Genomic DNA, 72,089 nt, shown 5'->3' with positions numbered 1-72,089 from the left:
ATCCTAAAAAAAAAAATGTGTAAATTTTGTGCAATTTGCCTGAGCTGTGAGCTGAAATAGCTGATTTTTTAAGAAATGGGATGCCTCTTTGACTTGAAAGAGTGACTGGTAGACAAATATATAGATTTGGGTATTAGGCAAATGCTTTCTTGAAAATTATAAGTGAGTCCACCATCTCAGAAAACAAAAAAAGAAAATGTCACCAGTGATAAAATTTGTGTTTTCAAGCGAAAATTAGAGTTTCGAAAAGCATCTGTCCACCAATATGAAGTGGACAGTTTCTCAATAATTTAAAAATATTCTGATATCTGTGGAAGTAGCAACAACTGTGTTTTTTGAAGTTACATAATGACACATGTCAACATTTGGACAACCTGTATAACTTAGTGAACAGATATTTCTCAAGCAACCAATGCCTGACATTCTAAAATCATGCATGGCTAAAATTTCCATTTAAAAAACAAGCTGGGCAAATGAATTTTATTATAATAGAATTTATAATGGAGTATAAAAAGCTTATGGATGTGGTTTCAGACTCTACATTGCAACTAATATTTAAGAAATAATACTTAATTTTGGTATAACATTCAAGAAGAATATTCAAAATTACCTAAAAAAGTTATTAAGTACTCTTTCCTTTCCCAATTACATATTTTTATAAGATTGCATTTTTTTCATATTTTTCAAGCCACCCAAGATATTGCAATAGATTCAGTGAAGAAGCTGATATGAGACTCCACCTTTCTTCTGTTAAGCCAGAAATTGAAGAAATTTGCAAATATATAAGGAAATGTCACCCTTCTAATTCCTTTGAAAATAATTTTTAGCAAGACTATGTTATTTATGTTAATTTGTAATGGATTTATTATTGCTATTAAAAATATAAGTAAATATTTTTAAAATTTCTGTTTAGTTACTAATATGGCAAATATTTATATTACCCACATAAACAAAAGCCCTTTAGAGTCTTCAATAATTTCTAAGAGTATAGAGTACTTTGAGACCAAAATAATTACCAGTAGGCTAGATTCCTCTGGTTCTCTGTGTCAATCTGGGGTCATCCCTCTCTACTTACTACATTGTATTTTTAGTGGGAGAAAATTTGAAAGCTATGTCAGTAGAGAAAATAGCATATTAATTTTTTATCTTCATACAGAGCTATGGCAATTATGAACATATTGTTAATCTTGTTTCAACAACTTTTTCTTCCCATTAATATTTTATTTTGCTTAAGTGTTTTATTAGCTAATCTTAGGTATCATGGTATTACTAGGAAAGACAACAATATGTACCTATAGATGATAAATGTATATATATACACACACTAATACAAACTTCATATATTCTCTCATACCATCACTATGTTAGTATCACACCTAACAAAATTAATATAATAACATTCTTTTAATATTCCCTATTATCTAGTCTATATTAAAATGTCCTCAATTGTTTCAGAAATATGTGATTGTAGATTATAGTTGTTTTCTCAAGTTAGAATCTAGTTAAGTTCTTCTCTAGTTAAGTTCTATCATATCTCCTTTTGAACTCTAAGAGTGCTACCTCCTCATCCTCACCCCTTTCATGTCGGAGACTCTGTTTTTCTTGTCTGTAAAATGCTTCAATTTCTACATTTGGCTGATTGCTATATTTGATGTTATGAACTTTTCCTGTATTCCCTGTAAGTTAGTAGTTGATACGGAGGTTTACTTAGATTTAGACACAGTACTTAGCAAGAGTATTTACTAGATGCATGCTTCCAACTTCTTTTTGAAGTGTGTCTTAAAGCACAAACTGTATTGTTATTTCATTTTTAATGAATGCTTAAGTTAATCAGTGGATATAAGTAGGGTCAGCCTTATTTCTGTACTATAAAGTTCTTTTTTAACATTTAATTAATGGCTTTAGAATCCATTTAACAACTGATTTTTAGATTTATTATTTCACTTTGGGTGGTTTTCTAATTCTTTCACCTTTTCTTCATTTTTAAAAAAGCTAAACATTTTCTACAAGAACTTTTTTTTTCATTTACTCTTGGTTACTTTGAAATGCAGGTCATTCAGGAGTTACAGCATAAATGCTTGGTTGTTTTCCTTTACTTTCAATTTCAAGGTAATGAATTGGTGCTCTAGTAGTCAGCATCATTGGCCAACAGGCTTTTTTTTTATCACTATAAATACAAATATTTTATATATAATGTGTGTTCATTTCTTGCAGTGAATATTCTTACTGATGATCAAATTGCTCCATGCTTCCTGAGTGCGAGCCCATCAGGTGGCTCCTGTGTTGTGTGCCATGACTCCATTAGTGATTTGAAAATTCCTCTTTTCCTGGTAAAATAAGATGTTCCAGGTTCATCTTGTACATTTCTTGCCCCAAGTATGGAACTATCCATTTCTGCAAGGAATCTGGTTTCTTTACATAAGAAATAGTATTAGAAACTATAATCTAGGTGCAATCCCACTTCATTTTTAATTTTTCTTATTAACCTAAGCAAATTATAATTAGTAATTAAATATTTTCTAAAAATATACCACTATATGTTTCCCAGCCTAAATAAACATTGTTCACATTTATTGATCACTGATTTTAGAAAGCATTAGACTGTTTAATTTTTTTCTATAAAGTATAGTAATTAAGAATTTATCACAAGTTTGATTTATGTAATCAGTCTTTCATTTGCTTAACACAAACTCATTTTATTCTCTTAATGTGTCCCTAAAAAATCCCAGAAAGGATGAAGTATATTTTGAAAATAGTACTAGATTTCTATTACAATATTGATGACATGACCAGATTAAGAGCTTGTTCTTCTCATAGATGTTTTCAGATTTAAACTCAAGTGCCTCAACAGTCTTATATAGGACAACTTGAAATTTTTTAAGTATCTAGGACAACAAAGCCTAATAATGCAGGCCCTTGAACTTTCCAGATTTTGAGCTTATAATATTTAGTTTAGATTTTCCATCTGATAAAGTACTCAGATCAATTATTAACTCCATTTTGTTTTTCTAAGGTATGGAAGATGTACAGTTCAGGGCTTTATCATTTTGATACCTTTTTAAACTGATCATTTTAAACATTCTTTATGAAATATTACCTATAACCTCAATATTGGTAAAGATATAAAAATAAAACTTACCCAGCTGCTCTGTTGAAAGCAGAGATGAGTAGAAGGAAAGGGTGAGAGTGAAGCCCTGGATGTAATTGGAAAACAATTGATGTCAGTGATTCTCAGAAAGTGCTACCCAGACTGCACCCTCAGCATAGACACTGAGCAATGCAAATTCTCCAGTGCTACTCTGTACCCACTAAACCAGAAATCCAGTCAGCAGAGCCCAGCAATCTGTGTTTGAGCAAATCCTGATGCCTGCTAGCCTGATAGCTACTGACATGGAACACTTCATGTTTTTCAAAGCGCACTTCCATATATCCACTCCTTGTATCTTTATAACACCCCTGGAGAGCGGTTACTGAACCTCTTTTATAGTTGAGAAACATGAGAGATGCAAGCAAAGTTATAACCAAACTTGTGGTCTTCTTGCCTTTGAGTTGGGACACATTTTACCATATCATTTGGCCATGTAAGTTTTCTCTTTCATGGAAAATCTACATTTCAAATGATGGGACGTATTTTAAAGTGATGCTTGGCAATAATGTAATGAAAGCAAGCAATCCCTGAGTTGTTAACTTCTTATAAGATGGTAAGTCTGAATGCAGAAGTGACATTTATTTTGTGGGAATGCAGAGGTATCATATTAAATAAAACTCTGGAACTCAGCTGCTCTCATAATCCTTTTTTTTTCTTTTTAAAATAATCACCTATTCATGGAATTGGTAACAGTGTAAGATACTGCTACTTTAAATGGCATTCATTCTTTGAGTATACTGGACTGTAAGAAACTTCAGTTGTTTTCTGTAAGATATACAAGAGACCGAGTTTAAAGATAAGAGTATATTTTCTCCTCCCAAGAGACAAGCTGCTTATTTGTTCCGGTCTCCTGAGCAGCCCAAGCAGCAGTAGCCACAGCAGCCAGCTGTAGTGTGAAGGGCACCCTGTGTGATGAGAGGGAAATTTGGTACCCAAGGATATGAAAAAATATTAGAACTGTTATTATCTGTACTTATAATGGAAGTACTGCACAGCAGATAACAGCATTCAAAGTTCTCTTTCATTTATCTTGCATTACATCTATTGGGCAAAACCAATGTGTAGATGACTAAGGCTTGTTTTAATAACAAAATTGTTGCCTGAAATGAAATTCTTGACATGCTAGTTATTCTCTGTAGCCAAATAATTTTTTTCATATAAAGCATCTTTGGAGAACACTTTAATGAATGCTTTGCACTTAGTCATCCACTTTATTTTCTTTGCTAAGAGGTCCTTCACTAGCCACAAAAGAACAAAACTCTCTTGAAGAATATTTCCTCATGTTATTGGCAAAAGGTTTCCTAGGGAGTTAGGAAGAAAGAAACTGACAATGATTTGGAACACACATGACTTCTTTCCTGCAATTAAAAGAAGCAAGTGATAAATTTTGTGATTGTTGCTTTTCACACTATAGTAGAAGTTTTGTGTTGCAGTATTCTAAGGGCATGACCTAATAAATCTGAAAAAGGCTAAATACTAACTTAAATATTACCTGATGGAGAGAGACCATACCAGGTTAACTGCATGGTCCTTGAGTTTGAGGGGAATGACAAAAGACACATTTATGGGAGGAAGGTGTGGCTCTAGGTGTAGTCCAGATAAATCAGTGCTATGAGTATGCTGTGATTTTCCTCACGCAAGGCACTCGCCCACTTCATTATCTTCAACCTCACTAACCTAACATCTGAAGCCTTCATCCCATAGTTAGAAGTAATATTTTATTTTTAATTTTGTAGTATATTTTATTGATTATGCTATTATAGTTGTTCCAGTTTTCCCCCCTTTGCCCCCTTCACCAAGTACCCCCATTGCCTTCAGCAATACCTCACTTAGTTCATGTCCATGGATCATGCATGTAAGTTATTTGCCTACTCTATTTTTTATTCTGTTCTTTTTAAATAAAATCTATTTTTGTATCTTACTTAATCTTTTTTAAAGATTTTATTTATTTATTTTTAGAAAGGAAGGGAGGGAGATAGAGAGAGAGAGAGAAACATCAATGTGCGGTTGCTGGGGGTCATGGGCTGCAACCCAGACATGTACCTTGACTGGGAATTGAACCTGCGACACTTTGGTTTGCAGCCCACACTCAATCCACTGAGATACACCAGCCAGGGCTTTACTTAATCTTTATTGTACTTTTTTCCATTACTCTTTAGTCTCCTTATATCCCCCTCCCCAAGCAATCACCACACTATTGTCTAGGGGATGGGGGGATGGAGTGATTGAACAACAAAAAAAATGGGATTCCTATACTGTTCTTAACATCATCCTGTTTATTCTGTACCTACCAATTTGTATTTCTTAATCCCCGTACCTTTTCTTCCAGTCTTCCTCTTTCCCCTCCCAACTGAGAATGTTCCAAATGATCTCTATATCTATGATTCTATTTCTGTTCTGTGTGTTTGCTTAGTTTTTTAGATTTAGTTTTTGATAGTTGTGAATTTATTACCATCTTAATGTTCATGGTTTTGACCTTTTTCTTAATAAGTCCCTTTAACATTTAAGTAATATTTTACATGAGCTACCCTTGACTACAGTAATATTGTATTTTTAACAGTAATATCAATTTCAGCTTCTTTTCTAAGAGCAGGTTTTGGAAACTAGGTGAAGGGTGAGATCTAGGGCAGTAGGGTCAGGGAGGTCATACTCCTCTGAAGGAAAGTCTCCGTGAGGGCAAGGGCTCATGTGCCTTGCCCAACATGATGCTGAAGCAGCTTATCTGTTGTTTGATTGAAGGCATGCATAGAGGTTGACAGTGGAGAAGTGTCACTGCTAGTGGAAGAGGGAGCTCAAGGAGCTGCAAACAAACTTTAAAAATGGTACAGTGTTTGGATTCAAAACTTTTTTTACTTAGTTGCTAGGCAGCTGTTCTCACTGGGTCTTTAATAGCAGCTAGAAATATTGCAAGAAAAGTCATCGAATGTACTGAGGCAGTGCTTTTCAAACCCCGTGCTGAAGGATCAGTTTTGTGTTGTTTTTGTTTGCATTTTCATTGTGATCCAATGCTTTAGTAAAATGTAACAAAATGAGTGAATAGCATAAGTGAAATGGAGATAGAAGATATATAAAATACAAGGCCGTTTCAAAAATTAGGAATTTCTACAGTCTACAATTTCCCTGTAAGATTGCTGTGACAGCATAAGTATCCTCTCCATTTCTATTCTGCATTTGTTGTAGCCAGGTGACAACAGTTTCATGGAGGGCCCTAGGTGCAGACCACACATTGAGTGGTCACAGGCCCTAGTGTCCTGTTATTTGAAGGGAGGGAGTGGAATGCTTTGGGAAATCTCTAGAGATCTGCTATCTCTGGATAACACAGCTACAGAGCCAGTAGTGAGTGGTTGATCAATCATGGTTCCAAATGTCAACCTTGCCTTCTGAAATACAGATAGAAAGAATAAAGAAGCAATCACCTTTTAACACAATTAATTGTCATAAAATAATGTCCAATTGGGTTGTAGAGAAAAGAGAACCGTAATACACTGTTGGTGGGAATGCAGACTGGTACAGCCACTGTGGAAAACAGTATGGAATTTCCTCAAAAAATTAAAAATGGAACTGTATTTTGATCTGTCAAGTCCACTGCTGGGATTATACCCTAAGAATCCTGAAACACCAATTCAAAAGAACCTTTGCACCCCAGTGTTCATAGCAGCACAATTTACAATAGCCAAATGCTGGAAGAAATGTAAGTGTCCATCAGTAGATGAGTGGATCAAAAAAACTGTGGTAGATTTACACAAAGGAACATTATGCAGCAGAAAGAAAGAAGGAGCTCCTACCCTTTGAGACAGCATGGATGGAACTGGAAAGCATTATGATAAGGAGAAATTATTTTTAAAAGACACATTTAATAAAGAACTGTTTTCCAAAACACACAAAGAACTCTTAAACCAACAACAAAGAAATGATCCAATTAAAAGGCAGGCCAAACATCTTAACAGACATCTGGCAAGGAAGATACTGGATGGTAAATAAGTATATGAAAAGATGCTCCACAATATATGTCATCAGGAAAATGTAAATTTAAACAACAAGATACCACTGCACCTATTGGAATATTCAAAATCTTGAGCTTTGACAGCTCCAAAGAAATAAATTTCACACAAAATATCTGAGCATACACAAAAAATACAAAATACTCAAGAATTTCACAAAGGTAGGTTTGAACAAAAGTATCTCTTTAAACATTCCCACAGCATCAAGTTATAAATTCTCCCTAATTTATAAATTTAATGTGACACCAATAAAAGGACTATCAAGAGTTCTCTGGAGCTGGTCAAGTTGATAGGGAAAATAAATACATTAAAATAACTAAGATTTTTTATCCATTCATCTATTAATGGACACTTGGGCTGCTTCCATATCTTGGCTATTATAAATAACACTGCAATGAACATAGGGGTGCTTATGTATTTTTGCATTAGTGTTTTGGGTTCCTTTGGATATATTCCCAGAAGTGGGATTGCTTGGTCAAAAAGCAGATCCGTTTTTAATTTTTGAGGTGTCACCATACTGCTTTCCACAATCACTGTACCAGTCTGCATTCCCACCAACAGTGCAAAAGTTTTCCTCTTTCTCCACATCTTCACCAGCACCTGTTGTTTGTTGATTTATTGATGATAGTCATTCTGACAGGTGTGAGATCGTATCTCATTGTGGTTTTAATTTGCATTTTTCTGATGGCTAGTGATGCTGAGAAGCCTTTCATATGTCTCTGGAACATCTGTATGTCCTCTTTGAAGAAGTGTCCATTCAGGTCCTTTGCTCATTTTTTAATTGGGTTGATTGTTTTTTTGATGTTGAGCTATAAGTACTTTATAAATTTTTTATATCAACCCCTTATCAGATATTAACCCCTGATCAAATATGCTCTACTATTCTGAGGGTTGTCTTTTTATTTTGTTGATGATTTCCTTTGCTGTGCAAAACCTTTTTAGTTTGATGTGGTCCCATTCGTTTATTTTTCTCTTTTTTCCCCCTTGCCTGGGGAGATATAGCCAATAAAAAATTGCTCTGAGCAATGCCCAAGATTTTGCTGCCTATTTTTTCTTCTAGGATTTCTATAATTTCAAGTCTAACATTAACATATTTACACAATGGAATACTACTTGGCTGTACAAAAGAAGAAAATTTTTACCATTTGAGACTGTATGGATGGACCTGGAGAACATTATGCCAAGAGAAATAAGCCCATGAGGGAAAGACAAATACCATATGATTTCACTCATATGTAGAATCTAATGAACAAATTGAACTAACAAGGAAAATGGGGACAAACTCATAGATAAAGAACAGAATGACAGCTAGTGGGCCAGGGGGAAGTTAGGGGGTGGAGGGACTGAGTAAAAATGAACAAGGTCTCATGGACATGGACAACAATGTGGTGATTTGCTGGGGGGAAATGCTATAAAGGGACTAAATGGTAATGGAAAAACTACAATGCAGATAGATAGATAGATGAATAAATAAATAAATAAATAAATAAATAAATAAATAAATAGCTAAGATACCACTGTAAAGGAAGAACTATGAAAAGGAACTAGTTTTTACAACCTGTGAAACATATTCAAAGCCTCTACAGTTAGAATATGTGTTACTGGCACATAAGTAAACAAACAGATTATGGAATCTAATAGAAAGTCCAGAAATACACCCAACTACTTAATGATAAAAATGAATCTCAAATCATGAGGCAAAGATGAGCTTTTAAGTAAATTGTGCTGGGATAATCCAACATTTTGAAAAATAAATCATTGCTATTAAATATACACACATACAACACAAAACTCCAAGTGAGCCACAGTTCTAACTGTAAAATATAAAACCGTTCAAGTACTAAAGAAAACCTGAGTGAATTCCTTTATGAGTTCAGGGGAAGACTCTCTAGATATCAAAATTCATATTCAATAAGATAAAAGATTATTAATTTAGACTTTATAAATATTTAAATATTCATATAATTAAAAGTAAATATATTTATAACATAAAGTTTGCATGGAAGATATGAAGATGATAAGCAAAACTGAAAGGCAAATGACAAACTAAAAGAAAATATTGGCAAAATACCTCACCAATACAGGGTAAATGCACTCAATATATTAACAAAAAGTGAGGAAAAGAAACGTGATAGAAAAATGGGCTGATGACATGAATAGACGTGTAATCATATACAGGGTGGATGAAAAGTAAATTTACACCTGTAAGTATGTGAAATGAGGATTTATTCTTGTATTAATATTATTTATTAATATATTATTTTCCATACAAACAGTAGTAAACCTAGTTTTACCTCACCCTGTGTAAACATATAACACACAAAGTTTTGAAGTTATTTATTATTTTTAAATATATTTTATTGATTATATTATTACAGTTGTCCCATTTTTTTCTCCACTTTATTTCTCTCCATCCTGCCCCACCCCCTTAGTTTATGTTCATGGGTCATACATTTAAGTTCTTTGGCTTTTACATATTCCATGCTATTCTTAACCTCTCCCTGTCTATTTTGTACCTACCATTTATGCTTCTTACTCCCTGTACCTTTTCCCCCATTATTCCTCCTCCCCCTCTCTGCTGATAACCCTCCATATGATCTCTATTTCTGTGAATCTGTTCCTGTTCTAGTTGTTTTCTTAGTTCATTTTGGTTTTTGTTTTTCTAGGTTCGATTGTTGACACTTGTGAGTTTGTTGTCATTTTACTGTTCATATTTTTGATCATCTTTTTTGTTTTAGATAAGTCCCTTTAACACTTCATATAGTAAGGGCTTGGTGATGATGAACTCCTTTAACTTGACTATCTGGGGAGTGCTTTATCTGCCCTTCCATTCTAAATGATAGTTTTTCTGAATAGAGTAATCTTGGATGTAGGTCCTTGCCTTTCATGACTTGTAATACTTTTGTCCAGCCCTTTCTTGCCTGCAAGGTTTCTTTCAAGAAATCAGCTGATAATCCGATTGGAACTCCTTTGTTAGGTAACTGTCTCCCTTTCTCTTGCTGCTTTTCAGATTCTCTCTTTATTTTTCATCTTGGGTAGTGTTATTATGATGTGGCTTGGTGTGTTCCTCTTTGGGTCCAATTTCTTTGGGACTCTCTGAGCTTTCTGGACTTCCTGGAAATCTATTTCCTTTACCAGATTGGGGAAGTTCTCCTTCATTGTGCTTTCAAATAACTTTCCCACTTCTTGCTCTTCCTCTTCTTTTTCTGGCACCCCTATGACTCTGGTGTTGGAATGTTTAAAGTTGTCCTGGAGTTCCTAAGCCTTTCCTCATATTTTTGAATTTTTGTTTCTTCTTTTTATTCTGGTTGAATGTTTATTTCTTCCTTCTAGTCCCAATGTTGATTTGAATGTCAATTTCCTTCTCTTCACTGTTGGTTCCCTGTAAATTTTTCTTTATTTCATTTTTCATAGCTTTCACCTTTTCCTTTATTTTGTGTCCATACTCAACCAATTTTGTGAGCATCCTGATTACCAGTGTTTTGAACTCTGAATCTGATAGGTTGGCTATCTCTTCCTCAATTAGTGCTATTTTTTTCCTGGAGTTTTGATTTGTTCTTGCATTTGGACCATTTTTTTTTTCTCTTGGTGCACCTGTTATATAGGATGGGGTGGGGCAACCTATGTCACTGAATTGTGGCTGGGGGAGAAGTCTGAGAGGGAAAGATGCTGCTTTCAGTCACTTCCTCAGCTACTCACAAGCTGCTCCACCAGCTGCCACCTTGCCAGGAGTTCTCTCCACCCCAGCTGCCTGTGTCCGCCCCTGCTACCAGTCTGGGTGAATGTTTCTTCCTTATCTCATTGGTTGTTGGACTTCCATACAGTTTGATTTTCTAGCAGTTCTGGTTATCTTTTGTCTTTAAATTTGTTTGATCCTTCTTTTGGCTGTGCAAGGAGGCAAAGTGTATCTCAAAATATTTAACTATATTAACTTCATCTTCAATTATAAGAGAATTGGAATGTTGAACAAAATTGAAAAACTTAAATATACATTCAGTTGGCCATGTTGGTGAAGCTGTCAGGAAGCAGTCACTTTTATACATTCCTGTTGAGAGCATAAAAGGGTATAATCCTTGTGGAGAGGAATTTGGTAATGTCTAAAAGTCTATGTATTCATTTACCCTCTGATGCAGCAATCTCTTTTCTGGAAATTAATTCTAAAGTTATACCTCCAACAAGTGTCCCAGGTTCGATTCCCAGCCATAGTACATTCCTGGGTTGCAGGCCAGAACCCCCAGCAACCGCACATTGATGTTTCTCTCTCTCTCTCTCACTCTCTCTCTGTCTATCTCCCTCCCTTCCCTCTCTAAAAATAAATAAATAAATAAATAAAAATCTTTAAAGTTATACCTCCAACAATAAAAAATAGCTTCTATCAAGCTTATTTATTAAAACATTATTTTTAAGTGCAAAATATTATAAACCATTTAAATGTCTAAATATACAAGAATGTTTGAGTCAGTTGTGGTACATACACCCAAAGAAGTACTGTTTAGCTATAAAAAAATGATTAAAGTATGTACAAACTGAATTGAATGATTGGAATATACTTAAAGAATAACTTGCATAAACATGATATTTTTCCACTTTTGTATGAGAGGAGGAGAACTAAGAAGACCAACCTACATGAATGTACTTATTTTTTAAAAGGTAACACAAGATGAAGCATAACTAGACCCTGTGAAACCGGTCACCTATGCTATAGGGGCATAAGACTAAGATAGGAGAGAGAGCAGCACTTCTCTAAGTATACTTCTTAATTAAATTTAGAAGCATGTTCATATTTTAAGCATTCAAAGTTAAATTAACAAAGATAGAAATATTCTAAAATAGATATAAGCAGAAGTAAGTAAACCAAACTATATTTTACATGAGTAACATAATCACACTGAATAGGTAGAGGGGAGAACTATAATTCAAGCAACTATTGAATACATCATTTTGGCTAAGGAAACTTAGGTTAGAGAAACAAAGCATGAACTAGCTCTGTCCACTGAAAGAACCTAGAAATAATAATGACCTAATAGTAATGATTATATCTAGTATATAAATCTTGTTTTATAAGTGCCATTTACTATCATAAAGAACCAGAGACCCTTGGGAAAATAGCTAATTCCAGGTGTATATCAGAGAAGGTCAAAGATGAGCCTAGAATTTCTTGTTATGCCAGAAAAATAGTTATTTTTTAACTATTTCTATAAAATAGAAATTGGAGTTCACAGTAAAAACTAGCTACATAGCTAAGGTAAATGTCCTTTATTACAATAGAATGTTGATTGATAAATATAGAAATGGCAGAGTTGAACAATTACTATTTAGTAATTATGATTCTAAAGATCTCAAGAATCATGAGTATTTTTCTGTGTATAATGTATATTTTTTTGCCCAAATTTTTGAGGGGAAAAGAAGGATGCACATTACGTATGGGTATAATGATTACATACCATAAATATAATAATGGGTATAATAATCCCATGAATAATGTGAGTAAAAACATGGGTACACATTATACATGGCAAAATATGGTAAGTCTAGGGGGCCAGCCAGTGTGGTGGAGTGCTAAGGTAACCCTGTTTACAATAAATTCACCGGAATAAAAATACAAAAGTCTAGGGGGCAACATTTAATGAAGATCAGAGTTTCTGTGTAATTTCAAAGGATTTGCCTACACATTGGTTATTAGTTGTGAATCTGAAATAATAATTATTCAGTAGAAAAACTAGAGAACAGTCTGATTGGGTGATCGAAATTAACATCACAATAAGGGCCAGACACACACTGTGTACCTCCAAATGGGAGATCCTCTGCAAGTTACAATATGTATAGTATTCCAGCAGCTGGGCTTGCAAAACTTGAATCTTAATCAAGAAGAGATATAAGAAAGAACTATACTGAAAAATATTCTTTAAACTAATTGGCTAGTATCCTTTATGCCATTAAAGTTATAAAATACAAAGAAAAGCTAATAAATTTTTCCAGGTTATGGGAGATTAAAAAACTGTGTCTAAATGCATCATGTGATTTTAAGCAAGATATTGTACTGTAGGGAAAAGTGCTATAAAATATATTATGATAATTAATAAAATGGGAAGATGAACTATGAGTTAAATAAGAGCATATTGCCAAATTAATTTTTCCAAATTTGTAACTACTGTTGTTATAAAAAGTATGCTCTTTTTTTAGTTTTCTTCACTCTTCTTCTTACATTATAGTTTTCATATGTATTCATCTAAGCACAGAAAATCACATCAAAAATAGTGTCACTTTTCCTTTCATCTATCATACATATTTTAAATGACACAAAAGAAAAAAAATCCTTTATATTTTTCTTTGTATTTTCTATATTTGTTGCCCTTTCTTTATTCCTGGAGTTCAAAGTTTACCTTTGCTATCATTTTCCTTCAGTTTGAAGAAATTCCATTAACATTTGTTTCAGCAGGTCTGCTGACAACAAATTCTTAGTTTTATTTCATCTAAGAAAGTCTTTATTTCACCTTTGGTCCTAGAAAAAGTTTTGATGGATAAACAATTCTGCATTATCAGTTTCTATTCTTTTAGTATATTAAAGATGTTATTCCACACTTTTATAGCCCCCATAATTTGGTTAAAAATGCAATTATGTCAATAACTTTGCACTTTTTTCATGTAATAAATTAAGATATTTTTTATCACCTTTGATTTTCACTGGTTTAATTACAATATGTCTAGGCATGATACTGTTTGAGTTTATCCTATTTTAATTTAATATCTTTCATCAAATTTGGGAAATTTTTATATAATACTTAATTTTGTTTTCTGCATCAATCTCTTTCTTCTCTCCTTCTAGGATTTCAATAATATGAAAGAAAGATAATCCTTTTGTTCTTGAACCTGTCCCACAAGTCCCAAGCCTTGATTATTTTTGGTAATATTTTATCTATATTGAATTGGATAATTTCTATTTGTCTTCAAAGTCAGTGGCTTATTTCTATGTCCTCACCATGCTGTTATTGAGCCCATTTAATGAATTTTCTATTTCAGCTAATGTATTTTTTAATTTAAATTTTATTTTCAATTATATTTACATTAAATATTAATTTATATTAGTTTCAAGTGTATAGCATAGTGGTTAGACAGTCACATACTCTACAAAGTATTTTCTAATAATTATAGTACCCATCTGGCACCATACATAGTTATTACAATATTGTTGACTATATTTCATGTGCTATACTTTACATCCCTGTGACTATTTTGTAACCAACAATTTGTATTTCTTAATCTCTTCACCTTTTTCATCCATTCCTTTAACTCCCCTCTTCTCTGACAACCATCAACCTGTTCTCTGTATCTATTAGTCTGTTTCTATTTTATTTATTGATACTGTTCTTTAGTTTCCATATATAAGTGAAATCATATGGTATTTGTCTTTCTCTGAATAATTTATTTCACTTAGCATAATATCCACTAGGTCCATTCATGCTATTGCAACTGTTAAGATTTCAATCTTTTTTATTGCTGAGTAATATTCCATCATGTGTGTGTGTGTGTGTGTGTGTGTGTGTGTGTGTGTGTGTATCTCACCACTGTTTTATCCAGTCATCGAATGAAGAGCACTTGAGTTGCTTCCATATCTTGACAATTGTAAATAATGTTGCAATGAACAGAGGGTTACATATATTCTTTTGAATTAGTGTTTTGAGTTACTTCAGATATATACCCAGAAGTGGAACCCCTAGGTCACAAAGCATTTCAATTTTTAATTTTTTTGAGGACCCTCCATACTGTTTTCTACAATGGCTGCCCCAGTCTACATTCTCACCTAGTTTAAAGATGATATACCTAGGTGTAGATTTTTAAAAAATTTATCTGGTGTTCTCTGAGCTTCCTGAATCTGTACTTTATCTTATATTGATTTGAGGAAATTCTCAGTCATATTGTTTCAAATATTTTTTCTGTCTCTTTCTCTTTTCTTTCTCCTTTTGATACTCCTACACCTGTAGCTTTGACATAAGCTACACCTTTTATAGCTTTTCCACAGTCCTTGGATGTTTTGTTGTTTCTTTTAGCCTTTTTTTCCTTTAGTTTTCCAGTTTTGGAGGATTCTATTGATGTATTCTCTAGCTCAGCAATTCTTTCCTAAATTGTGTCCAGTCCACATATGAGCCATCACAGCCATTCTTTAATTATGACAGTGCTTTTTGTCTCTAGCATTTTTTTCTTAGGATTTCCATCTGTCTGCTTACCTTGTTCATTTGTTTTTTCCCATGCTACCTACCTCATCCATTAGATATCTTGTAGAATATTAATCACAGTATTTAAAATACCTGGTCTGTTAATTGATGTTTCTGTCTCTTCAAAAAAAAATTTTTGCCTTTTGGTATGCCTTGTAATTTTTTCTTGATAATCAGGCATGATGTGCTGGGTACAAGGAACTGTTGTAAATATGCTTTTAATAAGGTGGGAGGAAAGGGTGTATTCTACAGTCCTGTGAGTTTGTGTCAGTCGCATAGTGAATCTGTATCTCTGGACTGAACTTCACAAATGTTTCTCAGTCACATCCCCAATTCCAACAGGGACATAGGATGGCTAGAGCAGGCTAGAGATGATTATTTTCTTCCCCCTTGATTAGTTTGGTTCCTGTGACACCTCAGCAGGTTAGGCATTAGTTAACTAGTGTCACCTGAAGGCAGGCTTTGGTAAGAACAAAGTGCTCTGTGTATTTCACAATGCTTCCTTTTCCCCTCCCCCTGCCAGAAGCCCAAGGGGATTTTTCTCCAGTAATTACTGCAGGAATCTGGTTGACATTCTGGAAGTAAGTCTCATAATATTATGGTCCCCTCACCCCAGGACTGAGACCCCTGGACTTTTTAACTCAGAATTTTCCACACTGAGCCTCCATCAATTCATCATTTACAACTGAGGATTTTTTTTACCCACTGCTGGTTCTTGCAATGGTTTTCTTTATGCATCTTTGCTTCCTTAAACCACAATCCCCTGTATTCTCCTGTCTGACTCTCTCTAATCTTGAAGACAGTGGTTTGCCCTGTGTTCTTTTCTCTCTTAGGGATTCAACAAGTGTTGATTTTTTTTAGTCTGTTCAGGTATTTACTTATTTTTAGGACAGAGTACTGACATCCAAACTCCTTTCATGGTTAACTGGGTGCTTCATAATCTCTCCATGTTAATTCCCTCGTGTGAGTCATTTTAGGGTTGTCATCTGTTGTTTTTCCCCTTGAGAATTGGTGATGTTTACAGGTCATAGTCTCCTGGATCTTTTTATGTCAAGTAATTTTGGTATGCACCCTGAACACATGCATAGACTCTTTTGCTACTAGAATCTGGATCTTGTATAATCCTTTGGAGGATGTTGATTTATTCCTGGTGCTGCTGCTGTTTTGCCAGGCAATTGACCAGTTTAGGTTCAGCTTCAAGTTTCTTTTTGCCTTCTGCCAGCAGTGATTCCTTTGCCAGCTGTTTTCAAAGTGTTTGCTCTGGAGCTTATGTCTAATCCGTCTTTGCCACTCATAGCTTTCCGGGAATTGGCAGAGGCTCTCAAAGACTTTCCTGTGCTTTTGTGGGCCTGTTTAACATAAGCCCAGATGGGGGTGAGTCTAGTATTTTTGTTGGATTATACACATAATTACGGTATTTGTTTGCCAGTTTTATTCTCTCCAATACTTCACCTATAATTTCAGGCTAACAAAGCCCACTTTCTCACTTGCTCTGACTAGATAGTTAGACTTCTTTCAGAGTTTTAGCACTCTGAGTCACATTTAACTGACTCTGTGTCACCTGCAGGGAAAACTGTAAGAGAAAAAATAACATTAGAAATTTCAGAACATGCACTTTTTGACAACAGTGATTTCTCTCTCTCTCTATTTTTTTTTGTTTGCTTTTTGTTTATCTGGGCATTGATACAGGTTTGACTATGGGATTTTATATTCCCATGACTCTACCCCTAATACTGCAACTGTACATCTCTGCAATGGTTCAACCCTACAGCAGGGCTAGAAAAGATAGAAAAAAAGGAATTCACTCTGAACTCTACTTTTTCTGGCCTGTTGGTGAGAGAGAGAGGGTCTGCCTCAAAGTTTTTGCTGCTTTACTCCACTGCACAGTCCAAAACTCTAGCTGTTGGATCTCCTTGGGTCAAAGCAGGAAAATAGAGGAGAAGAAAAGTAAGGTAAGGGGAAGGGAAAGGAGGAGAAGGGGGGGAAGAACCTCAGGAAATACACTAGTATTGATTATTCTTCAGTTTTTTAATTTTTTTTCTTTTCTTAAATTATATTTTATTGACTATGTTATCACAGTTGTCCTGATTTTTCCTCCTTTGCCTCCTTCCACCCAGCAACCCTCACTCCCTCAGGCAATCCCTACACCATTGTTAATGTCTGTGGGTCATATGTATAGGTTCTTTGACTACTTCATTTCCCATACTGTACTTTACATCTCCATGGATATTCTCTAACTACCTGTTTGTACTTCTTAATTGCCTCACCTCTTCACCCATTCCTTTAGAGCCCCTCTTATCTGACAACCATCAAAGTGCTCTCTGTATCCATGATTTTGTCTCTGTTCTTCTTGTTTGCTTAGTTTGTTTTTTTTTTAGATTCAATTGTTGATAGATAGGTATTTATTGCCATTTTATTGTTTATAATTTTGACCTTCATTTTCTTAAAAAGTCCCTTTAACATTTCTTCTAATGGTTTGGTGATAATGGACTCCTTTAGCTACTTCTTGTCTGGGAAGCTCTTTATCTGCCCTTTGATTCTAAATGGTAGCTTTGCTGGGTAGAGCAATCTTGGCTGTAGGTACCTGCTTTTCATGATTGACTATTTGTTGCTAATCCCTTATTTTGAGAAATCAGATGACTGCCTATGGGAAAGTCCCTGTTGGTAACAAACTTCTTTGCCCTAGTTGCTTTTAAGATTTCTCTTTATCTTTAACCTTTGGCATTTTAATTATGATGTGTCTTGGAGTAGGCATCTTTGCATTCATCTTGTTTGGGACTCTGTGCTTCCTGGGTTTGCATATCTAATTCTTTCATCAAATCAGGGAAGTTTTCTTTTATCATTTTTAAAAATAGATTTCCAATTTCTTGCCCTTCTTCTCTTTCTGATACCCCTATGATGTGAATGTTGGAATGTTTGAAATTATCCCAGAGGCTGCTTACATTATCTTTATTTTTTTTGATTCATTTTCTTCTTATTGTTCTGATTGGTTGTTTTTTGCTTCCTGTGTTGCAAATCATTGATTTGAGTCTCAGCTTCATCCACTCTACTGTTGTTTCCCTGTAAATTATTCTTTATTTCAATTAGTGTGTCCTTCATTTCTGACTGGATCTTATTTATGTTGTTGAGGTCCTCACCAAGTTCCTTGAGCATCCTTACAACCAGTGTTTTGAACTCTGCATCTGATACATTGTCTATCTCCATTTTGTTTAGTTCTTTTTCTGGAGTTTTGATCTGTGCTTTCATTTGGGCCACGATTTCCTTGTCTCCTCATTTTGGCAGCCTCCCTGTGTTTGTTTCTATGTATTAGATAGAGCTGCTATGTCTCCATGTCTTGGTAGCATGGCTTAATGTGGTAGGTGTCCTTTAGGGTCCAGTGGCACAGCCTCCCCTATCACTCAAGCTGAGTACTTGAGGTGCACCCTTCTCATGGGCTAAATATACCCTCCTGTTGTAGTTGAGCCTTGGTTGGTATTGGCAGGTCAATGGGAAGGATTTACCCCAGGCCAGTCAGCTACAAAGATTGGCTGTGACCACTGACCACAAACCTCCTCTGTGCAAGGGCAGGGTGGTGGTGGTCTGTCATGGTATTTAGCTCTCTACTAGGTATGCAGGCCCTGGGGTTTCCTGAGTGGTGCAGGCCAAGGACAGCCCCTACCTGTGTTTTAGTCAAGGCCACCTGCCTGAGCTATAAAGCAACCTGAGATGGCTGCTACTTGTGAGAGGCTTGGAGATTCCCAGGCAAAATGAAGCTGTAAATCTAGGCTGGCAGCTGTTAGTGCTATTCCCAGGGCCACTTAGCAAGAGGTACAGGGATAGAAGCTCACTGAGGCTAGCTGTTGCCTGTTTGAAAGGGTTTAGGAAGTTGTGAAGCATGAGCCAAGACCAGCCATTCATATGGAAAAGCCACTGTTAACACCTGTAAATTGGATTGGGTGATGCCTCAGGGGATCTCCAGAGTGGGACAAACAGTGTTAGCCAGGTTGATTGAGTCTCAGATATGGCACAAGCCTACCAGCTCTGTGGCTCAGTGTGGGGAGGGCTAAGAAAAGGGACAATGGTCTGTGGCCACCTTTCTGTCTGAGAGAAAGCTATCTCTCACCTCTTGCCTTGATACCAGATACTTCAATTCTTCCCTATATGCCACTGGTGCCTTTCAAGCTGCTATCCTGGTGCTAGAGTGAGTCTAAGTAAGTCCATGTGTGGATCCTCTTAAAGTTTCTTCCACTGACTCAATCTCTGCTGGTTTTTGCAGCCAGAAATTATCATGACTTATCTTCCTGGCACTGGAACCCTGGACTGGGGGTCCTGGTGTGGGGCTGGGGCTCCTCATTCCCAGTGTATCCCTCCTGCATGTTTATCCACCACACATCAATGTGGAACCAGCCCATTCTACATTTACAACCCTCCTACCAGTCTGGATGGGTGTGGTTTCTTTATTCCATAGTTGTTAGACTTAGATTCAACTCAATATCTGACAGTTCTGAGTGATGGTTGTTCTATAACTTAGTTGTAATTTTATGAGGTTGTAAGGGGTGGGGGGGTGAGCCAAGTTTACCTATGCTGCCATCTTGACTAGATATGCTGGGTCTCTGTTCCTCAAGTTTTGACTTGCTCTATTTTCTCCCAGTTATTGTTTACTTTTTCAAAGTCCCCAGATAGTAGGCCTTTTGTGTTCTGTCCACAATTTATAGTTATATCCATTGGGAGAGAGAGACTTTTGTGGTCCATGACACTTAAAGTCTTCATTCTTGTAGGGAAAGAATGCTCAAGTATAGACAAATATTAAAAAATACTGAATCTGATTAGTGTGTATAGAGTTCTCTCTAATACCTTTCTCTTTGTACCTTTTCATTACATTTCCAATTATTTCATAAAAGTTTTTTTAATGAAAGTAACTCTAAACTTCTGCATTTTAAGAATATTCTATAAAAATTGCTTAGTATGTGACACTTAACCAATACAGTTTGAAAGATCTTAACGTCTTCTTTATAACTTGTATTTTTATAATACAAGTACAAGAATGACAAGTTTAACCCAATAAATCTTTATTTTTTATAAGATAATATAGCACTAGAGCAATAGTTCTTGCTATTGCTTTTTCACCATGAATTCAGAAGTCAATGTTCTGTTACAAATAAATATGATGGAGTCCTAAAAAACTGACAGAAACACTATAGGGCCCCTTTGTTATGTATGTGTCAAGTGTTCTTGAAATTATTTTATTTTCATTGTACTCACATGCATAAAACATCTGTATCAAAACAAGCAAAATAAAAGTGAACATAATGACTATACTCTATTCCAGCTAAACTGTTATGTCCTGCTGAATTATGAAAATACCACAAAATTTTATTCTTTGAGTAAACTAATCAGTTATTCCAAGTGTTGATTTTTAAATCATACAATGGTGAGAGCTACAATTATTTTTGGTAGCATTTTCTTATAAAAATATTTGTTTCAATGTCAGTAGCATTGGAGTTGGAAGATTTTTTTGCTTGAAAGTTTTTGCTTCTTCCCTTCCATAAAACCAACCAACCAAACAAATAAACAGCAAACAAATTGTTATATCATAGGGTTTTTAAAGAAGCATTTCACTCTGAAAAATATTGAATATTTTTATTGAAAAATTTAAAAATCTATATATTATCCCATTATGTACAAATGAATTTGGTTAGGAGTATTTTGCAATATATGCTTTAACTGAGTCTCTCTTACTGGTAGTTGATACACATTAGTTTGATGGTAGCACATGTGAATTTGTCCAATATAGCTCTTGCATTTATGGAATCCAAGTCTAGTGGAGAAAACATACACCAACAATTAACAGATAAACAGGATGATTTCAAATGGTAATAAGTAAGGTATAAGACATAAATGAGTAATACCAACAAATAAGAATGTTTCAGAGAAAGGACATACCCAAAGCTATAAAAAGAAAACTTTAGAATGCTTAAGGAACCAAAGGAAGCTCAATGAGGTGAGGGATCAGTGAGTGAGGGGGACAGTGGGAAGACCCAAGTGTAGAAGAGACTTGGAAAATCATGTGGGACCGGAAGCCATGATAAAGGATCAGGATTTTTTTTCTAAATTATTAAATAGTATATATCATATGAGATTTACAATAAGAAATACACATTTCTCTGATTGCCAAGTGAATAATAGATTGGCTATAACAAGAGCAAAAGCAAGAAAACCAGAAGAAAACAGGTTGGGAAGCTTTTATTTTAATCAAGAAGAGATTTAACTTGAACAAAGTTGAAAGTTGTGGAGATGAAAAGATATATATGAACTGAGGACATGTTTTTGAGATAGAATCAGCAAAAAATGCTATTAAATGTTAGATTTTAAGAGGATAAGAGGCATTATTCCAAGGTTTTGGACTTAAGTAGTTGAATGAATAATTATGCAATAATTGGAATAATGAAGAATAGGAGAGAAATATAGGGGAAAAGAATATTATCAGGGATTTGATTTTGTTCATCTTAAGTATCTCAAAGGAATTAGGAGAGGTGATATTAATCACATGTATACATATTAATGTTTGAAAAAGAGAAAGAAATTTGATCTTTTTTTTTTCCTGTCAGAGAAGTGGCTGAGGAAATAACAAGGTTTAAAGAGATAGAGGTATATTTTGAATAACAATTGTGAAAATTTTAGTAAATAGTCAATGAAAATGAAATAAAAGATCAACAGAGAAAGTTTGAGGTCTCCAGTGAAATCAGATATCATGAGTTTACAATGAATGTCTTTGTATATATTAAAATATATAACCTTAGAAGATTTGTTTTGAAAGGTGAAATTAGCCATGGGTTCCTCATCATTTTATTTAGAGCTATAGACAACATTGTTCTTGAGTAATTAAGACATTGGCGCTTCACACACACACATAACAGGGGAGGGAGGACAGCTATGGGTGAGTCACTGGTAGCCAGAGTCCCTCCCTAATTGCTTGTGGATAAGGGGGAAAAATTGGCCATTTCAGATCTTTCTGTTACTAGTTCACTTAGTGCTTATACCCTAAGAGTTCTAGTCAAAGTCTGCCTTAAAGTTGTCTGTCCCTTTCTCCTCCTAAAATAGGTAGGGAAATTGCACTTTCCATCTCTTTCCTTCATTTTGATTTTAGATTTAAATACTTGTTTTCCTAACAAATCTTATCAATTCATGTTCTGGAATGCCCCTCAGAGAGAGATGAACCCGAGCAGCTTTTGTTCCATTAAAAGCTTGTGACCATCTTCAGCAGGGTTACACTCCAGGAGAAACCCTTCTAGCCTTCTATGTTACTCAGGCCTAGATTTAATATATAATAGCATTTCTATTCATTTTTAAAGATTTTTATTTATTCATTTTTAGACAGAGGGGAAGGGAGGGAGAAAGAGGAGAGAAACATCCATGTGTGGTTGCCTCTCATGTATCCCCACTGGGGACCTGGCCTGCAACCCAGTCATGTGCCCTGACTGGAAATTGAACCAGTGGCCCTTTGGTTCACAAGCCAGCATTCATCCACTGAGCCACACTAGCCAGGGTCTACTCATTTTTATCATGTCTTGCATTCCTGATAGTTTTCCCTTCTCATATGCCCAAGCAATTCTTATTTCTTACCTGGAGTCATTGGGAAACTCAGTTTGTAATACCTGACATACTTGTTAGTGAAATCTTAATCTTTACTTATCAATGACATCCATATTTAGTGTAATATTTTAGTTGATCAGGCAGGAATACATTAATAAGGGTTTTCTAGTATTTCTTACTATTTTACTATGGATCACACTCAGCATTTCTCAGTTCTTTCCAACCAGGCTTTTGCGTGGCAGTCATGACACATGGCTCTCTGAGACCTTGTCTCATCAACTATCAAATCTCTTTGGGGCTTAAATATATCCTATCCGTATTTCTAGAACTACCACTAAAAACCATAGCATATAGGCATATCTTCCCTCTGTTTTCTTTCTTGTTCATTTAGGTTTTGTTTTAGAATGGGTTCACATGGTACAAATCACTTTGAGTTCCTATATGGAGCTTAAAGACAGCATATTCAGTTAATAGTAAATCGCTACAGTTTTTGGAGTGAAAATAATTTATTTTTATTTAAAATAAATAAAAATATTTATTGGCATTAACTGAATGATATTGGCACCCCTTGTAAGCCCCCTCATTCTTGGAGAAAATATCCCTGGGAAACATGTTAGCACATTCTTAACTTGGAAATCAATTCCTTGGAGATAGGATTGAGTTCTTTTAAGATTCATTTGTGTGAGCAAAAGGAAAATGGACTCATGGACTCAGACAACAGTGTGGTGATTGTGGAGTGGGGCATAAGGGGACTAAATGGTAATGGGAAAAACACAATAAATATTTTTTTTCAAAAAAGACTTATTTGTGCTACTCCCTAGTGAGTCTAAGTGGGAAAATCAAACTGAAGAAGCCATACTTCATAGTCACAACATAATGTTCCATAATATTTACTTAGTGATAGATAAATGTTAAAGTATTCAGGGTACACAATCATGTTGTTAAAGAACTTCATAAGAAGATGTTTGGGAAAGTATTTTTTACTGATTATTGGCAAACCATAACGAAATCAGGTTTTATCTTATATATTCATGTCTGTGACTAAATGCTTACAAATCCTTCTATATCCCGGGAAATTATTTCCCAGGTGTTCTGCATATGACACAAATCCTGGGCTTTGTTATGGATTTAAATAGTCAAGAGCAGAGTTATATGAATTACTGCACAATTTTGATAACTTTATTCCAAAGCATCATGGGACACACCCTCATAAAAAATCTAAGCCATTGGAGTCTTTTGCAGACTATAACTCTGCACACTTGAAATTTCAATGAGAATGTTATTATCTTCTGGTCCTGGGCTGACAAGTCACTTGCATAAATAATTATGATGATATTCTGCAGCTAAATATCTAATTTAGTGTGTGTGGGGGGGAGGGTAACAAAGCTTTGTGTTATGTGTTAAGCAATATTTACACTAAAAAATAACTTTAAAACTTGGAATTAGAACTTTCTCAAGTAAAGGTATATAAATTCTTTTTTTCCAGAGTCTGAAAAGTAAGACAAGTTTGGAGACTGGGCTCCAAGAGACAACTATGTTGAAAACAAATAAAGGCAATTTAAAGTGATTGTGTAAATACTGAAAGTTTATTGCAATAATGTTGGTCATGGTGATGTGCTTAAAATATAGAATTATAACAGATGTCATCCACCTTTGAGTCACTTGACCCTGAGACTGTTTTGGTCTATACCCTTTCTGTGGAGTCAACATTGGTTGCCATTCAAATGTTGTACTGATTTGGTAGACCAGACATTTGTTTAAGGCTATAGGGTTGTGTATAAAAGTCTGCTATGAAGAAGAGATTGAGATTCCTCAGGGAATTTAAAAATAATGGAAGTATTTTCCATTATTTCAGTAAATGGTGGTGAAATTGAGAGGAGTTGATTTCTAATGGTCTTGACTGGACCTAGAAGGAATGTCTTTTGTTTCTTTGCATAGATACCTTGTAGTAGTGTACTTAAATAAGATCTCTAAGTGGGATCCTTTTTCACATAACTAGGTCTGTTCACATATGCCTTGTAGTGTTGCTTAATATCTTAGTGACTTTATACCCTTTTAATACAGAGCAGTGACTGTCTTATACATGTGTTCAGAGGTTCAGGAAAGGAAAAGCCATAATCACTATATAAAGCTATGTTTTTATGATATCTCAATAAACCTGACCTTAAAAGCCAAGTCTTATATTATTAAACACAAAAATAAATGTTCAAAATTATAAAAACTATGTTTTGGTAAAGGATGGTAGATTGTTCCATATTAATTCTACTTTAGTGAGCAGATGGACAATTTTCCTCTTGTCATGCTCACAAGACACCAAAATGTACCAAAAAAATGACTCTAGATAAACATAATTGACATCTTCTCTCTAGCTATTGAGTGACAATGCAATGTGATAGTTAATGGTAACACTGGAACCAATCATCTACTCTAGTTTTGAATTCTTGCTCTGTCACATATCAGCTATGTTATCTTGGAAATAGTATTTCATCTCTTTGGACATCAATTTTCTCATTTTAAGTTGAGATAAAATTAATATCTACCTTATAGGGTCATTGATAAAGATTAATACATGTGAGTATAAATAATAATTTGTATTGCACATAGAGCAGTGTCTGAGAGAGAGCAAACACAAAGGGATCCTTCACCATCATTATGCTGATGAGAAGAGGAGAAAGAATGAGCTGTAGGTTTTGAAAAGTGCTTGCTAAATGTATGACAGCCTAACTCTAGTGGCTTTACAATGGTTCCCACATGCCATCTTTCTTCTCCTTAACTATTTTTTGTTTTGATTCTTGTCCTATTTGGTTCCTAGTTTGTATCTCAGTTTGCTTTTGCTTTATTATCTCAGTCCACTGTCATTGGTGTCAAAATTTGCCCCTGGTTTCTGTGACCCCCCCTTTTGAGTCTTTATCCGATTTTCATTAAATGCATCCCATTTCTTCTTCTCAATTTTCTTCACTGTGTAGTGTGTTCATTTCAGATGCTTCGGATGCCTGACTCTCAGCTGATCCAACAGGCAGAACATTAAGGAGAACAGATGAGGGCCAGAGATTGTTTCCACTTCTAGGCCATGGTGGTCTTGTCAGAGCTGGAACTGCTTATTTACTTTTTTAAGAACACAAGTCACCATTAAAGGAAGGTGTTTGTCTAATGAAGTTATACTAAAAGAGGACCTCTGGCTCCCGAAATGTATATGTTCTGTTAGTGGGTATCTGGTCTTGAGCACTCCCTGCATTAATTAAGTGGTTAGTCCTAATGTATAGGTAACACATGCGTCAGGCTCCATATCTGGACTGCCTGGGTTCCCACACTGGTCCCTTCACAGCCTTGCTGAGTGATCTTGCACAGGTTGTCTAAGAAATCTTAATTAATCTTAAATATTAAATTTCTTCACCTATAAAATGGGGAATAATCATGTATCCTTCTTAAAGTTGCTCTGAGGATGAAATAAATTAGTATGTGAAAAATAGAACAAGGCCTGCCATATGTGTTACTCATTACTATTGAAGAGATACTAGATGTTATTAGTAACGTAAGGTTGTTAACTATCCCCTCCTCTGTATTTGTGTTCAAAGAATCAAGGTAACCTACCGGGTTTATTTGCATTGAATACACTACCACTTTAGGTGCTGAACAAAATATTGGGATGATGACACCAGTGCCCACAAAATGTGGACAGAGAATGATGGGCCTCATGATGCTGGCAGGAGAAGGCACCCACCTGTTGTGCCCACTTCCCTTCTGTGAGCACGTGTTGGGGCTTTGCTGCAGGTGAACTGCTGCCCCAAAGCTAGGCTGTACTAGAAAGATCTCTGATCTTTCCACAAGTGCAATCTTCACAACTAGTAATCCAGTATCTTAATGCATGATATAGAGGTAAGTCCTGACTGACTTCCTGTGAGAATCAAGGCACATATTTGGTGAGTAGAGTTCAAATATAGGCTTATTCATATTCTCAGCTACAGGAAGAGTGTGATCCCTCACACTGGTAGAGTAGACACTTTAGGGGCACTTGCACATGAAGTAGGCTGTCTTACTATCTGTCGCCACCCAGTCTGGCACCATGCCTACTCCATAGCCCCTACTCCATACACCAGTGGGGTGTGAGTGCTTCCACTCCATGATATATTTTGTGGCAATTAAAATGTTTGTGAAGGGTGTATAATAACATGGCAACTTTATATTACAAAGTCAAGTGATAGAAAGCATAAAATTTGTTTTACAATATTATTTCTTTTTACCCACCCCAATTAAAAACTTGCCCACATCTAAGTGCCTACTTTCATCACAATATAGATACGTAATTTTTTTTTCCTGTCCATTTGCTTGGAATATTTGTTTCCAGCCCTTCACTTTCATTTTGTGTAGGTCTTTTGTTCTGAGGTGGGTCTCTTGTAGGCAGCATATGTATGGGTCATGTTTTCTTATCCATTCTGCTATTCTGTATCTTTTATATGCACCCCAATGTTCATAGCAGCACAATTTACAATAGCCAAGTGCTGGAAGCAACCAAAATGCCCATCAGCTAATGAGTGGATTAGAAAACTGTCGTACATTTACACAATGGAATTCTATACAGCAGAGAGAAAGAAGGAGCTCCTACCCTTGCAACAGCATGGGTGTGACTGGAGCTAAGTGAAATAAACCAGGTGGTGAGAGAAAAATACCATATGATCTCACCTTTAACTGGAATCTAACCAACAAAAGAAAAAAGCAAGCAAAATATAACTGGAGACATTGAAATTAAGGACAATCTAACAATAGCCAGAGGGGATGGGGAGGGGTCAGAGGGGAGAAGGGTGATCAGGAGCTACTATAAAGAACACATGGACAAAACCAAGGGGGAGGATGGAAGCAAGGGAGGGAGGTGGGTTTGGATGGGATTGGGGGCAGTGGTGGGGACAACTGTGCAGACAACTATAAATGAAAAACAATAAAATAATTTTAAAAAATGATTTTCCTAAAAAAGGTAAATTTTAAGAAACATATCACCTTTTTGTAAAGCATTAGTTTAAAATTGCATTTTGAATTAAAAATGAGCTCTTTAATGTAAAGTCTTACTCATTTTTCTTCCCAAGCTCTTACTACTGATGCAATGCCTACCTAGCACATGGCAGTATCCAATAAGAGCTCATCAAATGAGTAAACAAAAGGTTTTGCCAATGAGGCTTATTTAAAAATTAAGGTAGGCTTTTTAATTTTTGAATATGTTAAACATCATTTTTAGAGGAAAGGAGGTAACTTTAATTTCTTGTAGTTCTAAGTCTCAATGGTCAGCCAGCTGGTTTGTTTTTATAAGCCCACATAAATTAGACTAAGTAACACCTGTCTTTCTTTGGAGAAGTGGTAGTTCTGTTCAGAATCATGGGCTTCTTTTGTCATTATACCAGCAGTCTACACGCATTAAGGCCCTCAAACCTAATTTGCAAATCAATGTTTCCTCTCCCCAAGCATTCCTGTTGCCTGTCTATTGCACTCTTGATGGGGTTGTATTACCTCAGACACTGTCATCAGATGCAGTCTCCCCAGGGCTTTGTAGAAAAAGGCTATTACTTTCCCCATTTAGGATCAAATGTTTCTTTATATGTGGCCTTCAAAATCACTGCCTCTTTGGGAACTGTGTTACATTGTATGTGCAGTTCTAATTTGTCCTCAGTTTTCAGCCATTTGTCTCCTTTGGTGATACTGATTTCTAGAGTAATTCTGCTCATTGATTTCAGTCAATTTTCCTGAAGTCAATTCTTGTTTTTCTTTTCAGCATTTATGGAGCACTTCAGAATTGAGCATTTACTCTCTTATATACATGCGTTAGGATAACTCTCACAGCGTCTTTGAAGTAGTTCTTTGCACTTTACAAATAGATCTGAACAAGTCACAGGAATATAAAACAAACCTCTCTGCACAGACTGAATTTTTGCGACAAACAAAATTAAGAAAATGTATCAGGGGAGCTGCGACGGAGATGGGATTACAAAAGACTCACTTGTTCCCTCCTCACCCTTCTACAAGTCAATCAGCATTCTCAAACCCCAGTTTACAAATTGTAAAAAGGAGAGGGTTACTAATAAAAAGCTTCCCTTTCCTTTATCCGCCACTTATATTAAGTTGTTATAAGGACTGAGATAATGAATATAAATATTTCACAAAGTTTTTACAAAGTTGAGTTTAGCTGAGGATAAAAAAAGCAGTGCTCATGTTCAATATAACCTAACTCAATCTTGATAAGAATGTTAACTATAAAAAACCACTAATGCTGATGGCTTGTTGAACATTTTTATAGTTTTTTCAAGTATGCCTACATGAGGCCCATCCACATAATTATGTGGTCAATAAAAATACGTGAGATTCACAGATTTCAGCAAAGCTCCTCTGAGATGTGTCCTACCCTTAAAAATTAAAATATTCTATGAGGATTTAAGAGTAGAAATGAGACAAACCCAGTTGGAATCTGGGCACCGCCACTTACGATCTGAGCATCCTTTGAAGAGGCTCACCTGTAGTTTCCTGTCCGTGATGCAGCGCCATGTGTCGTCATCTGCCCGAGGGTGCAGGCCACGCACCGGACCAGTGTCTGGTCCGTATTCAGTCTCCATCAATATGTGTTATTATTTTCCTCTTAGATTTATTTGACTATGAGTATTCTTCTTTTCTTTAGCTATCTGTCACCGACGAAACGGCTGCTGGCCTCTTTCATTCTTTTATTCTCCAGGCTTGTACGTTAGATGCCAGAGCTACAGAGATCGATGAGACTGAATCCCTCTACTAAACAGTGAGGACATGGACTTGTTTGTAGGTCTGCCACATGAAGTGACAGTGTATCTGGTACATACTTGATATTAAATATGTTTTTAATTAAATGAGTTAATGTCTCATAGTGCTTTTGGCTGAGCAGTGGAGATGACTTAGTAAATAATTTTGAAAAATATACTGTAATGTGCTCTAACTTAGGAGTGTATTTTCTCAATTTTATTTCATTTCATCATGCTATTCTGTTGTTTAGTTAAATTTCATTTTCTTTATTTTCTCCTTTATGGCTTCTTTGCTATTGGTTCTTAAACTTTTCCTATATTTGCAGTGCCTCCCAATTTTGTGTCATGTAAAAATCTCATTAACTTGGTATTTATTCCCTCTGCCTGATGTTGAATAAAATCAACTTTATACAACAGATTCCAACACCCACCCTCACTCTGTGGCTGCTACCTCCTAGCCTGCTAAGCACTATATTTATCACTTGCTTTGATCTCTGATCTTTCCACAAGTGCAATCTTCACAGCTATGATTTTATCAGACACATTTTTCAATAGCATACTTAAGAAAAACCTTATGAGACTTACACCAGTGCTAGTATATGCTTGTCTGTGTGTATGTGTCTTTGAGAGAAAGAGAGAGATGAATTCAATCAGAATTTTTGAGATAAGCCTAGAATATTCTGTTGTTTACAGATGAGGAACCAGAGGAACAGATCAGTTACGTAACTGATCAAAATCACGGAGTCAGTGGAGTCAGTGGAGTCAGTGGAGCTGGGGGCTGTCCCCACACACTGGCTCCAGAGCTCGATTTCTCCTCTATCGGGATTTTTGCTGTTATAACTTTGCCTGTCCTATTTCTAGTAATAACGCTTTGATTTAGCTTTTGGCACCCATCCATACCCACTGAAGAAAGACTCACTACAGCTGTTTATTGACTTTCTTGACTTCTCTTAGAAAGGGAGATGTGCAGGACCTGAGAGCAATCAAACTCTGCCAAAATGTTTATAATGATTGGAAGGCTACAAAGAGTGAAATGATTGGAGTTCATTCTCCCTGAGGGTAGCACCCTGAAGAGACTATGAGTTTCAGCTTGTACAGTCCCTGGGGTTTCTCTAATTTTTGGCCTTCCAAAGTCTGGTTCCCCAACATTTTCTTCAATTCTCTGAGGCTGTGGAGTAAGGCTGTGGGTTGTGATCACATAGGTTATGCAGTGCCCAACAGTGGTGGGTGAGCAAAAGCAGGCTTGTCCTTCACATCCTGCCAACACATTTTTTTGTCTAAATTAGTCATTGTCAGTATCACTGGTGATTAAACAACCCTAACCCATCTCTCAGTATATGATGGCTATTAATGGCCAATTATTTTTTTCTCCTGAAATCAATATATTGAATCCCTAAGCCCCCATTTGATTGCATTTGAAGATAGGAACTTCAAAAAGGTAAAACCTCATTTTAAGTTAAATGGGGCCATAATCCACTAGGGCTGGTGTCCTTCCAAAAAGAGGAAGAGACACCAGAGTTCTCTACCTCTGCACAGACCCAGAGGAAAGGCCACACGAAGACACAGTGAGAAGGCTGCTGTCAACAAGTCCAAAAGAGATTTCACCAGAAACCAGCCTGACCATAAGTTAGTTTTGGACTTTTAACCCCTAGAACTGGACAATAACTTTCTTTGTTTAAGCCACCCAGCCCATGATATTTTGTTATGGCAGCCCTGGCAGACTAACGTAATGACCTTGAGCTCTTCTAGGTTTTGGGTGATCTGCCAGGTAAAGTTATTTTGGCTATTCCTCCCCCAGGGCATTATTGTATGCTAAGCAGTGAAGAGCCAGTGGTGAACAAAGTAGGCTGAATTTCTGTCCTCATGGAGGCAGTTTCAAGTACACAATGTTAACTTCGTGCAAAGCTCCTTTACTTCCTTAAGCGTTCTACTAAAATACGTATCAGAGGTCTTCCTTGGTCATAGACACAAAAAAGCAATCTCCCAACTCTGAGCTCTCTTTACCCTGCCTTACTGTTTTTGTCTCTAACATTTACTACCATTTGACATATTACATATTTATTTCTTTTTCTGATCATCTTCTGTTTCTCTGCCAGAATGTAACATTTGTGAGTCCATGGGCCAGTCTATCTTCCCTGCAGTGTGTTTCAGTGGACAGTGTTGGCATACAAAGACACTCAGTATCTTTTTATTAACCTGAGTTAATTAGAGAGTAAACAGATGAGGTATACAGCAAAGTGAAAGTCTCAATTAATATCGATTTAAAATTTCTTTAACTTCTCTCCATATGCCTTCTCACCATGCAAATTGTTTCTCTCCTCCAGGATATATCTTTTCAGCATCATTTGTTGCCTCTGCTGTTTAACTTTCTCCTCACCTGTCTTCTTCTTCTTTTCTTTTATCTTTAAACTTGCTTACTTGGCTCATTCTCCCATTCCTATCTCCCCCCTTTTAATTACGATTTTAATAACTAGTCATAACATAAAGTATAAGCATATTTCAAATTGCTTGATTCAATGGTATAGCCATTCTCATTAATTAAAAAGCTGATGAAGCTACTTAGTTAAAATTCTATTTGAAAGAAAGGAAAAACCAACTTGTATATGACCCCATCCTGATTGATTAGTGAACCACTCACTTTCCCACTAATATGATTTTTTTAAAAATTAGATTTAGTTGTTAATATTAAAAATCATTTAATTTCATACTTTAAAAACTCACAGAACTTGGATTTCTGGCTCTTGTGAAACCGCATCCTGAAGAGTCCCCTGTTGTCAGCTGAGTGGTGGATGCCCTGTGAGATCTACAGCTCTCCCCTTCCCTTCACCCAACACTCATTCAATTCCCTGCATCCGACTGCCTTTGCCCCTTCATATCTCATGGTTGAGGTATGTGACATACCCTGATCTACACAAAAGGGTATTTTTAATAGAATATGTAATGACTACTTAAATAAAGCTACTGCACCAAGTTAACCCTTTCAAAGTGATTTTAATGGAGTAAGAGGGATTTTAAAATTAGAATCTATTTGGAACAGTATTATGATTATTTTGTTGCTTTTTAAATTCATGATTTTTGCCCCACCTGGTACGGTTCAGCTGACTGAGCACCAGCCTGTGAACCAAAGGGTCCCTGATTCGATTCCCAGTTGAGACACATGCTTAGGTTGCAGGCCAGGTCCCCAGGAGGGTGTGTATAAGAGACAACCACACACTGATGTTTATTTCCCTCTCTTTCTCCCTCCCCTCCCCTTTGTCTAAAAATAAATAAATAAAATCTTGTTTTAATTGCATATTATTAAAAATAAAAAAATGTGATTTTACTTATGACTCACTTTCTTTTCTGTCTTCTAAATGGATCCTGCAAAAGTCAAATAATCCCTTGCTGGGGTTCAGGATCTCAACTTAGTGCTATGTCTTCTCAAATAGAGCCCTCATCCAGCATGTGTCTTGTAGTTAATTATGCTCATCCTTTCCATCCCAGGTCCCAAGATCTAGATCTTCCATTGTTTCTGGTGCCAGGACTACAGCCTGCAGCTCTAGTTAAGTAACAAGCATTTTTCTTCTAGTTCCTCTGCCTTTGCGATAGTTCCATGGTTTGATGTCCCACCTACTCCCACCAATTCTTGTATGGAGTACATTCTTGCCTTTAAACTTACATACACACTTTTTATACAGTCTTCCTTGATGAAAATTTAGAAATCCTTAGTCTTCTATGTTCTTTAACAAGTTGAAAAATAGATGCATAGTGCCAGATGAAAGCAAAATAGAGCATCAGCCTTGTTTCCTGGAAAGTTGGATTGAAGCCTGTGGCTATGGTTTCACCGAAAGGAGGCTTCTCTCTCCCCCCAAAGACAGATCTTGAGACATGTGTCCAAAAATAAGCATACAGAGATGACTTTTATACATGAAGGAGCTACATGGCTTCATCATAGAATGATCCTAAGCAATGGATCATTCTAGAGAAAAAGAAATGAGCAGGTAGCTAGGTAGACATCCAGGTAGACCTTTAGAAAGTTTGGTTTGCTACCTGGGTGAATGAGATAAAAATTTTCCTTAGTGATTTGAATAGCAAAAAACCAGATCAGCCTAGGCCCACCTTTTTAAAAAATGCGGTGATACCACTTTGCTGTGCAATAATCTTTTTGTTTGATATAGTCCCATTTGTTTATTTTTTGTTTGGTTTTCCTTGTCCAAGTAGATATATCAGAAAAAGTATTATTAACAGCAGCATCAGAGAATATGCTGTCTATGTTTTCCTCTAGAGAATTATGGTTTCAGGTTTTAACATTTTAGTTTTCAATACATTTTGGGTTTATTCTTATGTATGATCTAAGAAGGTAGTCTAGTTTCATTTTTTTCAAGCATCTGTCCAATTTTCCCACACCATTTATTTTTGCAATTATCTGTCCAATCTTCTAACACCATTTGTTTTTGCAAGTATCTGTCCAATTTTCCAACACCATTTATTGAATAGACTTTCTTTATGCCCTTATATATTCTTGCTTCCTTTTTCATATATTAATTGACCATATAGGTGTGGGTTTATTTCTGGGCTGTCTATTCTGTTCCATTGATCTACAAGTCTGATTTTATGCTAATACCATGCTATTTTGAGTACTATAGTTTTGAAGTATAGTTTGCTATAAGGTAGTGTGATACCACCAACTTTGTTCTTATTTCTCAAGGTTTCTGTGGCCATCTGGAATCTTTTGTGATTTCATATAAATTTTAGGATTATTTGTTCTGGTTCTGTGAAAAATGCCATTGGTATTTTGATTGGGATTGCATTGAATCTATGGACTCCTTTGGGTAGTTTGGACATTTTAACGATATTAATTCTTGTAATCCATGAGCACACTGTATGTTTCCACTTATTTGTATCATCTTCAATTTCTTTCTTTAATATCTTATAATTTTGCAAGTGGTTAAATTTATTCCTGAGAAACAGGTTTTTTGATGGAGTTGTAAATGTAATTATTTTCTTAATTTCTCTTCTTGACAGTTCACTAATGGTGTATAAAATGCAACTCAACAGAAAAACAAACAAACAAATGAACAATCTAATTGAAAAAATGGACAGGGGACCTGAATAAACATTTCTCCAAAGAGGACATACAGATGGCTAATAGACAATTGATAAGATGTTCAATGTCACTAATCATCAGAGAAATGCAAAGTAAAACCACAACGAGATGCCATCTCACACCTGTCATAATGGCTATTCAAAAAATCAGCAAACAACAAGTGTTACCAAGGGTGTGGAGAAAAGGGAACCCTTGTGTATTGTTTGCGTTGCAAATTGGTGCGGCTACTATGGAAAACATTATGGAAGTTCCTCAAAAATAATTAAAATAGAGCCACCTTATGACACAGCAATTCCACTCTGGGGTATATATCCCAAGAAATCCAGAAGACTAATTTGGAAAGATACATGCACTCCTATGTCATTGCAGCATTACTTATAATAGCCATGATGTGGAAGCAAACAAAGTACCCATCAATAGACGATTGCATAAAGAAGACATGGTTCATATATAAAATGACATATTACTTGACCATAGAAAGAATGAAATCTTACTATTTGCTACAACATGGTGCATACAACACTTATGCTAAGTGAAATAAGTCAGACAGAGAAAGACAAATACTGCATGATTTCACTTATATGTAGAATCTAAAGAACAAAATAAATGAACAAACAAAACAAAAACAGACTCAGATACTGGGAAAAAACTGAGTGTTGCTAGATGAGGGGAGGGTTTGGGGGACTGTGTGAAAAAGATGAAGAGATCAAGGAGTACAGATAGGTAGTTCCAAAATAGTCATGGGATGTAAGTACAGCATCTGGAATATAGTCGATAATATTGTAATAACTATGTATGGTGTCAGGTGGGTACTAAAATTATTGGAGGAATCACTTGTAAATTATAAAATGGTCTGACTACTATTCTGTAAACCTGAAACTAATATAAAATAATATTGAAGGTCAACTGTAATTCAAAACAAAAAATAAATAAATGCATGACATCACTCAGGGCTAATGTGACAGTATATATCAGGTTACCCATGTGTTTCTTTTTTTTTATATGGAACAGTAAAGGAAAGGTATTACAACAGAGATATGAATATTTAATTTTGCCCTCTCTTAGGGTTACAGGGGTTAGTCAAAAGACAATATTAAAGAATAGGAAAATATTTTCTCTGACATCCATAATTAAGTATGTATAATTACTGTGTCCATTTTGCAGATGAAAAAACTTGGTCTGAAGATGCCAGGCAGTGAAAGACAAATACCATATGATCTTACCTATAAGTGGAACTTAAAAAAATAAACAAGCAAGCAAAATATAACCAGAGACATTGAAATAAAGAACAAATTGACAGTAACCAGAGGGGAGGTGAGAGGGGGTAATGGGGGAAAAAGAGGGAAGGGTCATCAAGGAATTTGTATAAAGGTCACATGGACAAAGCCAAAGGGAGGTAGGATCAATGGTGGGAGATGGGGATTGCTGGGGTGGGGAGAAAATGGAGACAACTCTACCTGAACAACAATAAAAAAGAGAAATATGAAATAAAAAATAAAAAATAAAAAACAAAAAAAATAAATTTAACAAAAGACTTGGAGATATTAAGTAAATTATATGGGAGCATATACCTTCTAAATGGTGGTACAGAACATGAATTTTACCTCTACTACTTGTCTTTTTCCTAACTTATTTTTTAACAATTTCATTATTTTTAGAGAGGGGAAGGGAGGGAAAAAGAGAGGGAGAGAAACATCAGTGTGCAACTGTTTCTCAAACATCAGTGTGTGATTGTTTCTCACGTGTCTCCTGCTGGGGACCTGGCCCGCAACCCAAGCACATGTCCTGACTGGGATTCGGACCAGTGACCCTTTGATTCACAGGCTGGCACTCAATCCACTGAGCCACACCAGCCAGGGCAGCCTCTGCTACTTATTAAAGGACTACCCTCAATAGAACATCTGCCTGTGTTGCATCCCACGTTTACTATGATGGATGGAGCCAGGATTCCTACTCCAGACAACTTTGAAAGTCTATTCTGGAGGTCCTCCCAGCTTATTTATTCTAACAACTGAGTTCTGGCTATTTCAATAAACTAATATGCTTTGGATACAATGTGCCTCATTAGAGAGAAAAATGAGAAGAATAATACTAATTTTTCTGTTTAACATCTTTTTTCTTTTTTTCTTTTTTTATTGTTGTTCAATTACAGTTGTCCTCATGTCTCCCCCATTACTCTCCCCCATCCTACCTACCCCCCTCTCCCACATTTAATCTCCCCCCAATTGTCTTTGTCCATGGGTCTTTTATACATGTTACATGATGACCCTTCTCCTTCTTTCCCCTGTTGTCCTCCTCCCCACTCCCCTCTTATCACTGTCAGTTTGTTCTTTATTTCCACGTCTCTGGTTCTATTTTGCTAGGTGTTTGTTTTGTTGATTAGATTCCACTTATAGGTGAGATCATATGGTATTTATCTTTCACAACCTGGCTTATTTCACTTAGTGTAATGCTCTCCAACTCTATCTATGCTGTTGTGAATAGTCCAGTGCCATCACAACAATATTCTTTGCCTAAAGTCATTAAATGTTTATTTTGGAAAGTAGCATCATGTAATAAGTCAGTTGTACTTTCTTAACAAAAGAAGCAACACCCTGGAATAGAGAAATAAATTAATCTGTTCATTCAGAGCAAAGACACACGTGTGCATGATAAAAGATTTGATTTATTTTACTATTTGAGAAAATATCTCATTGAAAAAGGCACTTGTAATCTGTAAGCAAAACTACACTGTGGCTTTTTGATAAATCTATGATGGTATAGTGAGGTTAAATTTAGAGGACATATTTTAAAGATAGATACAAATCCTCTCAGTGACTTTTGTCCATCTTGTTCACAACTGTTACCCAGCACTTAGAGTATTGTGTGATGCATTTTAGGTACTTAAAATATTTGTTGAATAAATTAGTTAAATTGTGGAAGATTACTAAGTTAGAGGGCATTGGGACATAAGTAGTTCACTGGAGTATGCAGATGAAAAATCAAATCCTGTGATAGAATATTATTCAGATTTTATTTCATTTTGTTGTACTATGATTAACCCTGAGCATACCTCTGCATTAGCTAAAGTTTGTTTTGAACCTCCAGTACAGTAGAGCCCCTTGGAGATATTCTCCTTCCACTCACTTTAGGTGTCCAGTTCCCCCTGGTCCTTCCTATTATTTTTACTTTATAGTTGCCAAGTCTAAAAGGTGCTTTGAAGAATATCAAGTGCTGCATCTTTTTTTTTACATTTTTGATAGAATTAAATATAAACTCAATACAAAGAGAGAAAAAGAAAGAAAGGAAGGAAGGAAAAAAGAATGAAAGAGAGGAAGAAAGGACAAATCCCTCTATGTAGTTTCCCATAAGTGCTGGAAATTACAGAGTGCACCCATTGATGGAGCCTTCGCAAGCTTGCTGGCCCCTGTGTCTGTACTCAATGAAAACAGTTGCCTATTAAGTCTGCATAATATTTGATCTGTCTTGGGATTGAGTTTGTGGTCACTAGATATACTTATTAATATTATTTTTAAACATTTACTGCAATGCAGGGTATTTTTCTGGACAGTAAGTGATATTCAACACAAAATGATAGTGTTATGACCCTAAAGGAATATTTATTAAATACAACTGCTTTAATTACAGGTTTATTAAGGTCCAAAAAAGAACTTTGAGAAAGAGAAAAAAGAGTCATCAGAATGTCACATTTTGTCACTGTATAATAAATCTAACAAGATGGAACTTTTCATCACACTAAGGTAGTAGAGATGGTCATACAAAAACTCAAGCCACAGATCAGAGGGAATAGAAATTATGTATGTAATGTCACAAAGTGCCAGTGACTCTAACTCCTTCAGAGTTTTATAAACACTAGTGCATAAACTAGGGAAAGGTGAGTCATTACTTTAAATGTAGTCAGTGTGGTGTTCACTCACTGAGGGAGGAAAACTAAAAGTTTTAGAAGAAATGACAGAAAGGCCAATATTCTAGTTGACTTACTCTGATGTCAAACTGTGTGATTTCCAATTGGCAATATTATTTTATGTATGAGACTTCAATTCCTTAAAGTCAGCAGTCAAAGGATCTGTTGAAAGAAACAGCTTTTTTGTTCTCTATAATATGGACTATGACAGCAAGCACCCAGGAGGTGCTCAATAAGTATTAACTCATAGAATTAACAATCTGTTCCCATCCTGTATTTTTTCTCCATTTAATATTATATTTATATCAAAGGTACTAATACTGGTTTGAAAATTAAACTAGTCTTACAAATCCCTTTCAATTTTTTTTACTATTATCACATTCTCACTTCTTCTGATTACAAGATTATGTCAGAAAAGCCCTTCATCAAAAGTATGGAACAGCACTGAACCTTTATTATTATTATTATTGAATTTTTATTTGGAAAGGGGGAAAAGAGAAAATAGTTTGTTCAGAACCAATGTTGATCTATTAAGTAGTTAGTGAGTTTCCAACTCTTTGCTAAGGGCCTTGCATCAATCTTGAGACTGAAGAGAAAAGTCTGTGACAGCCTTCCAGGTTAGATATAGCTCTGGTGCAGATTCAAAAACATCTTCCTGATATTTCAAAGGTCGCAGTCTTTGTCAGGTGGAGGCCTTCACAGGGCACCCTCTCATAAGCTGGACAGGTCCTGAGGGAGGAGCTACCCATCTGACTCCTCCAGAAAGAACTTGTTTCATTAGCTCAGGGATTTGCTTCCATGATATTTTATAGTAACAAATCCCTAGACTCTTTACTTATCACAAGCAGATTGACATTCATATCACTCGATAAGAGAATGCAGAAAGTGAAATAACAAGAAATTTCAAATTAAGGGAATTAGGAAATTTTTCACTCATTTCACAATGATTAACAGACAGGAAAGAGTGGGGAAGGGTGCTTGGTCTGGAGTAAGACCTCAAAGGTTTGGATTCTGTCTCTGCCACTGATTACCACCGGTGTCTTTGGGCAAATCACTTAATCCTCTTTATGACTCATTTTCCCTGTAACAATCCTTAATTCAAAGAGTAGATATTGTGAACTTTGAGACAATATATTCAGTGTATGTTGTTTTTATGAATACTAGCTTAACCAGTACTTGTTCAGTAAATTCTCACCTCCCCAGACATAATTCTTGAATTTTCTAATAAACACCTCTTTTAATTACCAAAAAAGTTGAAGGTTTATGATCTCTCAAATATCTCATACCGTAATTTGTATTGTCTTCACAGCAAATATATCTAGTACAAATACACCTACAATTTGGGGGACATTTCTGGTTGTTACATAAAACCTGGACAAAGGAAAAGTGTGAATAATGCCACAGTTTCTGTTCATATTCTTACCCCCTCAGAGACATTTAGAGTCTTAAAAACATTATTTGTTAAGGCAGAGTTCAGCCTTCAGTTTGTCATTTTCCTGGATGAATGACAGTCCTTTCCTCTATGTGTTTCATTGTTTTTTAAGATTCACCTTCTCTCTCCGGAGGGTGGAAACAAGTTTAGTACGTGAGCTACACTGGCCCCTGCAATCAGAAGCACATTGTTGGAAGAGAGTGGCCTTGAATTCTCCACAAGCCCAGCAGACCTGAAGCTCCCAGAAGGCAATATACTCATATGTCTAGAAGTTTTCTGAAGTGTCTTATTAACAAGATTTGAGAGGATGGTTCTTTCCTCTGGTTATATTAAAGTTAAAAAATAATATAAAAAAAGTATTGACTTTTCAGACTTTTCAAAATGCAGCAGAGAACATTCTTCTTTTACTTGCCCTAAAGTTTGACTTGGTTGTGTTGCCAAAAGAAAGAAACAAACCTATTTGAGGGTGGAATGTTTCCTTTCCATGTTTTTAAGATCATGAGAGTTCTGTAATTATTCTTACTCAAATCCAGTGCTCTGTATCCATCCCCCTGACTTTCTGTTGCAATCCCTACAATCCCCACCCCTTAAAGAGTAAATTTGAAAAGATTTGTTTACTATTTCATCTCCCAGTTTTTTTCTCATGCTATTCACCCACTTAAAAGACCTGTACTTGGAAAATTACAAGACACAAAAGAAAGAAATTAAAGAAGATACAAATAAGTGGAAGCATGTACTGTGTTCATGGATAGGAAGAATTAACATCACTAAAATATCCATACTACCCAAACAATTTATACATTCAATGCAATTCCTATCAAGATTCCAATGTTGTATTTCACAGAACTAGAACAAATATTTCAAAATTTTGTATGGAACCAGAAAAGGCCTCACATAACAAGAAGGAAGAACAAAGTTGAAGGAATTGTTACCTAATATCAAACTATACTACAAGTCCATATTAATCAAACAGCCTGGTACTGGCCTCAAAACAGACACAGATCAATGGAACTGAATTTTCTTTTCATATCTATCCTTCTATCCATTCTTCAAAGATTTAAGTTCTTCCCAAATCTATTCTAAACATCCTAAACCCATCCGAGGTCTTCATCTGTAAACTGATACCTAAGGTGCCTGTACCTCTCATTTTCACACCTATCATGAACAATGGTGAGGGGCAGTTCTGAGATCATTTGCAATGCTATTTAACTTGCCATAATACATACTTTGTCTTCCAGTCCAGACTGCTTCACCACTCTGTTTATAAAAAGAAGATTCTCAGCAACTTTTTGTTTCTAAAATGGATGATTATTACTTTATTTAGACCAAAATTTGCTTTTTATAAATCTTATTTGTATTATCTATTTGCCAAAGGGTCAAAAGATTGGAAATACATTGATTTATTGCTTAACTGGCTTCCATTGTGTCCATTAGAGTTGATGTTTCCAGAGTCCTGGCATGTTTTGGGAACCTGCCAAATCACTTTTTGCTTCATCTTTGGTTCTGCATTGACTAATAGGCTCTCAGCATAGTTTTGTGTCATCTTCTAATAAAGATGTTTTATTTTTCCTAAAACTTACAAAGGGGTGTTAGAGAATCAGAAGGAAATCATGAATGTTAGTTAACTACTAGGGCTTTGGAATAACAGAAATAAAATTTGGGCCATGTGCTTTCACTATATCTAATTTATTGGTCTGAAAGAGAGTGGTCCATGTTACTACATATCAAAACAGTCAGTACTTTATCTGAGTATGTAGGTAAGTCTTGTAACAATTTGAGGAAAGAGATACCACTAGAATGTTGAGCCCTATAGTTATTGAGTAGACCAGTGTTCGGAGACTCCCAACTGACTCCACCCTCCATGCCACCCTCTGGAAGGAGTCAGGAGGTGGCTCAGAAGCTCGAGTGTTTCAGACGAGACTGCCTTTTCTCAACATCAGGAGCAAATACTGTATGATTTCAGCAACAACCTTTCTCTACATTTACCCCCCAACCCCCAACACCAAGAGAAAACCCTCACAGCCTAACCATCACTAACTGTCTGGAGCCAAGAGGTCTAATACCATGGTCTTAATTCCCATGTACATCAACATTCAAGATGTGCTGGACTTGTATACCACCTCTTCCTCCATAGAGATTCTTCTCCCAGTGCAGTTTGATAGACAGGGAGGCCACAGTTCACCTCTGTCTTTTGTTTTTCCCCATAGTATTTATAGATGGATAAAATACTGTATGTTTTACTAATTACTTATTTCTCTGATGCAAATATATTATCTATGAGGGCAAGTGTATATGTGCATGTGTATATGAATGTCTGTTTCTGTACTTCTAGTGTTTAAGTAGTGCCAGCACATAGTAGGCAATGAATGGATATTTGTTTAAAAAATGGATACATGCCAGCACGGAAATTTCCCAGGACAGTTTGCCTAATAAGGTCAGGACCTCTCAGAGGCAGCCTCGCTGGGTGATTGTAGAAGTTCATCTTAGCTGCAGCTCCTACCACTTGGCTATTTCTTAAAATGTCTGTGAAAGTTTCAAAAGTCATTCCAATATTTAAACTCTCTGGCTAAATAAGCTCACTTCAAGTGTTTTATGGTAAGGAATAATCCAAAGGACAAACTTTAATGCCCATAAATGCTGACTTAAGTTTTATTGAAAATAACAAGCCATTCATACATTATCCTATTTATCCATCTGTTTCTCTATTCAACAATTTTTCATTAAACACATATCATGTGCTGGAAAATGTGTTAGATGCTGGAGATTTAACAGTGAGCAAACTCAGAATAGTCCTTATCCTACTGGGAAGTTTACAGTATAGTGGAAATGATCTAAATTTCCAATATGGATACAGTGATTCTGTAGATTGGCTTTTAAAGTATATTTTATTGATTATTCTATTACAGCTTTCCCATTCCCTCCTCTGCCCTGCACCCACTTCCCACCTGCAACGCCCCCGTAGTTCATGTCTATGGGTTGTAGATGTAAGTTCTTTGGCTTCTACATTTCCTATACTATTCTTAGTCTCCCCCTGTCTATTTTGTACCTACCAATTATGCTTCTTATTCCCTGTAACTTTTTCCCTATTCTTCCCACTCTCCCTCCCTGCTGATAATCCTCCATGTGATCTCCATTTCTGTGATTCTGTTCCTGCTCTAGTTGTTTGCTTAGTTTGTTTTTGTGTTTTTTTTTAGTTCAGTTGTTGACAGTTGTGAGTTTGTTGTCATTTTACTGTTCATATTTTTGACTTTCTTCTTTTCCTTAGATAAGTCCCTTTAACATATCATATAATAAGGGCTTGGTAATGATGAACTCCTTTGGCTTTACCTTACCTGGAAAGTACTTTTCTGCCCCTCCATTCTAAATGATAGCTGTGCTGGATAGAGTAATCTTGGATGTAGATCCTTGTCTTTCATGATTTTGAATACTTCTTTCCAGCCCCTTCTTGCCTGCAAGGTTTCTTTCAAGAAATCAGCTGACAGTCTGATAAGAACTCTTTTGTAAGTAACTGTCTCCTTTTCTCTTGTTGCTTTTATGATCCTCTCCTTATCTTTCATCTTGGGTAGTGTAATTATGATGTGGCTTTGTGTGTGCTTCCTTGGGTCCAATTTCTTTGGGACTCTGTGAGCTTCCTGGACTTCTTAGAAGTCTATTTTCTTTGCCACATTGGGGAGTTCTCCTTCATTATTTTTTCAAATAAGTTTTCCATTTCTTGTTCTTCCTCTGCTCCTTCTGGCACCCCTATTATTCTGATGTTGGAATGTTTAAAGTCATCCCAGAGATTCCTAAGCCTATCCTCATATTTTCAAACTCTTGTTTTTTCATTCTGTTCTGGTTGAATGTTTATTCCTTCCTTCTGGTCCAAACTGTTGATATGAGTCCTAGTTTTCTTCCCTCACTGTTGGTTCCCTGTTCATTTTCCTTTATTTCACTTTGCATAGCCTTCACTCTTTCCCCTCTTCATACTCAACAAATTCTGTGGGTATTCTGATCACCAATGTTCTGAACTATGCATCTGATAGGTTGGCTATCTCTTCATCACTTAGTGGTATTTTCTCTGGAGCTTTGATCTGTTCTTTCATTTGGGCCATTTTTTTTTTGTCTTGGCACACCTCTTACATAGTAAGGGGTGGAGCCTTAGGTATGTGCAAGGACGGGGCAACCACATAGCTGCATTGATGCACTGTATGTGGGAAAAGGGTCCAAAAAGGAACAGTGCCACTTGCTCTGCTCTCTGATGGTTTTCAGTCACTTCTTACGCTACCCACAAGCAAATTGGGCCCTTCTGGTGCTGATTTACTGGTGGGTGGTTTTGTGTGCCTTCTAGGACCCTGTGGGTCTCTCCAGTGAACTCTCCTATAAGGCTAGGAGTTTCTCCTGCCACCGCAACCCCCACAGGGTTTTTAGTCAGAGGTTTTGAGGCTTTATTTCCCTGCACCAGAACCCTGGATTGCAAGGTCTGACTCGCACCCCAGTTGTTCCTCCTGGTTTATCTGCACACAAATGTGGGACCACCCAGTCTGCCAGCTACCACCTCACCTGGTCTGGGAGCTGCTGCCTTGCCCAACCCAGTCCTCCAGTTGCTGCCTTGCTGTGAGTCTTCTCCACCCCGGCTGCCTGTCTCCATCCCTCCTACTGGTCTGGATGAATGTTTCTTTTTTAACTCCTTGGTTGTCAGATTTATATACAGTCTGATTTTTTGACAGGTCTTGTTGTTGTTGTTGTTGTTTTAATTTGTTGTTGCTTTTCTTTTGGTTGTGTGAGGAGGCACAATGTGTCCACCTATCCCTCCATGTTGGCCAGAAGTCTTTGCCCCATATATTTCTATACCTAGGATGCCTTATATTTTCACTTTATTTGTTGAGTTAGGTTCTCTTGTCTTCCTTTTCACATGATATACTAGTATCTGCATAACTCTCATGAGAGATCTTTATATATTTTTGAGATCAAACCTTTGTCTGAGGTATCATTGGCAAATATATTTCCCCATATAGTTGGTTCCCTTTTCATTTTGCTGATGTTTTCTTTGTGCAGAAGCTTTTTATTTTGATGAAGTTCCAGTTGTTTATTCTTTGTTTTATGTCACTTGCTCTTGGGGACATATCAGTGAAAATATTGCTGTGTGTAATATCTGAGATTTTCCTCCCTATGTTCTTCTCTAGGACTTTTATGGTGTCTTGACTTATATTTAAGTCTTTTTTTTCCACCTTGAGTTTGTTTTTGTGTATGGTATAGGTTGGTGGTTGAGCTTCATTTTTTTGCATGTAGCTGTCCAGTTCTCCCAACACCATTTGTTGAAGAGGCTATTTTTACTCCATTTTATGCTTCTGTCCCCTTTGTTGAATATTAATTGACCATACAGACATGCATTTATTTCTGGGCTCTCTACTCTGTTCCATTCATCTATGAGACTGTTCTTATGCCAGTACCAGACTGTTTTAATTATTGTGGCCTTGTAATATAGTTTGATATCAGGTATTGTGACCACTCCCCTCAGAGCCACAGCAACCTGAGGGGAAACAACAGCCCAGCCCCCAGGAGAAACTCTGCCTCAGCTCTGTGGTGCTTAAGCCTGAGCTTAAGTGCAGAGTGACTGCTGAGTGCAGAGTGAATGGGTTAACAATGGACAGAGAAAGCCTGAGACAGTAGATCCCTGGCAAAGGGGGGGGCAGAGTGAACTAGAGATGCTTGAGGAGGGACTGGGGATGGACTCTTTGGGGAGAGAGCTGAGACAGTGGCTGCCGGGATCCTGGTGCTGAGTCATTGCCCCTATGGCAGCAGCCATCATGCTCAAAGTTCATATTTTCAGTTGTTGCCTAAATATCATTATTTTTCTTTGTTTACATCAGGATATAAGTTAGTCACACAAATCGGAATTGGTTATTGTGAATCTTAATTTGATTTTATATTGTAGATGCTTTAGTCTGTGTGTGTCTTTTGATCTGAAGTGGGTCCCCTGTAGGTGGCACATGTAAGGGTCTAATTTTGTTATCTCTTCAGCCACCCTGTGTTTTTTCATTGGAGCATTTAAGCCATTTAAAATAACTATTGACAGATATGTAGTTACTGCCATGTCATTATTTATATCTTTGATTTTTTTTCTTAAAGAGGTATTTTTAACATTTCTTGTAATACTGGTTTGGTGGTGCTGAACTCCTTTAGTTTTTTCTTGTCGGGGAAGGCATTTATTTCTCCTTTGATTCAAAATGATAGGCTTGCTAAGTATTGTAATATTAGTTGTAGGTCCTAGCTCTTCATCACTTTGAATATTTCATGTCAATCCCTTCTGACATACAATATTTCTGGACAGAAATCAGTTGACAGTCTTGTGGGAGCTCCCTTGTAGGTAACTAACTGCTTTTATCTTGATGCTTTTAATATTCTCTCTTTGTCTTAAACCTTTGGCATTTTAATTATGATATGTCTTTGTGTGGGCCTCTTTGGGGGTGACAATATTTAGCACTCCATGTGCTTCTAAGACTTGTATGTCTATTTCCTTTGCCTTCACTAGGTTTGAGAAGTTTTTTGTTATCTCTTCAGATAAATTTTCAATTCTGTGCTCTCTCTTTTCTTCTTCTGGTATCTTTAGAATGTGAATGTCGACGTGCTTGATGTTGGCCCAGAGGCCCCTTGAACCAGGAGTCCCCAACCCCCAGGCCACAGACCAGTATTGCTCCATAGCTTGTTAGGAACCAGGCCAAACAGCAGGGGATGAGCAGAAAGTGAGCAAGTGAAGCTTCCTTGACATTATGCCTGAGGTCTACCTCCTGTGTCCCCTGCCCCTCATCTGTGGAAAAATTGTCTTGCACAAAACTGGTCCCTGCTGCCAAAAATGTTGGGGACCACTGCTTTAAATGGTCCTCAGTTTTTAAGTTCTTTTTTCTTTTTGTTGTTCTGATTGGTTGTTTTCTGATACCTTTGTCTTCCACATTGCTAATTTGATCCTCTGCTCCATCTACTTTCTGTTAATTTCCTCTAATGTATTCATTGTTTAAGTTATTGAACTTTTCATTTCTAGTTGTTTTTAATGTTTTCTATCACTTTTTGTTTTTTATCTCTTTGTTAAAGTTCTCATTGAGTTCACTGAGCATTCTTATAACCACTGTTTTGAACTGTGATTCTGATAAATTACTTGTTTTCATTTTTTTTAGTTCTTTTTTTGTAATTTCATTCTGTTGTTTTACTTGGAACTTGTTTCTCTGTTGCCTTACTTTTTGTTTGTTTCTATGCATTAGGCAGAGCTGGTACATCTCCTGGTTATGGTAGAGTGATCTCTTGTGGTAGGTGACTGGTGGGACCCAGTGGCATAGTCTTCCTGGTCACCTGAGGTGGTACACTAGGTATGTCCCTTGTCTGAGTTGTGTGCCTTCCAATTGTAATTGATCCTTGATTGCTGTTTGCATCTCATTGGAGGTGATAGACCCTCAGGCTGATTGGCTGTGAGTATTGGCCTTGACTATAGCTGAGGAGCTACAGTGCAAGGGCTGACCCCAAAGAGTAGGATTTGCTTTAGTGGGGCTTTGGTGCCTGATGAGTCCACCCTTTGTTTATGTCATTTGTGGAGGTGGCAGGGCAGTACTCTGTTATGGTCTAAAACTGGACATTGGGTATGTTGGTTCTAGGGCCTCTAGGGAGAAGCTCTCATTCAGGTCAAGGTCAACCACTGTCTTTGTGCCCAAGGCCACCCATATGAACTACAAAGTGATCTGCAAATGGCTGAGACTTTTGCTAGGTTAAAGGTGCCTGGTAAAATCTAAGCTGTGAACCAAGTCTGCCCAACCCTAGTGCCAGACTTGAGGCCTTCATAGGAAAGGTCTTATCACGGAGAATGCTGATTCCAGATGCTTTCTGTTTGGAGTTTGTGAACATTTGAGAGATTTGTGAACATTTGGGGACAGTCTGCTGCATGAGCCAAGACAGGCCATTTGTATGGAAAAGCCACTGGAAACAACTTGAATGGATCTGTAAGTTTGGTGGGAGAGGAGTCTCAAGGAATCATCAAGGTGGGGTGAACAGTGTCAACTAGGTTGATGGAATCTCAGCTGTGGTGCACTGCTTGCTCTACAGGGGCAGGACTCAGCAAAAGAGCATGACATATGCTAGCAGTTCTGTCTGAGAGAAAGATACCCCTTCCAATTCTCACCCTTTCTACCCTGAAGCCAGACAACTTAGTTCTTCCCTGTATGTCCCTCACACTTTTCAAGCTGCTGCTCCAGTGCTAGAGCTCAGAGCAAGTGAGTCCATCAATGAGTAAATCCATGTGCAGGCCATTTAAGAAGAACACCTGGGACTCCAACAGCAATCTGTCTCACTCAGCCACAATCTTTGCTGATTTTTATAGCTAGAAGTTGTAGAGGCTTTTCTTGCTAGCACTGGAACCCTGGACTGAGGGGCCTGGTATGGGACTGAGACCCCTCACTCCTCGGAGATCTCCACAGCTGAGATACCCCTCTTAATTTTTAACCACCACATGTGGGCCACCCATAGGGCCAAGTTGTTCCATGTCTCTGACCCCCCTACCAGTCTTTTGTGGTTTCTTCTGTATATCCTTAGTTATAGGAGTTTTGTTTAAATAGACTTCAGGTGGTTCTCATTGATGGTTGTTCTATAGTTTAAATTTTGATGTGGTCATGGGAGAAGGCGAGCACAGCATTTATTTACTCTGCCATCTTGTAAGTTCTATTTCATTTGCTCTTTCCCCAGTTGTTTTTCCTTTTTTAGAAGAAGAATTATATTCTTATTTCAATAGTTACCTTCAAGGTAGTACCCTTATAATATTTAATTCCCTCTGCTTTGGTTATTATCCATCAGTTAACATCAAATTAGCTAGTAGCCTCTTCTTTCCCTTATACCTAGTATCATTGTCAATATGAACCTTGCTTTTTGAATTTTTTCTTCAAATTGCTTTGCCTGTATTTATTGAGAGATTGAAGAAACTCTGGATATTCTACCTCTGTCATCCCAGTTAGCACACTACTGTGTAACTTATTTTGCTGTCTTTATCATAACACATCATTGGAAATTTACTGTAAGAGGAAAATAAATCAAATTTATGATTTGACTTTCTGTCTTGCAGTATTTTCAATTGACAGGGAACTAATTGCTAGATATGTTATAATCAGAATAGAAAGCAAAATTGTTTGTTTGATTCTTGTTAGTGAGGAAATAAATGTTCATCATATATTGTCCTTAACATAACAAATTCATAGGTAATTACTTTTTCCTAAATGTTAAAATCCTCCAAAAACTTTTACCCTTTTGGTATTTTCCAAATGTAGTCAGATTATTCTGTCTTTGTTCCTTTATTTTAAAAAGTTAATTTCATAATTAATGAAAAGCAATTATAAAGTCCTGAATAACTCCTGAGATTATAGACACACTGAAAAATAACTCTGAACTCTTTGTGCCTTTTGTAATTTGTCAAGTTTTATGTTGGATAAAAAACAATCACCCTTGAAACTAATGGGCGGCTCTACTGTGATGCGTTCAATAACTGTGCATTAGATTGAGGGGTCTCTGAGGAAGAAAGTATAAAAGGGATATAAGCTGACTGAAATACAGAAAAGTGTATGTATTTTCAACTAAGTCCCTTCAGTAATCGAGCATATCCTTTGTCTTGGGAAGCCCCTCTCCAGCTCCTTGAATTTCTGACCCTCAGCATTTGTACTGTGGAAGAGATACATGCAAAAGCTCTCTCTCTGCTTTTGTTGAATTCTGGCATTGTGTTTGTTCTCTAGCCTGAGTCATAAACATTTGATTCCAGTGCTGTGCTTTCCTTTTTAGATAAACTAAAAAGGGAAAATCAGACTTCTGATAGCAAACACATAAAATGGGTCCTGTGAAAACCTTTTCTCAATGAGATTTCTCTTCAAACCATTATTTCTGACACAAACAGCAGGTAACAGAGCAGGTTTCCAGATACCTGTAAACATAAAGAATATCTGTCTTTTCATTGTGGAGTTTCACTCTACCATGTATGCTGTTTGAGGGTATTTTGTGCTAGGCGCATGAGGCACTGGTCAAGGGAAACAGTTATGCAGTACAAGTTTGCCTCTGCCTCTGTCACTGTCTTACAATGTTGAACAAGAGAAAAGAATTCCCATTTTGGAACACATTTTCTGTAATACTTCATTGCTTGCACCCATGATTTTATTTCCATCTGCTTCCCCAAATGCTATTAAAGAAACATTTTAAGATGTTGAGAGATGCAGCTCAAGATTATTTGCACCTTGAAAGTGAATCCTTTGATGCTTCATTTCTGAACAGAGATTTGTGTTGCCAGTGTCATGGTCTGCCACTGAGAAGGAGACAGATTCTTCAGGACTCCAGCATCTCTAAGGACATGCCAGAAGAGAAGGGGTCAGTGCTCTCGGCTTTAGGTCTTATCTGAGCTTCAGTAGTATGCAAAAAACAACCCAGGCTCCTTGCCTCCCTCCTGTCGGGCTGGTTAAAGCAGGAATTAGCCATACCCCGCACTCTGCTCCTTTTGGTGATAATTTCAGTTTCATAAAAGCTGACATAATGACACTGCCACCTACCCACAGTGCAGTGATAATGAAGGTGATGTTTCCAGGGAACGACCTGTGCTGCTGCTAGGGAGTTCAGCCAAAGCAGAGAAATGCAGCACTGCCTTGGAGAAAATAGATGCACATCGATAAACAGCACTGAGACCTCAGGGGCTTACTTCTGAGTAGGCATTTGGGAAACTTGAGCAATTATATCTCATCTTCTCTCACAACACAGCCATTGTTGACCTTCTCTTCCTCCAAAATCAATTTCAGTTATTGGTCCAGCCACATAGGCCTTGTTTTGTTGGCTTCATCACACCAAGCACCCTTCCTACATCACAGTTTTCCCTGACTTTCCTATATGCCCAGAAAGCTCTGCCCCAGATCTTCCGCTCAGCCATCTCATAGACACCAGGTCAATCAATTCTTATATAGACTTTTTGTCTATGTCTAAAGCACCCTATTCAATCCTTAGCACACTATCTCATACCACTTCTTTATATTATCTTAAATGATATTGCTTATTTATTTATTCAATTATTTTGTAAGCTGAGCCTCCCACATACAAATAGACTACGTTTCATTAAAGAAAAGGCTTTGTGGTGGCCTTTCTCTTCCTCTTCTCCATGTGAAGGAGTTGTCTCCACCTCTCATAGTTCTTTCTCCCATGTCTTGTCTTCCTTGTATGTTCCTTTTTCTATATATACCCAGGCAACCTGGGGAAATGGTTGGCTCAGGGTTTTACAGAGGAAAGACAGATAAATACTATATTAATAAAAAAAAAGAAAGCTCCTTTTCTAATTTGTCTCCAGGGCCTACAAAAGTATGTATGTGTTCAGTAAGTAGTTGTTGAATAAATGATTACTTTATTTTCTGCCTTTTGGTACACATACATCTCTAAAAAGGTATTTTAAAATCAATGGCATTCAGTTTTTTAAAATATAATTCTTATAGGAAGTACTAAATGGCTATGCAAAATATGAATGTACTCCTGTGAAAGCCACAATTCTGATAAAGGCCTGATGCACATTATGGTCTGTGGAGGAATCCATGCTGATGATACGGTTCACCTTTAATGACACAGAGTTGGCTCAAATAATGTTAATGATACAGTCTCTACTCTCTCCGTTATGAGCTAGAACAGAGAATAACTGTTTTAGTGGTGCTAGTAATCTGTGTTCTTAAACTGGGGGATTTTAAGTGTTGATTTTAGTTTTTGGTATATGTTACCTGTATGTAAGTTATATGTCCTTTGGTGTATCTCAAAGTAAAGGAGATGAGTAACACAATGATTGATGCAGTTTCTTAAATACAGATTAGAAGGACTCATTACCTGTCTGAATGGCTTTCAGTTTAGTGGTAGAGACCTAAGGAGAAGTAAACCCTGGGTCAATCCTTTTTGGGCTTCCTCAGATTTAATTTCCTCTTTTCTGTGGCTTCCTAGAGTTGACCACCACACTATTGATTAAATTGTAGAAGCATCTGGAGTCCCCTTCCCACCTTTAAACTGTTGTATTATGTTGATGTAAATGTTGACCTAGATTTTGAATTAGCGTAATTAAGTGATTGGTTGGGGTAATTTGAACAAGTGAACTAAATAACTGGTTGGCTGCACCAGCATGACTGATGGGGATACCAGCTGTACTCACCTCATAAAAAATGGACATCCTGAGTCTTCTCTCCTTTGTGGCTTTATACAGTAGTGTCCGTTGTAGCAGCCGTGCCACCTTCTATCACTGCTGGGACCCACAGTCGGAAATGGTGACTGGAAGTAGCTGACTTTAGTGTCATACTGAATCACAGGCTGCTGGGATGAACACCTACATCCCCTCCCCTCCTTTTGTGTGCACTGTGCACTATCACATGAAACTGGGGAGATGCCCCTACCAGGGACCAACTCTCTTCTTCTGCACCAAGAGTTTTGGAAAAAAGGTAATAAAGTCAGGGTATTTTGCTTAAAAATCTGGGTGCTTGCTTTGTCCTTTGCCACTAGAAACAGATGAAAGTTTAATAAAAGACTAGTTACAAATATGCAATGATCTATGACTTGGTCATACTCAAAACACACAGTTATACTCTAAATTTTCTTGCTTCCCAACTAAGATATATATTTGGATAGTCCAATTCCCAACTAAGATATATATTTGGATAGTCCAATTCCACAATTTACTGAGAATAAAACTGCCATAGAGAACTTTGAAGGACTATAGAATGGACTGACCTATAATTTGGAACATGAATTCTAATTTAAATATTAACTTTTCATACTAAAAGTTTAGTAAATTTAAATAGGGCAAGTTTTTTTATCCAGAATTGTTACATGGCAATTAACACAGTATTCATCAGTTCTAGTTAAACTATATGCTAGCTATATAAATTTAGGCAAAATAATCCAACTATTCAATTTTGCCCGTCTTACCTTTAAGATGATAGTGATGATATCTACTTGGTAATGTTTTGAGATTAAGATGAAAAAACATTACTCAAAACTTCTACTAACAGGCAATAAATAGAAGTTATTTTTAAGACCTCAGATTTAAAACTGAGTTGACTTACTGGTTCCCAGGTGAGACCTTTTAAAGCCATAAAATGATTAGTGATTATTGTTAGACCTTTGTAGTGGAGTAAAGTAAGTGATAGAGACAATACGAAGACCTGCATTCTCACCAATGGAAGAGAAACTAGGCCTCTGAGGATTTCTAGTATTAAATCTGTACCTCCGTCAATATCTAACCTATACAGGTAAAAAAAAAATACAATTAGAACCTTTGCTTTTCACATGAATTTAGTCATGGAGAAATGTAATAAACATGATTAGTCTAAGTGAAGGCATCCATGTGCCTTTGGGACTTAGGATCAAATAAGTTTCTCTGTCAATAATGGTGTCTAAACTGTTGGATCTCAATTATCTGTACTTTGTCACAGCACTTTGATCCCATTGATTAATGTGAGGGAGATTTATGGTTTTCCTGATTGATTCTATTCCACCAGCAGAAAAGGGATAGAGAGGGGACAGCAAGAGTCACACATTGACTGGATCTATGAATAGGAAAAGTGAGTTTAAGCAGAGAAGCAAAATCATCAGTGGGAGAAGTCTTTGGATTTGGGATGGCCCAGACAGACAAAATAATTAATGATATAAGATGACACAAATATTGTTTATTTATTTTACAATTTAGATGTGTTTTCTCTGAGAAAAAATTCTCATTCTGTTCTCAGATTGAGTATATGATTTGGTATGAGGACTTAGAAGATTATCAAGTGAACAAAAGCAATAAATGTCATTTGTCCTTATATTATGAGTTATGACTTACTATTTTGTTTTGCACCATTCCCCAGGTGAGGACAGGTTCTTACTTGATCAAAGTCAAATTTCCAATGTCTAGAATACTGCCAGCCACCTGGTAGTCATTGAATAAATATTTGTCTACAAATTAATAAATTATTCCTGTCCTCAGGGAGTAGCTTTATTGCTCTATTAGAAAGCACATTTAACTTGAAACTCTGCAAGATTCATAAGAATGCTGTTTGACAGTGTGGTGATGTCAAGTTAGACCAGGGTGGATTTAGGGAAAGAGGTCCATCTGGCTTAAATTAGGTAATCTACTTCAGGATGTGTAAGAAGACACCTGAAAAATATCACCTTGTAATTTAAAGGTGTAAAACTGTTGCTACTTTGTAAATAAAGAAAGGACTAGTTAGGTTTAAGCAAAATCTATAATTAAGAATGACTTTTTGAAAATTCTTTGTCTATTCATTGTGTTTGTGACTTCCAGCGTGGATACAAATCTGACATTTTATTTTTGCCACCATCATAGGTCAGCGAGCACACCACACGCCACAGTCATAGAATGAAAAATGCACTTTTCAAAGTGAAATAAACCAAAAAGACAAGTTAACCATGTGCAGTCTAGTTCCCCAAATAAATTAAGCATTAGTACTTTCCTGAAAAAGTATTAGAACTGATTTCCTAAAAAAACAACTTTATCTCTGATTTTCACAGTGCTCTTGTGTCAGTATAGGCACACCTCAGAAATTTTACAGGTTTGGCTCTGGACCACTGAAATAAAGTGAATCACATGAATTTTGGGGTTTCTCAATATGTATAAAAGTTTGTTTACATTTTACTGTAGTCTATTAAGTGTGCAATAGCATTATACATAAAGAACCAATGTACACATCTTAATTAAAAATACTTTCTTGCTAAAAAATGCTAACCATCTTTCGAGCCCTTGGCATGTTGCAATCCTTTTGGCTGTGAAGGGTCCTGCCTTGCATTGGTGGCTGCTGACTGATCAAGGTAGTTATTGCTAAAAGCAGAAATTTCTTAAAATAAGACAACAGTGAAATTTGCTGAATTGATTGATGTTTTTTTCTTTCATTTCCCTGTAATATGTGATGGTATTGGATAGCATTTTACCCACAATAGAATGTCTTTCAAATTAAAGTCAGTCCTTTCAAACCCTGCCTATTTTATCAACAAAGTCTATGTAATATTTTAAATCATTTGAAGATTATCATTTCAACAATCTTTACATATTCTATGCCATAATCTGAAGAAATCACTTTCTTAGCTCATCCATAAGAAGCAACACTTCATTTATTAAAATGTTATCATGAGATTATAGCAATTTAGTTTATCTTCAAGCTCCATTTCTAATTCTAATTATCTTGGTATTTCTACCACACCTGTAGTTACTCTCTCCACTGAAGTCTTGAATAACCCAAAGTCATCCATGAGGGTTGGAATCAACTTCTTCCAAACTCCTCTTAAGGTTAATATTTTGACCTCTTCCCATGAATCCTGAATGTTCTTGATGACATCTAAAATGGTGAACCTTTCCCAGACATTTCCAAATTACTTTGCTCAGATCCATCAGAAGAATCAATTTCTATGATAGCTATTGCCTTACAAAATATATTTCTTAAATAATAAGACTTCAAAGTCAAAATTACTCTTGGACACATGGCTGCAGAATGAATGTTGTGTTAGCTGGCATGAAAACAACATTAATCTCATTGTACATCTTTATCAGAGCTCTTGGGTGACCAGGTGTGTTGTCAACGAGCAATCATATTTTGAAAGAATTTTTTTTTCCTAAGCAGTAAGTCTTAACAGTGAGCTCAAAGTATTCAGTAAACCAGGTAGGAAACAGATGTGCTGTCATCCAGGCTTTGTTGATCCATTTATAGAGCATAAGCAGAATAGATTCAGTATCATTTTTAAGGCCTCTAGGATTTATGGAATGGTAAATGACCATTGGATTCAACTTAAAGTCAGTATTTGTATGAACTATTGACATGGAACTCAACCTGTCCTTTGAAGCTAGCTGTGAAAGTCCTGGGTGACATCTTATTTTAATATGAGGCTATTTTGGTGGCATTGAAAATTTGTTGTTTAGTGTAGCCACCATCATTAATTATCTTAGCTACATATTCTAGATAACTTGCTGCATCTTCTACATCAGCACTGGGATTTACCTTACACTTTTATGTTGTGGAGATGGCTTCTTTCCTTAAACCTCATAAACCAACCTCATCTAACTTCAAACTCTTCTCCTGTAGCTTCCTCACCTCTCTCAGCCTTCATAATTAAGAGTTAAGGCCTTGTTCTAATTAGGCTTTGGTTTAAGGGACTATTGTGGCTAGTTTGATCTTCTATCCAGATCAGTAAAACTTTCTCATATCAGAAATAAATCTGGCCCTAGCTGGTGTGTCTCAGTGAATTGAGTGCTGGCCTGTGAATCAAAGCATTGCCAGTTCAATGCCTAGTTTAAGGCACATGCTTGGGTTGTGGCCAGGTCCCCAGTAGGGGGTGCTCGAGAGGCAACCACACATTGATGTTTCTTTCTCTCTCTTTCTCCCTCCCTTCCCCTCTCTCTAAAATAAATAAATAAAATCTTTTTTTAAAAAAGAAATGTCTATTTCACTTATTATTTGTATATTCACTGGAGTAGCATCTTAATTTTCTTCAAGAACTTTTACTTTGAATCACAAGTTGGCTAACTGTTTGGTATTAGAGGTCTACCTTTAGGCCTATCTCAGCTTTTGATATGCCTTCATCACTAAGCCTAATTATTTCTAGCTGTTATTTTCAAATTATAAACTTGCTACTCTTTTTTCACTTAAACAGACCATGGTAAAGTTATCAATTGGCCTAATTTCAATATTGTTGTGTCTCAGGGAACGTGCCCAAGGAGAGGGAGAGAGATGGGGAAACAGTTGATTGGTGGAGCAGTCAGAACATGCACAACATTTAAGTTGCCATCTTGTATGGGCACAGTTTGTGGTGCCCCCAAACAATTACAGCAGTGACATCAAAGATCACTGATCACAGATCATCATAATAACTACAATATAATAGTGACAACAATGTTTGAAATATAAGAATTACCAAAATGTGACACAGAGACATGATGTCAGCAAATGCTGTTGGAAAAATGACAGTGGTAGACTTCATGCAGAGGTGCCACAAAACTTCAATGTGTAAAAAAATGGAATGTATGCAAACTGCAGTAAAACTAAGTAAGCTTATGTAGCAAACCTTTGCAAATATAATGTACATTTGATAAAAATTGCTAATTTTCCACCATAAATTGATTAACCATAAGATAACCTTTGTTATCTTAAGGGTTTATTTATTGTTATTTTTTAAAATTTAGAGATCAACTTCTAAAGCCTAGACTCCTTGGCAAAACTTCTTTCCAAGCAAACCACCACTTTCTAAATAATTTTATCACTCTGTATTTCCTACGCAAGTGAAAAGTAAAGGTAGTAAACATAATGATTCAACTATATTAAAATATGTTCTGAAAATTGTGCACTCTAGGCAACATAGAAGTTAATGTGTCTTAGAGAAAGCAGACATGATTCTCTTTTTAAGAAGAAAAACTTTGTATTTTATTTATTTATTTTTATATTGTAGTAGATTTTTAATGATAGTAGAAAAAAAAGATGGTTCATCTTAATGGAGCACTTTAATAAAGCTTTGTTGTAGAATTCTTCCATACAAGAGGTATATTAATTGTCAATATAAAAGCACAATAACATTTACATTAGTATGAAAACTTCATTAAAGGATGTAAAATAGAATAATTGGAGAAATATATCATTACCATTGATAGACTTGCTCCATTTATAGAGATGTCCCCTCTCACCCAAAGCTATAAGGCAAACTCAATTAAAACCCTTACTAGATAATTTAGAAAGTTGACAAATGTATTCTAAAATTTACATAGAAGAATGATATGCAAGAAATAGTTAAGTCAATATTGAGAAAGCAAAGTTTGAGAAATTGTCTAACATAAGTTAGCCCACTTAAAAATCTATGTCGATAACACAAAATGAGTTGACGCAGGAGCAGAAAAATAGAGAAGTGGAGCAGAATAGTGTTCCCAGAAAAAGATCTACATAAATACAGAAAATTGATTGATGAGCAATCTTAGCAAAAATGAACAAAGACTGGGAAACTAGGTTAGATTAGAAGAAAATCAAAGTGAGGTCATTACCATGTACTGTATATAGGCACTTTACATGTAAAAAGTAAATGTATAAAGCTAATGGAAGAAAATGTGTGAGAATATTTTAATAGCTTAAGAATGGAGAGAGATTTTTTGAAAGATCCAAAGAGCATAAATAATAAGGTAAAAGTCAATTTGTTAATATTATGAAGGGAACTTTTAGGTCAATGAAAGACTGAATAGACAAAATAGATGAGTGTCTAGAAAAAATATTGCATTTTTAAATAAAAAATAGAAATTCTAATTGAGATAACATGCATCTCTTTTGGAATCATAAAAATTAAAAAATGGGCAATAACAATTGTTGACAATTTTTGTTTAGGATAGAGAATTCTCATCCCCAGCTTACAGAAATATGAGCTGTTAAAAATCACATTGTTTCTGGACATCAGTTTTTTGGAAATCAATCTGGCAATATTTAACAATTAAGAATGCATATAATCTATTTAACCCAATTAATTTACATACAGGATCTAAAAAGACATAAACAAGGATATTTACTCTGATTATTCAGAGATATGGAGAGCTGGAGTAAAATTAGGTGTCCTTCATGTGAGAAAAGGATAAGAGGTAGTCATTACATATTATCTTATGGTCTACAACAGAATCAACACATCAATACACTAAATGTGCATACAATAGCATGACTGAATTTCTAGTGACAAATGGAAAAAGAAGCAATGAGATCACAGTATAATGCCATTCAATGTAAAACAGTGCTTATTATTATATAAGGATATATGCATATCTGAGGAAATATGCAACTAGATGGGCTCTTATAGGTATGGAGGGGACTAGGGCTTGGTAATGAGGTGGGGGGTGAAATACAAAATAAAATAAAGAAAAAGTTGCATGGACATGTAGTGAACATGATGAGAACATGTAGTGAAATGAGGAGTATGGCCATCACAGCCCCCAGTATCTCAATGCCATATGCTTCCTTATCTCGAATTCATATTGGGCATCTACTCTGTGTCAGCTCAGTTACTTTAATGTATTAATGAGAGAAGTTGTCTCCCTCTCATTCTTTTTTCTCTCTCCCACATCATAGAGAAAAAGAAAATTTGACCTCAATCTTTTACGAACATTGTACATTCTCCCATTGTTTCCAAAAAAGAAAAAAAAATAAGTAATAGGATTTTCTATGATAAAGTTAGGATCTTGCAATTCACCTGAATTGATGTGAGGGGTCCCAGTTGAGAGAACCTGTGGAGTCTGACTAAAAGAGGCTTTAGTTCTCTCCCTGGTTGGAGCAATTTTATTGTTCATTTTCATTGCAAGGAAGAGCGATCCATTATACTGACCTCCCTGAGCTAACATTTACTAGTCATTGTCAGTATCTTCATATGATCTAATGATGACAAAGTCTGTTTGACTTTGTTTTCATTGATCAGAGACCAGGCTCTTTTTGGCATAACACCCATGATTCTTTCTACTCTTTACATTAAAAGTATGAACTCTCTCACTCTGCTAACCATCCAAGATCTATGTGGAGCTTTTTGAACTTGGATGTGCCACAGCACTCAGTTACATATTCGTCTATCTTCCATTGATGTGGAATTAAATGTGAGAGAGTTTTTGCATAGAAACTGTACATGAATAAGCGAGTATTTCTAATTTCTATTAATGTCTTAATTGTTTCTAATTTATATGTTTTGAGAACCAGGTAGAGTATCTGATTAACTTCGATAGGAGATGGCTATCCTTAATCAGAACTGCCAGCCTCTACTAGGAAGTCCAATGAAGAAAAGAAGGAAAAAAATTTTAAAAAGAGCAACACCTATCTTTTCTTTTTCATATATTTTAATGCAAATGTATGCTTACACTTTTCTCTTGTTGTTGTTAACAAAAAAGAGAACACCAGGAATTTGAATATAGAAAATGATCAAATAGATCTTAAGAAATTTAATGCATTGTAAGTTCTGGTTTCCTTTTCCGATCTTGTAAATTAGAGGAATTTGGTTACTTGAAATCAAGCTTAATTTTTAGGCAAGTAAAGATTTGAATGCAAACTTTGTGGCAACCTTTGTGCATTTCTTTGATAAACAAATAACAACTTTCTTAATTTCTTTTACAAAATAAAGGTATTTTCAGGTTTAGGTAATATAAATAAATACTTATTTGCCATATATAGCACACATCAAGCATGTACACTACAATAAATAGTACTTTATTTTTTCTTTTCTTAGTGTTTCAATGTACATATGCATAATGGTTTGTTACTTTTAATAGTTTATGGCATATGACAGAAGGCTGAAGCAAATAAAAAGTGTTAATGATAATTTTTGAACGATGACAATTAAATAATAGGATATATCCGAATGATGCTCTTTTTGTTGTCATTATTTAGAGAATGTGGCAATAGCCAATCTGCATAGAATGGAATCCTAAAAGACTCTTTTTCATCTCTTTGATATTTACTGATTTGCATCACTTGGTTAAGGTCACACTGTAAGGACAAGACCTCAGGACTTACCTCATCTAGTTTGTGAATAAATATCCTTTATGTCAGTAATTTTTTAAGAACATGAAATTATTGCAACTGAGCTTTGATATTTTTAGAACAACTATTTGAAAATGAGGTATTTATTCATAAAGTAGAAAAATGTGTTAGTCAAGAACTATTTGTAAATATATAGTAAGTAATATGAAATACACTAAAGAGGGTAAATAACATGGAGCCAACATTCATGCACTTGCAGATAAATGTATATTGGGAAGAGATTTTCAATGAAAATGTGCATATGAATATTTACTACTTAAAATGTGAGGAAACTTGCTAATGAATTATATACTAGTTAATTGTCATAATAATCATTCATCTAAAATGAATAATATTAGAAAAACTACTTCACTTCCTGCATATCAATAAGATATTTTCATATAATGAACTTTCTGGTAGAAGATAATATTTCTTAATAATCTTTGGCTGATGCGGTGGCCATTTGTTTACATCTTCCCAAACAAAATACATTGAAAAATGCCTGTTTCCCCTTATCACTTTTATTCAGTCTCCAGCACCAGAGATTTATTTCCCTGTATTCTATTCCATTACAGGCCTAGGAATCCCTTGTTAAAATATGGGTACACTTGGTACTAACCAATAATTACCCATTGACATCAAGGCACTGGTCATGCCATTAAATTGCACTTATTTAGCTTGACTCTTCAGGCCATGTTGAGAAACAGTTGTCCATGTGTCTCATGTTTCTGTATGTCTTAAAAGCAAAGGCAGTGACTGCCTTTTGTCCTGAATGATCTTTAACAAGGATGTTTGTAAACTGCCTAGAAGATACAGATAGTGTCCTCTTCCAGAGCAGAGATTTTCTGCCTGTTCAGTATAGTAAAGACAATGTGTTCTGTGAGAGCAAAGGTTGAGTAGGGTTTTTTGCAGCTCAAAATGAAAAACTGGGGTTTCATAAGCTTGGTGTTTCTCTGTATGCTAAGCATTTACCTAAAATGCTGTGTCATTTCCCTGTAATTTGAAGGTTAACAGAAGATAATATAACCATGAAACTCATGTTGCTTGCTATGCTGGGAGTTAAACCATCTTTTGTTTCTTACCCAGTGGTCTCATATTTTCTACCGAGGTATATAAAACTGAGCAGGCTAACTTGTTAGTTAACTTGCAAGTATAGTATCACAAATCCATCACGGACCTTCATAGTTGACAGGCCATGAAGGAGATACATACACTGTGATGGGAAAGCGAAACAAGGGAGAGATTAGGAATATAGAATAATTTAATGAAAATAGGCTAAAATGGTTTCCCCTGGATGCAGGACAGGCATAGAAAGTGAGGGATATTTGAAACTCTAGGATAAGTATAGTGAGGGCAGAGGATTATTCAGAAAGGGATGGAGGGAGGGTACATGAAACAATGACCTATTTTTATTAATTTAACTATCTAATGTCTGTTATTTTCTTAGTATGAGGACATGGCATATTGACCATAGAGTATGAAACGTGAAAGTTCTATTGCTAGTTTATGCCCTAAGTAAGACAGGAAATAATTTATATTAGAATGGCCAAACACCTGTTTTTTTCAATGAAGAGTATATTGAAATAAAACAATGCCATCAAAGAAAATGATAGGGTATGATTCTAGGCTGAGGTTCCAAGTGAATAAACATTAACCAAATGCATAGGCATTCTAAAAATTCCCATATCTCTTTCACCTTAGTCAATTAGAGTGATTGCTCTGCAATTCGAGTCAATTTCTGTCATTTCACTACTCAAAATTCATCCAATGGATTCCCATATCTCTGAGAACTACACTCAGATTTGCTCTCTGTGACTTACATGGTCTTCCATGACCTGGCCCTTTGCCACCTCCCTGCCTTTATCTACAATCACCCTCCTCCTCACTTCCTCCTCTCCAGCCATGCTAACCACCTTGTTATTTGTGAAACATGCCAATACCTCTCTCATTTGGAGCCTTTGCATTTGATGTTTCCTCTGATCTGTCACTTCTTCCTTAGATACCCCCCACCTTGCTTACCCATGTCTTCCAGGTTTCTAATTAAATTGTAACTTTTGAGAAAGTCCTTGCTTGACCACTGTATATAAAATAGCACTCATTTCTCCAGCTGTCATTCTCTGTCCCCTTTATGTCCTTTTACTCTTTTGATGATCACACTTAACACCACAAGACATGATACCAATACACATCTACACATAACATAGATGCACGCATACTCACATGAAGGGTGGGATATTCAGGGCAGACGTTTCTCCCATGGCCAGGACTGCCCACTTCACTGATTTTTGCCCTTCTTCCCAAAGAAAATTTATACTTTAAGACTCGTCTTATTTCCCTTCTTTGTGAAACCTTTCTGGACACCATTATGCCTTATGATGGAACCCTGAGGGTATGCTTTAGAGCTTCAGAAAAAAGAGTCATTATTGTGTCTTCTTAGACTTTTTGTGCAAACCTATATCCACTTGTGACCCCTCTGAGCCCAGAACAGTGACTGACTCTCATTATATGCTCAATAAATCTCCATTGATCAAATAAACTCAAAATTTGAGGCTAATTGGGTCCAGTACTTCTGAGCACAGGAAGGTGCATATCCAGCTGGCAGTGGGTTTTGGGTCAGATACCAGACCACAACTACCAATAACAGCTTGATAGAGAGTGGAGTCAGTAGTCTACTGGTTGATCGCCTGGTTCTGATGTTATTATGAAATATAGAGATTCTGACCTATATTTCTGAGATGATGGTGCTCAATACAATACAATTCCAAGACAAAACTGAATTGCTTTTTTATCCTTTTTCTTCTATGGTTGCTCCCTTTTCTCCCCAAACCTTACCTTTTTTTTTTTTTTTTTTGAGAACAAGAAGCCAGCTGCTTATCTTTCTAGCAGCTAACTGAGCTGCCTGGTATACTCCCCTTTGGAGCCTAGCAATTAACCGCTACTTGAAGCCCTCTGGTCAGGCCTCCACAAACGTTTCTTCTTCAATTCCATTACTTCTTCTCTGCTAAAAGAGTCTTCACTGTTCATTAACTGAGTACCAATCCTGGCATAATCTTTTTTCACATTTTTCTTAAACCTGCATCATTTCAACCTTTGAGCATTGGAAATCCATCAAATCATTTCTGATACTTGTTTCTTTTGTTGGTGTGTTTGTTTGTTTATTTATTTATTTTTCTTAATCAGGACCTCATTAATTGTAAATAAGGCATCTCTTTCCTATTAAAAGGAAAATTCTACACTGAAAAAAAATCAGTCCACAGCAGGTTTTGTTTTGTTTTGTTTTGTTCTTTGGCTTAAAGCGTAGGGAGAATCCTTTTTTCCAGGAATATTAAAGGAACCCTGAGGGTACGCACTATAGTCTTACAGTCTGTCCACTGTAGAGCATAACTCCATATAGCATAGGTACTAGGTGTTCAATGAGTGCTTAGAGCTGAGCTGTCTAGAATTGTAAACACCATGTGGCTAGTTCAGATTCAGATGTGTTATAAGTAAAACATGCACACTGATTCCAAATATTTGAATATGAAAAAGAAAATAAAATATGTTATTAACACTTTTCATATTGGTTATATAGAAAATAATCATTTAGATAAAGCAATTACATTTTAAAATGCTGCCACATTTATCTTTAATTTTTTTAAATATGGCCACCAGATAATTTACAATTACACATGTAGTTCACATTATGTTCCTATTAGTCTATAAACTGTGGCAGTGAAGATGAATAATTAGTTGGAGAATATTTTTTTAATACTTTGAAGTGACAAATACTTAGCCACTGCAATGAATTAGTCTTTTATCTTTATTTCCAGATGTCTACTGTGTACTGGCTAATTCAATTTTAGAATCTATAGAACCCTCCTTAGACCAGCAGGGATTTGTCATATTTGGACAAAAACAAACTGAAACAGAACAACAGCAACAAAAACATCTGAAATTCATATAATACTGTATTCCAACTATAGTTAATTTTTTAAAAATGGTTAAAAAGACACTGGGTGGTAATAAATTCCCTTACATGCACCATCACCATTCTGAAACATTTTTTGCAGCATGTGGGTTGCTGGAACATGAAGTTCCTAATCATGGGGTGTGTACATTTGAAGAAGCTTCTCATCTTTCCATTAACCTGGAAGAATGGTGTCAATAAAACAGATTTTTTTTTCTGAAAAAAAAAAAAGTTTTTCTTTTACCTGTCTTTGACTTAACCTAAAGAAAGCAGGAAGAGAGTATAGAATAAATAGGCTATGTCATTTTTCACAAATTCAGCTTTTTAGCAATATTTCCCTTCCTAGGAGGAAAAAGTCTGTGAGCTCAACACTACAGCTTTTGTACTCTTACTTTAAAATGTTCTTTCTCCCCTCCTCCATTTCTATATCTCTCTGCTATTTCTGTATTTCAATGGTGACTCGGTTTCAGCAACTTAATATTTTATTGTAATTTCAGAGAAGTATGAATGAGGATTTGAATTAATCCTTCTAATCCCCAAAATGTGTGTAATATATCACAAAGGTCATCAGTGCCCATAAAACACCAACAGACCAATGAAACAGAGCTCCTTGTTTTATTTCTAGTACAAAAGGAAGTACGGTATTTGGAAAATCATGGAAGGATGTATTTTTCTAATATGTTCTGGAAGAATGTGATTGGCAATTTTCTTTTTTTAATTTTATTTTAGCTTTTTATACAGTTTAGTTTAGAATGGATTCCACCAGCTGACAGCTCAATCAGTCGTACTAACTGGGAGCAGTCAGACAGTATGAATTCTAATTCCTTATTTAAAGGATTAATTGTTATCCGGTAACACCAGGAACCAAAGGTGCTACTGTGAAGAGGATCTGCTCCAGAAGCCCATGTCTGGTTACAGTTTAGTTCCCTTGTGGGTTGTTTAAGTATGTCCAAGTCAACATTACCTTTCTCAATTGGTAAATACAAGGCTTCTCTATACAGCTTCTAGTTTAGGAAGTTAAAATGATGTGAGTTAGTGATTTAAATGGTATGCTTCACTTTGCCAGTCTTCTTTGTTTCATATACCTCTTAGCTGCCTAAATTCCAAGTACTTAAATTATCTTCTCATTTTTAAATGACTCATGTGTTCAAGGTTTTAAGAAAATGACAGCACAACTACTATCATTTTTTCCAAACTGCGATTATTAAATATAGCAAGTCTTATACTCAGATGGCTAGGACAGGGAGAAAAAGAAGGAGGTAGTGAAAGGAAATTGGATGTGTTAAGAATCTTATCCATTAGTCATACTTTCTCTTCCCCTGTTCTTATCATTTTATGAGGTCTTTTTGTGCTAGGTTTTTGAAGACAAAGAATAAACAAAGATTGAACCCAGCATATTACTGTTAAGAAAAAGTAAGTTCTAATAAGCTGAATTACAACAAAATTTAATTTGTTAATGTTTATCTTATAAATTTGACATGGCCATGGCTACAAATTAAAGATGAGAAGTTGTATAATTGTCCACATACATTACCAACTTTTAATTGTTTCACAATTAAGTATGTCATGGGTGAGTTCAGCTTGAAATTCATTTTAATCCCAAACTACCACCATTCCACTGCTGTGTGTAGAGGCTATGGGACCTATACGAAGGGCTCCATAGTTATCACCTCCTGCTTGAGGCCTGGCATGCATGCTACAGATCTCTCTTTTTATAGTTTATTATAATTTATAAGTTGCTAAGTTGATGATACATGTATAAGTTAAGCATAGCAATACAAGTTGGGTTTAAAGAAATAAACAGAATACCTACTTTTTAAATAAAGGTGAAGAATATAGATTTTAGGCCAATAAAAAGAACATGAGGCATTTTCTATCCCTACTCCCATATACGTACTCTCACAAGGTATGGAAATTTCCATAGTCACTAAAGTTTTATTTTACAATCTTATCTAGTATACGACAATGAGTAAATAAGCGAATAAACTTCTTGGTGTCATAGAACATGTTCTCAATCATGTTGGGACTAATTATAGTGTATCACAACTTAAGAATCTGAAATTTAAAATAGAAAATGTTTAAAGAAAACCACAAAATAATGATTTTATGCCTTTATTTAAATAAATAGAAATTAGCTATTACACAATTTTATTTTAACTTCTAACTATTCTTTTTAAAATCTATACCAAAAGTATATAGACTCATAGCAATACATTTCTTTGGGAAAGGAATTTCATACAGAATATTGTTGCTCCTGAATTCTTCAGTAAGAATTGAGCAGATGTGAATAAAGCAAAACTAAAACATTAATTGCACTGCTGTCCATTTTTATACACATAGTAGGCAATAATGAGTACCTGCTAACTGGAACTGATTTCCAGCAATAATTTCTTACCATTACAAACACTGGAGTCTCAGGGGAGATGCAGTGAGAGGTGGTTGAAAGAGGACAATGGTATTCCACCCAGATATGAATATGTCACATAATACAACCCAGGAAAGTGTCCCCTACTCTTCTGTCCTCTTTTCTTTATCCAACCATTACAGTTAATTGATGCTTTTTGTGAAGATCTTATTGTTTGGAGTCTGTCTTGATTAAGCATGGCTAAAGCTGTATAATGATGAGTCCTTATTGTATTAATTCTTCCCATCTTATAGCCTCACACACTCACCCTTTGGAAGTTCAGTCTAATGATGGAAACAATTCCTCCCTTGTCCATCTTCATCATTCACACTTCAATTGATACTTTAAGAGTGAGTCTTACCATTCTTTGCTCCAGGTGAGCATCTTCAATCCTCAGGCTACTGCCGTGGCCAATCACTGTCCCTGTGGCCGTGCATAAGAAGTCATGTCTGTCTGATGCATGCATGAGTGCGGCCGATAATTTGTTCCAGAAACACAGCAGATGACTCAAAATGATCATAGATTAACTTGATATATTTTTCATTCTTAATGTGATGGAACTAAGCAAGATTTAATAATTTTAAGTGAGCCATTTCATTTAAAATTGCATTTTTTTGCCAACACCAAACTGTAATGTTAATGTGCCAATAAACTCATTTTCTTAAAACACGAGAGAACTTTTCATATGTTTTAAGTTAATGTATTCAAAAAATGTATAGTTTGAAAACATATGTCACCTAAACCCAAGATTTTAGAGATTTCCCACCCTCTGATTATGAGGGGGAAAAAGATATTGGCGTAAGTTAACACATCAGGCTTATCACTGTGATTATAGTCCTCAATGCGATTGCTATTACATTTTTACAACAACAAAGCATTCTTGGTATGGTTCCCTAAGAAGCTGGATACTTCTTAGCAAAATGCACAGCTTGATTAATTATCTGTTTAATTAAATTTTACTACCTTTTGTTACTTTTTACTCCCAGTCTCCTGTGTTAAAGATGATTATTTCTGTATTCTTGGATACCAAAATCAAAGGGACAATGGAGGGGGATTGAAATGGCTGAAATACAGAAAAATTGCTTTTCAATGTGTCATCCTTCCATGGCGCTATATATATATATATATATATATATATATTCAAAATGCTTATGAAATGTTGCATAATATATTTAACTACCATCTGAAAACTTGACAGTGGGTATTCACATATGAACATCTGTGAGCATTCACTTTGAAAAGCCAAGCCTTCATGAAAAGAATGTACCAAACACAGTATGATGTATTTGGGTTATTGGAGCCACTGCATCATGAACAGCCTTATGTTCTGATGAGTAGTTCATGCTCAGACAGGAAAAATATGAACTTTTGGATTGCATGATCTTGGGCTTTCTCTTCTTCAGGATCTTGGGGAATGTGAGTATAAACTTAGAACTATTTTCTCGTGATCAACAGTGGTGATGTCATTGGAAGGAAAAGTTACACCTGTCCCAGAAATGGCAGGTATGGACCACAAACTTCACCAGGCCTCCACTTTCCGAAGGTTTACGATAGCCATGACAATCACTAGTAATCCAATAAACAGCCAATTTCTTGAGCAGCCATCAGGTGTGCCAATGCAGGACTCCAGGCTTGGATGGCTCAGAAGGAAAAAAGAGTGGTACTTCAGGAGCTGTTACCAATACAGGTAACTGTGTCCGTTACAATAGAAACAGCAGCAGTAACAACACTGTGGTGAAGTGCGGTTACTTCTCTGCATGAAGGCAGACAAGAAGGGCTTAAGGGATAATCTACAGCAGTTATGATGCTGTGACAAGGGAAATAGCTAGACATTATTGGTGGGGGCAGGGGAGAGAACGAGTAGACGTAAAAATTTTTTTAAAGAAAAAACTAACTTCAATAGTCAAGACAATAAATGTGATCTATACTTTAAAGAATAGAAAGCAATTTAAAGATTCTGTTGCATGAATTTGTGAAACTTCATCTCAGATGCCTTAAGAGAGTTCTCCTATATTTTTTATTAATGGATTATGGACAAGCTTTATCTTTATTCTTTCCATTTTTAGTGAATGTGACTCCACTCTCAAGGGGCCATGGTAAGATGTGGGAGAATAACAAGGTGGTTGAAAAAACAGTGCCTATTTAGTTCATAATTGGTTTTCTATTTTTTAAAAAATGTACTTGCTGAGTGTTGGGATAAAAAATAACTTTCTGTTAATAATCATTATACATCCTTTTTTATGTTCAAGATGAAGGAAGCATCTATTACAAGTGAATCTCTGTTTACGTAAGAGGTAATAATTGAAGTACAAATACCCTGTGTATTATAATCTAGAGACCCCTTTGCATTTTGTCCAGAGAATTTTTCTTTATTTAGTGCAATTAAGTAAAAGTAATCAAATTAAGTAAATCTCTGTAAGTTTCTTTCCCATCATGACAATGTAAGAACTGTTCTTGCATGGAAGCTTCACTCCAAGTCAATTAGTTTGCCTTCATTATCTCTTGGCATTATATTTCTTCTAAATGAATTCAAAGTCAAGCTTTGTCAAAAAGCCTTAACAGATCAGATGATCATTCCATGTCCTGTAAATAAAACCCTGCTCCTCAGCTCCTTCCTTCAACAGCATCTTAAAAAGCTATAACTTCTCATAAATGATTTGGGCTGACAGCCCTTCTCCCAACTTTCCAAATCTCAACTCTCTGATCTCTTCCTGTCCATCCCTCAAAAAGTAGGAATAGATCACTATTGTTTACACTAGTTGTCAAGCATAGGAGCCAGTTCAGTAGATGATTTGGCCTATTTTCTAACTTCAGAAAAAATGGCTCAAATCTACCTTATTAAATCATTTAAATGATTGTGTTTGGCAGATGTCTCCCCAAATTAAATTGATTTAAAATATTGGGTATAATTTAGGAAAATATTTCATGGCAGATTTTTTCAGGACTATTTACATAGAAACTATTTCTTAAGCTTGATTATTATATAGGTAATATTTATCTTGTTTTATTATAGAATATATATGAAAATATTATAAAATCAATTTAATACATCCATACTCTATGTTTGTAGAACTGTAGAACTTTAGGGGCTTAATCATTCATGCTTTATACTTTGGAGCAGAGAAAGACCAGTTTTCAAAGGAAACTATTGGTAGTATCTTAGGAATATCTATACCATTCTTTATGAAGATAGCTGCCCATTCTTTCAAGTGAGACTGTAATATAAGCAACCAAAATTTCAAGAGACTATCAAACTTTCTGTTCTCTGGTTTGGTTTTTAAAATATGTTTGCTTTTCTTTACTAGCTAGTCAACAGTAAGGTGTTGTCAGAGAACATAAACCCAAGCTGTCTGGTTAACTGAAGTATGTGTTGTATGTTAATAAAAATAACATGTATAATTGCTTGCATTAAACAAGAGGTAGTCTAGAGATTTTTGTGTTACTATGATTTTTACTGTTATCATTCAAAAAACTCCACCTCTCTATTTCTAGTGATATTTTTTTAGAAATAGAAAGGTTACTATGAAATAAAAGGCTATTTGTTCATTTTGCCATCTGATTATTCATAGAAAAGAGTATTCTCCCTCAACACGTGAGTATTTGCCTTCCAAGGAAGACACATCACCAGAACAGAAAAGGAAGCTTCTAATTATCTTTGCCAAGGATACTGCTAATTGTCTGTTTCCTAATGTCCTAATATAACAGTCATCAAAAACAATCTTCAGATTTTCTTTTGACTACCCATGTAGCTTTTCCACAGGGAAAGAATATGCTTACCATTAAATGTAGACATTTAGTCTACTTAAAAGAGTTTTGAAATTATAAATGAATAAATTACAATTTAATTTTATAGACCAGTCCCTTCAACTTTCTTAGCTTGAATGTGTGCCACTGAGATGGGTCAGTTTTCAACTATTGATAACACAGAGTTTCTTGTCATTCACAATGGAAAAATATCTTAGAAATAGTGATCCAACTGAGGTGTTTTTTTAGAGGGGGCTTCTCAGATATTAAAAGACAAAATAATATTAGTGGTGGAAAGAGTGGCAAATCAATGCTTCTCTATCTTGCATTTTATAGACAGCAACACTTTAATATGGGAAAATACATGAATATATGGCAATTTCTATAATGGTAGGAAGAATACTAACAGATCAATAAAATAGTCAAAATTTTTAACAATACAATACTATTCAACTTTTCCTGCAGGTGGTCAGGGGAGGCCATGCACAATCTGCCTACACAGGCTGATACCACACTGTGATCACTAAGGATCTAGTGCCCACCAGGCAGAAGTTTCAATAAGAAACGGTCAATATAAACCTGACCAGACACCAGTTCTAAACCGAGAGAAATGAAAAGCCAAAGCTGAACTTCTGAGAAATGAGGTTGAGAGTGACAGTATTTGAGAAAGGATAGATTTGAACACATGACCAGTATTATAAGGCTGACTGAAAGATGTTACTTTCAGTCAGCTGTAATTCAGAGAGGATTGAGGAGAACCCATGAGCCTCATGATCTGGATTTTCTCATCAGTCTTCAATTAAAACTATGACATTTTTTCTATTTTTTACATTTTGTATTAAATATATTTAGATAACATTGGTTAATAACATTATGTACACTTCAGGTATATAACTTTACAATATGGCATCTGTATACTCTATTGTGTGCTTACCACCGGAAGCCTAGTCTTCTTCCTTCACCATATATTTGAATCCCTTTATCCTTCAAGTCCTCCCCCAATTCCCTTCTCCTCTCATAACCACTGTTCTGTTGTCCTATGTTTTTTCTTTTCTTACTTTTTATTTATATTTCATATGTGAATGAAATCATATGATTCTTGTCATTTTCTGTGTGACTTATTTCATTTAGCATAATATTCTCAAGATCTATCCTTGATGTTGAAAATGGCAACATTTCACTTTTTAGTGACTGAGTAATATTCTGTTGCATATACCAGGAGTCACCCCCAAAACACCAAAATTATCTTCTGGAGGATTTCTCCTTATAGTAAAGGCTACCCCTACTAGGGGATTGTTCTAGGAACCCATCTGTATCAGTGTACTGGCTAGAGTTGTTGTGAGAAGCTGCATTTGGCTTTTGTGAATTTCTTTGAAGACT

This window comes from Phyllostomus discolor, chromosome 4, assembly GCF_004126475.2.
Source record: "Phyllostomus discolor isolate MPI-MPIP mPhyDis1 chromosome 4, mPhyDis1.pri.v3, whole genome shotgun sequence".
NCBI lineage: Eukaryota > Metazoa > Chordata > Mammalia > Chiroptera > Phyllostomidae > Phyllostomus > Phyllostomus discolor.
This window is presented reverse-complemented; position numbering follows the sequence as displayed.